This window comes from Empidonax traillii, unplaced genomic scaffold, assembly GCF_003031625.1.
Source record: "Empidonax traillii isolate 1590-97213 ecotype Southwest subspecies unplaced genomic scaffold, ASM303162v1 scaffold75:size1520028, whole genome shotgun sequence".
Classification (NCBI taxonomy): domain Eukaryota; kingdom Metazoa; phylum Chordata; class Aves; order Passeriformes; family Tyrannidae; genus Empidonax; species Empidonax traillii.
In genome coordinates, this window is record NW_020955268.1 from 1,418,186 (window position 1) to 1,469,268 (window position 51,083).

General features: G+C 39.1%; 1 protein-coding gene across 1 annotated transcript; it reads left to right on the top strand.

The window, feature by feature from the left end:
• The first annotated feature begins 13,739 nt into the window (after positions 1-13,739).
• Positions 13,740-41,840, top strand: WDR36 (WD repeat domain 36). Its single transcript, XM_027880851.1, has 23 exons — positions 13,740-13,931; positions 15,671-15,698; positions 18,412-18,512; positions 19,011-19,128; positions 19,994-20,126; positions 21,704-21,758; positions 22,372-22,504; positions 23,462-23,637; positions 24,203-24,323; positions 26,289-26,354; positions 27,284-27,367; positions 27,885-28,039; positions 28,834-28,948; positions 30,135-30,300; positions 30,563-30,671; positions 31,402-31,481; positions 34,624-34,731; positions 35,705-35,802; positions 37,214-37,356; positions 37,704-37,820; positions 38,045-38,126; positions 40,024-40,211; positions 41,625-41,840. Exons 1-23 carry the CDS (start codon positions 13,785-13,787, stop codon positions 41,772-41,774), a joined length of 2,673 nt encoding a protein of 890 aa, XP_027736652.1. The 5' UTR covers positions 13,740-13,784; the 3' UTR covers positions 41,775-41,840.
• The last annotated feature ends 9,243 nt before the right edge of the window (positions 41,841-51,083 follow it).

Here is a 51,083-nt window from a genome sequence, read left to right on the forward strand (position 1 = left end):
CTCTGCCACCAGGCACAGCAAATCATTCACTTGCTCGCATCGTACGCAGGCATCTCTCGTAGTGTCCTCTGATACTGATACCAGGCTCAGACAGTCTGTGCAGCCAGAGACCTAACAGCTGCATCCTTCCTGAGGAGTCCTGTCTGAGTTAGCACACTCCTGAGCGCAGCAGCAATGGCTTTTGTTTATTTAGAAACCATTGCTGCAATGTTGGGTTGACTTGCAGGGGGAAAAAAAACCCAAAACAAAACAAAACCAAAAACAACAAAAACAACAAAAAACCACAGCCACACACCTACCTCACAACCCACCAGAGAGAGCTGGAAGGGTGTCTTTGGCCTTCCTGCTCCCCTTGCCTGCGTGAACTGTTGTGCAATGCTCCAGGTCACTTGCGCTCCCTGGAGCAGTTTGAATCTCCCAGCAACAACCTCTGCTCCACCTCCTGGTCAGCTGAATGGGCCTCGCAGGGCTGCTGATCTAAGCTGGTCAATGCTCTTAAGGATCTTTTTCAACCTAAATGATTCTGTGTTTCTGTGATTCTATGATATTACAATTAATATAACATAATTTCTACCACAGAGCTTGTTCTTAGTGCCAAATCAGAAGAAGACCTGCTAGAACATCTTTCTCTGAGATTCAAGAGAAATAAAAGGAAGTTCTAAAGCAAATGGAAATCTAGGCTTATGCTCTGACCCCTATCATGAGATAAGAGCATTGGCACAAGCACTTCTTTCCTTCATTTCACACCAACTTTCACAGCCTCCAGGAAAATGAGATTGCGCATACATTCCTTGGAACTAAATAGAACTGAATGGAAGGCATAATTCATTCGTACCGCCTGTGTTTTGTCTCCTAAGAGAAACAAATCTTACCATTCAGGTAATTGTTAGTATATACATGAGCAGTATTGAATTACAATATGCAAAGTATCTGTTTTAAACATTTCTTTGCAATGAACATCTAAATGTTTTTATCTAAATAGTTGTCAGATGGATCTCTGAGCAACCTGGTCTAATAAAAGTTGTCCTTACCTACTTAAGGGGGGTTGAAACTAGATAGTCTCTAAGGCCTCATCTAATCCAGGCCATTCTATGATTCCATATAATATACTGTTCAGCTCCAGCACAAAGATAATAACTTTTAAACTGAGGAATTACAATATACTCATAGATAATAATGGTTTATACTTCAAGGAAAACTTAACTTTTTTAAAAATATATTTATCTGAAAAGATTGCCACATCTAAACTCCCAAATACCTCCTAGTTGTTGGGGTTTTTCCTTGTAATAATACACATAATTGTATTTTACTGGAAAAAATGTACTTACAGTTTTACTATGCAGTCTATTCTTCTCAGCAAAACGTGTTACTTACTAGACAACATTTGCTAACATTTCTAGTTTCTCTTGCCTTTAAGTAATTATATTAAATCTATATGTAATACTTCTATTTATTAATACTTCCTTTGAGTTATTTCACCCTTTACAACATGATGCTCAACTTTGCATTAATTTTCCCAAAGACCATGGTCACAAATATTTCTGCCAGTTTTTCAATAGCTCTGTATTTCAAGACCATGTGTGCATATAAAATATGAGAGAATTAGGGTGAATTTAAGTTTCTATGATCTTTTATCAGGTTGCTTTTTTTTTTCTTTGTACTAGCTACTTTTAAAAGAGGGGAAAGATTAGGAAAATAGTATTTAGAACTTAAAAAGCAAAAGTCCTGTTCTCAATCAATCTCATACCAAGCTATTTTAGTGTGAATGCTTGTGTGGCAAACACTGAAGACGTGCACATGGCATGTGAAGAACTTGCTTGATGTGGAGTCTCAGGCTGCAGGATCTTCTCTAGTTCCACAAACCATGGCTATGCTGCTTTTCTTTCTTTTTCCCACAGTTACAAAATCAGAGTGTGGCTCTCTTTAAGCAATGCTGAAATTGAAAGCAAAAGCTTTGATTTCTTTCACATTGCATAACACATGGTGAATCAAGATCCACAAAACTGGAAAATAAGTTAGCAATCCCTAAACTCATAAGCCACCAAAATGGCTTATGATTTTACACAAACATCAGTGCCAGAAGGCTTTAAATTCTTTATGGAACTGTCCTCAAATGTATGGTTAAGGTATTAGTTTCTGACATACAAACAATTATAACTTCAAAATTCCAGAGTGAATTAGCTCCAGCTGTTCATAATTTTCATCATGAGACATTAAACAGAGATAAACTTGCATGAGTAAGAAGACACTTCCCAGTCACAATGCTTTTGAACCTGGTCATCCAGGCTCTAAGACCAATGTCTCCCAGTTCAGTTTAACCTACCGGACCCCACTTCTATTTGCAACAGCTACTGGCTCCAAGTATCCTCTAAATCTGCACTGCCTATGAATGGACACAGAGCAGCTGCAGTTGAGCAAATATTTTAGTTTTAATTCCCTGCAGGTCATGACCCTACTGTCCAAGGGCAATTCCCAGTAAGGCATTCCACATCTCTTGTGCCACAGGGAAGGAGACAGAAAAAATCCCCATGACTTACATATCCTCTCCCTATAACCTTCCTCCTTCCTGCTTAACTTTGAGTGAAATAGGCCTCTCACTTTGACATCAGAGGATGTAGTTTTAATCACTGGTAAGCTTTTGTTACGTGGCCACCTGCCAGGCTGCATGCAGTCATGCTGCTACATGGCTCCTGTCAAGCTTCACACGGGTCCACAGTCATAAGCTTTCTATCTCTCTATAGGGGAGAACCTCCTTCCTAACACTGCTTAAGTACACATCTAAATTAAAAGTCTCATTTTCTTAGCCATTCACTTACTTCACATCCTGCTTTCAATGTCAGACACCTTTACCTTGCAGCTGTCAAGGCTATGCACAGACTCAATCTCTTCATTCCCTGAGCTCAGGGTATACCCCGTCTTGGAAATTAAATCTGTCATGGTTCAAACTCTGTACTGATACCTCTATCATATACTGTGTTTCCTATTTACACAGAACTTGTGGGAAACATTTTGCTCCAGTCAAGCCATGATTTCAACCAACCAACACCATCAGCAGGTCTGAACTTGTGCTTCCCACTTGGGAATGGGTGCAAGAGACAGCATTCTCTACTCTCTGCCCTTCACTCAGCCTGGCTGCTAACAGGAGACATGAGCATATAAGAGGGAAGTTAAAGACAGAGGCATGGGTGGCATTTGGGTTATCTGAAAGCAGACTTCTGGAGGGAGCAAGCAGGGGTGGCAGCAGGGCTGAGAGAGCATGTGGCTACCTGCAGGCTGGGGCACAGGATATAGCTCAGGGACTGCGGTCAGAGACTGTGCAGAGGTGTGATGTGTGTTCAGGAATCAAAAGGACATGAAACATGGAATGAAGCACAATATGTGAATAAGATGAAATGGATATGCACATTTTACCTAAACTTCAACTTTGTTAGTCTCACACAAGAGGCAGGGTACCTTATCCAATGGAATAGTCCAGTGGCTTTTGGGAATAGATGTATCTTGCAGCACAGCATCAGGCCAGCTGGTGAAGGAAGTACCAGCAGGAGGGAGCGTGATCCTGGCAGGAAGTAAAATCTCCATTTCCAGGCTCCAGTTCCCCCAGGAGTGATGCCAAAGAAGCTGGAGCCTCTGGAGGGGAGGCAGCAGCTCCTTGCATTGCTGATCTGGGCTCTACAGTGAGTGGGAAACACCATTGTCCTTCCCATGTGCAGGACAGGCAGCCTGCCTGTCTCTGCTGTTGGGCTGGCAAGGGTGGGAGCCGTGAATGCAGGAACAAAAAGCGAACTGCCGTGCTTTCAGTGCAGATTTTCCTCCAGCTCTCTCAGGTTGACAAATAGGACAGCCCAAAGCAGTGATCTTTAAGGTGCTGCCATGTGCTGTATCTTCCCTGGCCTGTCTTGAAACCCTGGGTCGCTTGCAGTGATGCAAATCTAAGACAATGAGATATGTCCTTCAGGGGCCCATACTGGAAGCAGTGCTATTCAGTATCTTTATTAATGACACAAATGAAGGGATTAAGTTAACCCTCAGCAACTTTGAGATGACTCCAAGCTGAGTGGTGCTATTGGCACACCTGAAGGACAGATGCCATCCAGAGGGACTTGGACAAGCTCAGGAAGTTCCATGAGGTTTTACAAGACCAAGTGTAAAGTGCTACACCTGGGTTTGGGCAACCCCCAGTACCAACACAAGCTGGGGGATGCACAGAACAAGAGCAGCCCCGCTGAAAAGGACTTGGGAGAGCTGGTGGGTGAGAGGCTGGACATGAGCCATTAATGTGCACTCACAGCCCAGAAAGCCAAGCGTGTCCAGGGCTGCATCCAAAGCAGTGTGGGCAGCAGGTGATGGAGGGGATTCTGCCCCTCTGCTCCTCTCTGGTGAGACTCCACCTGCAATGATGCATCCAGCTCTGGGGTCTCAGCACAGGAAGAGCATGGACCTGTTGGAGAGAGTCCAGAGAAGGCCACCAAGGTGATTAGAAGGGTGGAGCACCTCTCCTACAAGGAAAGGCTGAGAAAGTTGGGATTGCTCAGACTGGAAAAGAGAAGGCTCTTAGAGTGACCTCATTGCAACCTTCCAAGACCTGAAGGGAGCCCACAGAAGAGACGGAGAGGGAATTTTTACATAAGCATATAGTGACAGGACAAGGGGGAATGGCTTAAAATTGAAAGAAACTAGATTTAGATTAGATATTGGAAAAATTATTTACTGTGAGGGTGGTGATGCACTGGAACGAGTTGTGGATGCCCCACTGCTGGAAGTGTTCAAAGCTAAGTTGGATGGGGTTTGGAGGTACCTGGTCTAGTGAAAAGTTTCCTTGCACATGGTAGGGGGGTTGGAACCAAATGATCTTTAAGGTCCCATCCAACCAAAGCCATTCTATGACTCTATAACTATTTAGAATGCCAATAAGGAAGACTTATGAAGCCCAGGTAGAGGGTTTCCTATATGGATTGAGTATTGTTGGCATATTCAAGAGCTCAGCAGCGGCATTGAGAATCATAGTTCTGAGTGAAGATACTTTAAACCACGAGTACAACGTGAGTTGGATGTTCTCTTGGTTCCAGATACCAGGAATCTCCATTTGCTTTCCCTGGGGTTGCACTACATCTGTGTCTTATTCTACTTGGCAGTCTTTCCTGGCTTGATATAATTCCATAAATTATTTTTATACAGCAGATTTCTGTCATATTGCCCTTTTTGAGGGCAAGAAGGAGAGAAAATTCAGCTAAATGCCATGTTCCTTTAATAAAAAATAAAGCATGTTTTAGTTGGATCGTGTGAAATGGATTCAGTGATTATGAAGAAGCTTAATTCTGATTATTTTTGCAACCCTAGAAATACAACAGTGTAATACCTTTTTTGATCTGAACCTTCTAGTATTGGCTAGACTCACTTCAAATTTCTACTGCATTAGCACAAAGGCACAAGCTTGTCAATACTGAGCTTCAGTCAGGAATGGCAAGATAAGAAGCTGTTTTGTCACAAGTTGTTTGTAATATTAAGGTTGTGTTGCTCTCCATAATGAATGATATCAGTAGTATTAACACTCAATATAGAATTTTTTGTCTCATTCAGCCATGTGTCAATTAAATAATTTACGTACTTTACTAATACCTACAAAAAAACATTATTTCAAATCTTTCTTTTCTTTACAGTACTCTTCTGTTACACTGATAATGTCAAAGCCTTAGCAGTGTTGGTCTAATTGCATTTCTTTTGAACAGTGGGCAACTGAAATGGTCAGAAACATTTTAGAAAGTCATCGTTGTTCAAGGTTAAAGAAAGCAACAAATTGTATAGAAGAGCAAATACAGGAGAAGGAACAGGCTACTGTTGAGTTTTAGATATTTTGTATCAGAAAAATGACATGTTATTTAGTAATCAACATTTCCAGTCATATATAGGTCATTCTTCCACTTCTCTAGAAGTTGTAGATCTCGTGACTGATCAAGGTAATGATGTCCTTTCAGTTTCAGTGCTCTCAATAACACCAAGTCTGACTTTCTCAAGAATTCGGAGGCTTTAATTCACCTTGTTGAATAAGTGCCTCAGGGCTTCTCCCTTGTCAAAACATATCAATAGTTCAACTGTATTTCTACTGAAATAATTCTTGGATGAGACAAACCCTGCATACTTGGTGAAATATTTCAAATGTAGAAAACGGATTTTTCCTAATCTTTGCTAGCTGGAAAATCTCTGATTCACCTAGCTAAATGTGGTGGTTTCAAAGCTAGGAAAAATTGTGTTGAGCTCCCTAACCTTGTTTTGGTGGTTTAAAAAGTGTTTCTTATATGGCATATCCAGTTGTAATGACAGTCAGTGGATATCCAATTCTAATGCAATGTTCATTATACTTCAGCTGTATGCTGAGAGTTTTCATTTTGTGTTTGAAGTGATGGTTTCCATTTGTTCAGATTTTACAGCATACTGGATTTGATCAAAGATAAGCTTCAGTGTAAGTATATTAAACTTTAGAAAGAGGAATAGTGGAGTTGTACTACTGAAGAAAGGGGTTAAAAAGCAAAGGCAGTACTGCTGTAATATCATTGTAATTCATTACCTTGCGAAATCCAAGCTACACTTCAAGGAAAGTTAAATATATTAATAGGGCATGATCATAGAAGACTAAAGTATCTGAACAGCCTTAACTCAGATGATCCAAGAATCTCCAGAATGGTTACAATTCTGATATTTTAGCATTTGTGAAACAGAATAGATGCAACTGGTGTCTTGAGATTTTTTTTAATAACTTCTCATGGGATTTCAAAAAATGAGGAATGGGAGAAAGTAAGGGAGTTTGACAGCCTGCAGACTCTTCTCTACCCATGAAAGGTAAAAGCTTAAAAATAAACATTTAAGAGTGGACTTGGAAAATTATCAGGATTGGAAAAGAAAAGAAGGGTAAAAGACTCAGAGGTTGACATTGGAGTTGTGGTGGTAGAAGATTTCTGGACAGATAAAATGAAGATGTCAAGAGAGCAGAGAATGGCAAGGGGTGACACAAATATGTTTAACCCACAGACTTGCCCATAGGCAATCCCTTATGGGCCGTAAAATTAACCACAAGTGTGATGCATCTTTGAAGTCTTCTTCTGGCAATGAATCACTGTGACTTATCCTGGTAAAGTGTATTTTATGCCTTCTAGCAACTGATCTGCACAGAGAATAGCATATCTCCTCTCTCACGATTAGACAGCTTGATTTGAAAGGATCTCAGCTAAGAGTGTGGACCCTGCGAAAGCAATGTGGCCACCAGTCTGGCTCTCGATGCTGAAACTTCCCTTCCTGATGGGTGTTCACTTTCCTCAAGAAATGGGAAGTTAGCATTAGAAACAAATAGTACTGAGGAAAAACTTTAAGATTTTTATGAAGATTTTGAAAGAAAGTGTGTGCCAGCTGTTTATGTTGTGGGACTTAGACAACCGGGTGTTCAAACCTAGGGCTTTCTGTGTGCCACCACTGCTGGGAGGCTTCCAAGAAAGCTATTCTGTATTCATCTCAGGACTTACATGCCTAAATCCTTAAGATGTGCTAATGGTTTAGATGACAGCTACACAAATAAATATCATATATACCATGGCTATATCAGATAAAAATGGTTAGGGTTTTTTCCAATGATGTAGACATGCTTCTGTGTTTTTTTGACGTGTCTTTTGATCTCTGATGGAAGACGAGGTGTATCAAAGGCAACACCTGCTAGACCCTCTCAGAGCTATTTTGTGCATTGTCAGCCATCAGCCACCCTCAGATGCTCCTGACAGGGATATACACGCCTTTTCAAAGTGGTTAGTGGAAGTCATCACCAGCATTTAGCTGCTGCTCATGTTCAAGGAGGTAAGCTCTTAAATATATGCATAGGAACAACTAGCTAGTCTTGTGTGTCTGTGCCCAGGAAGAACAGGGTCCAAGCACCATATAGGAACATGGAAAAAAATTGTGGCCAGCACTTTGAATTTGCATCATGTTGGAAATTATGATACTTAAAAGAAAAAAAATTGCATCATTTTGTGAAATAGAATTCTTTTAACGAAAGACTTGGGAAAAAGTGTAAGACCACTGAACCTTTTACTCCCATGGTCTGGGTATGAAGATTATCTGTAGCATCATCATGGTAGTTTCTCTCCCCACCTCTCCTTTCCAAGTATATAATTTCATAATTTAAGTAATTCCCAAATTCTATATGTCCTAGGTATAAATATGTTAAGCATCCTGGATACATTGGCATTTCTGCAGTGGGGCGATATTTTAAGAAAGAATATATTGCTCATGTTTACAAAAAAGAAAAAAGTTATGTATATATATATATATATATATATATATATGGAAATATCTACCAAAGGCAAAAACTCTGTGTTGGCTTTGAGTGCTTCTTTTCCTGGTGAGGGCTGGCAGCAATCCCTTCCACATAGATACCATCTCAACGTGCAGCAAAATAGCAACAACTATTTCTCAATCCCATCTTCCAGCTGCTCAAGTACCATCACAAATATGAGATCTTCAGTGCAACCAGGAAACAGGAATTAAGGAACAAAGTAGGTGTACTCTAAGTATAAAGGTCCATCAAAAGAAATGCCTCTTGTTACAGCTTATATATCTTATTGGAAACCACTTACAAGTCCCTTGAATCTGGCCAACTGCTCAGGTCAAAAGCTGCTGCCACAGTTAGGCTACAGCATTCTTATGACTGGAGCAAGTAAAAGTTAGAAGTTTTGACTTGCTATAGTTATAAAAATGAACTGATTTTTTTAAATTTCTCTTTTACCCCCTGCCTCTCTGGCTTGTATATCAATAACTGAACTTTTATCTCTGAAGAAGTTAAAATAGAAAGCAAACTTGAACACATATTCATAATAATTTGCCATTTCTGAGGTCATTATTGGATGCAAATTAGAGAGTAACAAAGCTGTTAACAGATACTATTTTTTACAGAACTTCCCCATACAAAAAAGTGGTTAAATAAAAGGTAAGTAAGTTTTTTTTTTCTGAATAGACTTTGACTTGAACTTACCTATACGCATGTTTTGAATGCCAAATTGTCTTTTATAGCCACATACAAATTTGCATTCTTTTAAAAACATGGTTTTTTCATTTGCTAATTTGATTATATTGCCAGTGTCTTTTGTAACCTTTTTCTACTACTAACTTCAGAGATACAGCTTCAAACATAAAAGCATGTGATATTATTAGTAAAGGAAAAGAATTTCAATCCAGTGTTTTTTGCATTAAAACAAAGTTGAACCTTTTACCTATAAGGAATTACTATGTCATGTTTAGTAAGGACAAATAAACACTTCTATTTAACTATTCACAGGGGTTGGTATTCCATTCAGTAAAGAGAAATGAAAAATAAAAGGTAAAAAAACACATGCTGCTGGTCCTTAGATCAGTATTACACATACTCATGGCATGAATAGGCTTTTTATTGGTTATGATGCTGTTTTTCAGGTGTACAATAAAATTCATCTAATATGACCTTCTTTAGGTTGGGTGCCCCACTGATTATGAAGCTGTAAGAGGAGAAACACAAAGCTATTTAGAAGATTCGCCTTTTTTTAGCTTACTAACTTTTATGAATCCATTAGCAACTTCAGACAGAAAGCTCTGGAGAAAGATCAAGTCACATGACTTTGCAAGTTAAGAAACCCCCTACTGGAATATGAGAAAAATACATTCTTTTGGAAATGGGGATTTGTTTGGGAACAGCAATGTGACAGCAATGAAGGTAAGCAACCTGATACGATTCTTCAAGTGCTCTGAAGGCCCATCCGGGCTCCGCTGCAGCTCCATGCACCTGCTTTGCAGCCGCCTCGCTGTTAATGCAACAGCTTTTAAGGCACAGATTTTAAAGCATGGATTTTTACTAGATCACACACACACAAAACCAGACACACGCACCATTCAGAGAGTCACAGGGCTGCGGCCACGTTTGAAGCAGAGACCGAGATCTTTTGCGGCCCCCTCCCGCCGTCCCGCTCGGAGCCCGAGAGAAGAGGCAGGCAGCTCCCGGGCTGCGAGACGCAGGACGGGGAGAAACAAAGGCAGAGAGCAGGGAGAGATCCAGGAGGAGAGCGGAGCGGGAACTCGCTCAAGCGGACAGGTACGCACTGGTGACTAACCCGCCCTGGCTCGTCCCCAGCTCAGCGGGTCAGACAGTCGTGTTGCCCCGCGGCTGCCGAGGCAGCCTTCCAGGGTTTCCCTCATGATTCATGTCGGAGCAGCATTCCCCGAAAACAAGCGCGTCCCCGGACGGGGCTTCCGCAGAGGCTCCTCGGACACTTCTCGTTAAACACTTTAGCGGGACCAGGGAATAGCTGATGGAGACCGTGGCAGAGGTGTCGGTGCCGGCCGCTCTCGGAGAAGGGGCTCCGGGAAGCGAGGGAGACAGCGGGGCCATTCCTCCTTTCGGCCCTGCATCCCGGGCATCCTGGTCGGCAGTGCCCCTGGCAGACTCTACCCCGGTGTCCATGTCATGCCGATCCCCAGTGCCAGGACCAGCCTGTTCCCCGATGTCTCCCACATCCCTATCCGCAGTGCCTGGGGCACCCTGTCCTTCGTCGTCCTGAGCATCCCGGTCCCCAGTGCCCGGGGCAGCCTGTTCTTCAATGTGTCCCACATCCTGGTCCCCAATGCCCAGAGTAGCCTGTCCTCCGATGTCCCTTGCATCTCGATCCCCAGTGTCCGCGGCAGCCAGCTATCCCGTCGGCTAACGCTGTCCGCTACCCCGAGCAAGCGCTCCTCTCCTTCATTCCCCGCAGCCTGCACAAGCCAAGGTGCTCCCCGGGAGAGTGGTTTGCAAAGTAAAACGTTCACCTTCGAGAGAAAAAAAAACCCACAACGGTAAACGGTGGGGGGAAATAACCACTACCTTCCACCCGCTCCCACATTATCGTGTTAAAACGATCCACTAGAGATACTCCTGCAACCTCCGTGTGGGAAGTTGGAGCATCCATCCCCAGGCAGTCCCTCTGAAGGTGCCCTGCAGCATTTTTTTCTCGTCTTTGAGAGAAAATCATGTGTTATTGCAACAGTCCACGCTGAAGGTGCACTACACGCAATTATGAGTGCTATTCCCACTTGTTTGATGCAAGATTGTCTATTACAGAGCTTTTGTGTATGCTTTTGTTTTGGTTGGGGTTTGGATACTGCCTTTGATTATTATTCGTTATCCTAGTTTTCTTTTCAAATAAGTGACACAACCTCAAGACTGAGTAATTATTATTTACAGTTCTGGAAAGAGGTGCATGAGACATCCAAATGAGCCCCGGTTATGGAATTGGAAACCTTTATTTCCGTAGGCGTACAGGTACATATATGAAGCCAGCAACGATCTGAAGCCCGGGAGGAGAAAAACAACGTGTAAAGACACCATGGATAATCACAAGGGTAATCAACCAGTTTCTCTAGTGCTTCCGAAGCACGGGCATCCCTCTCTTCAAATCTGTCTTCCATGCCTTCTTGGGTCACGTAACGGTGCAGGAGAATTAACCTTTGGCTTTTTCTTACACAGTCCTTTGTGGCTTGATCATCTTTATTCAGATCGCCTTCTTACCTCCCGGATCCACCTACAATTTCAGCCTTTGTAACCACGAGGAGATACAAGAGGATCTGCTAAACGTTTTTGATCCAGACAAGACCTTTACACAAGAGGTTGGTGCTTTCTCTAGTGGCGTCGGAGGGAAACAGTCGGGACGGCACTGCCTTCGCTTTTTTATCCTTGACCACCGGCAGCTACTTTCTGAAAATCTCCTTAGCAAGCCGGGAGTTGGCTAGTTTAGTAAATCGGTACCTGTGAAACAGTACCTTGAAGTTATGTCCAACTGTCCTCCGGCGACCTTCCTAAAACGGGCTTCGCTGAAGCTGGGACTGTCAGGGACGGAGAGCAGGAGCCCGGGTGGCCGCTGCCAGAGCGGTACCCGACGCTTCCCAGCGCCTTGCAGACAGACCCGTAGGACTGAAAGTCGCTTGTATAATGCTCCACCGACGCTGAAGACGGTGCAAAGGTGATCAGTGGTTTTAGAAGCTACATGGATGGTTCACGCACGTCTTTCCTTAGCGGAAAGAGCGGGTGGTGTTTTTGGAGGCGAGTAAGCCTCGCTGCTGTTCCGGGCACCGCAGCCCGGAGCTGCCCAGCGCAGCGCAGCACCAGCTGCCCCGCACCGCCGCCGCCCGACTCCCGCAGCCGCCCAAACACCCGGAGGCCCCGACGGGATGGTGCGGGGGGCAGTAGGGATGTCTATAGCGGGGTGACCAAGAGGGCTGGCAGCTAGGGGCTGTGTCTTTAACGAGCATCCTCCTTGTTATTGTTTCCCTCCAGGAGCTACGACTCGATTTTCACACCTGTGAGGATGCGCCCTCCCAGCCGACGGGCACGCAGCAGTCCGAGGTTCGCCCAGGTGCAAGCACCCCCCGGCGGCTAGGTGGCTTTTCCTTTCCATAAAAAAACCAAACACAAACCCACCAACCAACCAACTAAAAACAACAAAAAACCCCAAATCACAAAGAAACAAAAAGACAAAAGTCAAATAAAAGGGTGGGAAGGAGAGAGTAAGAAAGGGGGAGAGGGTGGAAAGAGAGGAGGGAAAGGGAGAAAGAGGTAAAAGGGGGAAGAGGGGGGAAAAGGCCGGGAGAGGGGAGGGTAGTAAAACAAGGAAAAGCTGGGAGAAGGGGGGAAGGATGAGGAGCGAGGAGGGAGAAGGGGTGGATGCAGAGGCGCTGGAGAGAGAGGGGGCTGAGGGTCGGGGTCGTGACCAGACGTCTTCCCGCAGGATTCCCGACGGGCGGAGCGAGCGGGTCGGCTGCTGGAGTGCCTCCTGGAGCGGGCTCGAGGATGCGGGGAGCGGCCGGAGCTGTGGCGAGACACCCTGACTGTCCTGCGGCGCCGCTGCCCCGGCTACTGCCCGGCGGGAGAGGGTGCGGGGACAGCGCGGCGGGGCCGTTCCAGCGCGGGGAGGTCCGGGAGCAGTGCCAGGAACGCCGACGGGGCGGTGCGGTGGGGCGGTGCGGGAAGCCCAGCCCCGTGCGACAGGAGCAAGGCCCGGGAGCTGATGGCGGTATGGAGAAGCTACAACAACTTGGGATAGGTAGCCTTGGGAGAAACTTCACTTTTATTGTCCGCCGTATTGACACTTTTATTGTCGCCACGGAGTCATCCTGCGGGGTGGTTTGTTTTTTTTAAACATGCATAATTTATTAAAACACCCACACACACGCATACACACACACACACAAGTAAACAAAGAAAAAAAAACCACACACACACACACACAAATAAAAACACACACACACAAAACAGAACACCTCAGGAAGCTCAGAGGCTGCTGGAGCGGGCATCCCGCGGTCCCGCTGGGACGGACGCGCCGTCGGGAGCTCAGCTCACACCCGCGTTTCGCTGGCGCGGTGTCTCCTGCAGCCGGACTCGATGCTTTGTGAGGAGAAAGGGGATAACAAAGTGAAGAAAAAAAGGGGATTAAAAAAACTGAAAAAGGGGGTTAAAAGAAAACCCGAAAAATAAAACGGGATTTAAAAACCCGAAGAATAAAAGGAAAAGACGTGCAGTAGTGGCTGCGGGGAGTGTATGCGCGAGTGACGGTCTTCTGCGTGCCTCGGCGCGGGTGCGCGGAGCGGTGTTGCCGCTCGGGGGATGCGGGTGGGGTGAGCGGACCGCTTTCGGCAGCGCACGGTGGGGCGGGGCGGGCTGGCGGAAGGGGGGCGGGCGCTTCCTGCGGGAGGACGGGCGGGAGGCGGATGCGGACACGGGCAGGGACACGGACACGTGCGGTGCGATGTCGCGGGAGGGCGCGGGGCTGTTCGCCGGCTTCCGAGTGCTCGGCCGCTTCAGCGGACACGTCCCGCACGTCCTGCGCTACCACGGCCGGCACCGCGAGTTCTACGTGGCCACCGCCGTCGGGCGCAGCGTGCACACCTACAACGTGAGTACATCCCGGCCCCCGCGCCGCTTCCCCGGCATCCTGCCTCTTCCGGCCGTGCGGCGAGACTCGCTTCTTCACTCCACTTCCTCCCCTCCCCGACCTCCCTATTGTGATGCGGGAGGGTGTGCGGGGCCGCGGCGCCCCAGGTACCACGGCCCGGAGGGAGGAATGGATGGAGGCTGCTGGCTGAACAGGCCGGGAATGAGCCTGTTCAGCCGTGTGAGCAGCCCTGGCCGCTACAGCGTAGCGCATCCCGTTGCCTAAAAATGGGACTTAAAATTAAACTTTTAAGAACCAAATTTAAGAGTTTTAGAATTCAGGCATTGTTTATTACGACGCGCTGCATGGTCACAGCGCGCCGGCTGCCCTAGGAATCGTTTCGCCAAAGTGCACACCGAGGTATTTTTCACTACAGCTTGTATGTCTGCATTGCATGATTATTTATTTTTCATTCCCTGCATTCCTCTTATATATTCATGACATTTCCTAACATTTATTAGCATATATATATATGTCTTTGTAAGGTGTCTGGGGGTCTTTTCTGTGGCTGGAGCCCCCAAAACTCCAAGGGGCTACGTTGTGAAATACTTCAAGACAATGCACCTGCTTATGCGGTAACTGCTGCATCTGGCTGCCTCATTTTTTTCTCCTCATTGTTTCTTTAAATCATTTGGCCTGGCTTTCTGTAGTTTCTGTACTGTAAATACTGTCAATCCTTCCAGAGGAGCACACAGGTTCTGAGGCTTTTCCTCATTACAAAATGAATCAAAGCTCTCCTGCAGCAGGCATACCTGTGGGTTCGCATTTGAGGGCTGCACACATATTTTTTGAGGGGGTGGGAGGCAGGCAGTCAGATCCTATTAAAACTCCTGTGTGGAAGCAGATGAGCATAATTGAGTTCTGCCATATGAAAGTCTGTGATATAGGCTCTTTTCTTCTGTAAGTGCAGTCTTACAGAGTTAGTGCAGAGTTACGGTTGGAAGGGACCTCTGGATATCATCCAGTCCCACCACTCTGCCAGGGCAGGGTCACCTGGAGCAGGTGACACAGGAACGCATCCAGGTGGGTTTTGAATGTGTCCAGAGAAGGAAACTTCATGACCTCCCTGGGCACAGTCAAAGTATAATCAGTGTATAGAAACAGTAACTAAACAGAATGGAATTGAATCAAGTAATTACAGTGAACAGTAGAGTGCAGACAGCGTGGATCTTCCTCCACCTTTCTGCTGCTTTTTAGTGTTCACTTCTGTCATTCTCTTCACAGACTTTGAACTGAAGTAGTAATGATCATCAGTGGAAAAGATGCTTGCAACTAACGCAAATTCTACGTGAGCAGATATAAAATTAGAATACAGTGTGGTTGTGGTGAAAATAAAGTCAAAACAGAGGTGGTGTGGAAACTAAGATGCCCAAGCTCTGCAAGATGTTTCAACATGTCTTTAGTTTCCTGTGCATTAGGGTAAAATATATTAGGAATTTTTAATTAAGGAACTAAAATTAAGGAATACTTAATTTTACTGAGTGGCATTCTTTTTGCAAATGTTTGTCCCATTCCTTTTGACCTGCCGTCTGCATGCTTCTCAGTAGATGCTGTTGTAAACTAAGATGAATAGTTTTTCTGGTTTGTGAGGTATGCAAATAATTCTCATTCTGTATCATTCCTAGAATTTTTAATTTTTATTTATGGCAAATTCATTGCACCCAGTCACTAAAAACGCCTTTTGAACATTTTCGTTGCAGGTGAAGAAGCTTGGTATTGTTTCTGTGAGTAAGTATACGCAGATTGTTCATTCCTATCATTTGTGGGGTTTTTAACATGTTTGACATGTGCACTTGATTCTCAACTCAGAAGCAAAAAATAAATTGTATATTTTGTAATATTTACACTCAAATATGTTGAGAGGAGTCTCAGAAATATAGGATATCAACTGGGAAATAAGACTGCTGGTGAAACTGTAACTTAGTTTTCTTAGAGACATACCTTGTGAACCTTCTGTTCTTATCATCTTGGTTTTCCAAGAACACCATTAGGCCTTAAGGATTGAGCAGTGAATAAAAGTCAAGTATTAATTTATTGAATGATTTCAGATCCCTTTTTTTGATTGTTGTTTTTGTGCTTATTAGAAGACTGTTATAGGAGTTATATAAAATAATTACATGAAAAGAATACATATGGATGGGAATAGAAGTATTCAGGCAGTGTTAACAATTGGTTGTGCTGCTGGATACAAAGGATATGAGCTGATGGCCTGCCATTCCCTTGGCTGTTGGGAATAAAGAACTCTGGGTGTCGGTAGCAAGGGGGCCCATCTTCAGCACCATCACCAGCAGCCTGGGTGATGAGGCAGCATGCACTCTTAGGATAAGTTTGCAGATGATGCTGTCTTATAAGGAGTAGCTGACACCTAGAATGGTAGAGTTTCAGTCCAGGAAGCTGTTGGAAAACACTGAGTCCCTGGGACAACAGGGACCTCACCAAGTTCAGCAAGTGCAAGTGCAGAATCCTGCACATGGGACAGAACAAGCTGAGGAATGACTGGCTGCATGGCATCCTACTGAAAAGGAGCTGGGGCTGTGCTGGTACCGGGATGAGTGTGGACCAACAACACAGTAACTAGGAATAGGGCAAGCTGTGTATCAGGCTACATTAAGAATGCAGCCAGCAGATAAGGGGAGACTATTATTGTCCTGTACTTCATGCTGGTAAGGCCATTCCTGGACTGCAGTACCCGGTTAGTGTGGTTCTGCCTGTTCTGTCCCCCTTTCTCCTGCAGGAGGGATGCTGAGGAGCTGGAGAGTGTCAGGGCCTACAGCATGCAATATGAAAAGAGACACTGAAGTAACTGGGTCTGTTTAGTCTTAAGAAAGGAAAGATATAGGGTGACCTGAAGGCAGCCTGTTACCTTAAGGGTAATTAGATGGCAGGGCTGAAATTGTGGTAATGGCACTAGGAAAAGTAAAAAGCAGCAGCAACCACAGATTGCAGCTTGAGAGGGTCACGGTGGTGGGTAGGAAAAATGGCCTAGAGGTAACTGTAGTATGGTGTAGAGCTTAAGCAGAACTTCCCCAGAAGTGTTCAAGACTCAGCTGGGCATAGCTGCAGTTAACCGAACCTAGTACTGGTGATAGTCCAACTTTGGGGGGACCTGGTGGGATGTTGAACTGATTGATTTCCAAAGGTCCCTTTCAACTGCTGATTAGATGATTCAAAGGGATGCACACTGTCTTGAAAAGTAGGGGCTTCTGTCTACCATCAAGTTTTTACAGAGACCTCATAAATAAAATATTTTTCATTAAAAGAGCACCTGTAAACTTGAGAATAAGTTGTGTGCGGTTGCCACACAGCCGGGACTAGATTTAGAAGACCAGCTGTGCACAGTTAACAGCTGTAGACACATTAATGTAACTTCTGTTTTCAGCTTTCAAAATCATAAAAGCATTGCATATTCTGTTCAGTGAGCTACATCTTCTTACAGAAATAGTCTAAGCTTTTTGAGAAATTGAGATGTTTATGTATAGTATTGTGATTGAAAAAAATAATGGTGTGCCTCTCTATGTGCTGATGTTCGTTGGTTGGTGCTCTGAACTTTTTAATTGGAGTCTGCCTAAAACTGTCTTAGCCTAAAAGCAGACTTCATACAGCTCATGTGGAGTACCTCTAACTTGGCTGTAAGTCTAAGTCACTTCAGACGTGCTGTGGGAAGATGTTTGTTATGTTCAAACAAATTAAACCTGGAGTGCAACCTTTTTTATTTTCTTAGTTAGTCCTCAGTTTTATCCTTTTGAAGCTGTGCTGAAGTACAGCAAAGGTACTGGTTTCTTTGTGTCTGATAATAATTCATAGTACAAAGCAACATTGTGAGGAAGGCTGATGTGTGATCTTGCAAGTTTTTGTCGTAGATATACTCAGTTATTTTTGATCTTTTGTTTCTCTGTACAGTTGTTAAGTGCTGCAGTTTGCATTTTTATATTTCCCTTGTTGAGAGTATTTTTTTCTACAGTATATTTTTCGGTTTTCTACCATTTGAGACCACACCAGCAGTTTCTCAGTGGGATCTGGAACTTAGACTCATTTCCCTTTTGAGCTACTAAAGTAGCAGATCCCAACAGTAGATACTCCTTGTGAACCAGTCACGAGGTGGTGAGTGAGATGTATTCTTAGGGCAGTAAATTCCCAGTTTCTTTACCTGTGATCAGGAAACAGTGATAGATACCTTCACTTTAAGTGAAAGTTCGGTAGTTTTATTTTTAAGTGTTTTTCAAAAAAACCACCTTGTGATCTACCAATCTGATGTTACTTATGATGTTGTCACCTCTGTAACGTTTTACAGTAATATTTGCATTCATCTGAAATGTGTGCATTTCTCTAAAATTCAACAAGAGAGCTTTCTTGGTGAGTCACTATGCTAGAGAAGTACACTGTGAGGCTTTCTCTTTTATTTTGAACCTGAGATTTGTTTATCTTTTCTTTTGTTTAACAGGTAATGCTTTACCACAAGACATTACATGTTTGGCAGCAGATCGCATGCTGATATTTGCTTCATACGACAATATTCTCCATGCTTTTGCCAGGAACAAAGAGGTTTTTATTAGTTTACTTATTGCTTTGTACAAGGCAGCTGTGTAGTGTTTGTGGTTTCAAGACAGTTGATTTTCTACAGATGTCTATTTCTGTAGATACTTAGTGCCTTCAATTTTAGGAAACAAACTGTAGAATAAAGAATAAAAAACTTAAAACAGGAGGGTATAAATGCAAATTCTGTGATGGCTGATCTGTGTTTTATGTATTAATTATAATAATTAAGTAGTTAAAGATAAAAAATAAAGTTGATAATTCACATAAGTAAATTAAAATTAAATAATGAAAAATATTTTGGTAGAATATTTTTGCCAGCAGTTTTAAATGTCAGATATAGTTATGTATCTTCCACTTCAAGTTGTGTGGCCTTTCCATGTTTTTTATTTAAACTTTTATTTAAACAGCTAACTGTTAGTCTGTTAGCTGTCCTCAGGTATTACATTAACATGATATGCTACCCTAACAACTTATATTGAAAGCATTTCTATTTTGAATTTATAGGTGGTTCATACCTATGAAGGTCACAAGGCAAGGATACACCTTCTACAGCCTTTTGGTGATCATGTCATCTCTGTGGATGTTGATAATGTTCTTATTGTTTGGAATATACAGTCAGAAGGTGAGAATCTCTTTTTTTACTACTTTGTAGGATAAGATTGTTAAACATTCATTAATTTGAAAAGCAGTTTTGTTACATGCATGTATTCCGAAGTAGTTAATTCTTAAAAAAGAAAATTCCTAAATGATAGTGCTACTCAGTTATTAATCTGAAGTCCTAATCCTGCAATAATATGTCATGAATAGATTCTGGACCACATTCAGAGACCCAGTAAGGTTCCATATAGGTGTAAGGAGAGAAAAGTTGTATGGAAATTATGTTTTAGTTTTCCATTTTCTGGTAAAGACTGTGGTACAGCAACTTTATCTCTGAAATTGTGTAATTCCTTTATATTTACCAGACTGGGTAAAACTAAATTCTAATGAATTATCTTCTGATTGTGTCAGCATCTTCTCATGCCATTGTCAAGTGGTTTATGAAATTGTGCTTCAGTGCCCCAAACTTTTTCCTTTAGAAAGCATTGTCATTGGCGTGACCAGGGTTATTCCATGGATCTTGGGCCTCAAAGGTGTCCGTAAACAGACTTTAACAATTTGAAGTTGCTATGACAAATAAAAGGCATGCTGATCAGATGAGGTGTTTTGCTCAGGCAGGAGCAGGAATCCCTGGGAAAGATACAAATCTCTACACTTCTGCCAGTACTGTACTAGGTAGGCTTATGGGGAAAACATGTACCTTGGAGCCAACAGGTGTTAAAATGGAAAGCTGAGCCTGTCCTGCTACACATTAGCTAATCCTTTAATGTAAGAAACACCAGTTACAGGATTTGTAAGTATCAGCTCTGCTTTTACATTTACAAAGCCTGCAGGTTTGTAGGTGTGGCTACACTAATACTGTTTCTTACTTTTTTTTTTTTTTTTTGCAGAAGAGTATCTTCAAGTGGATTTTGATAAAGCCACTTTTGTTGTTTCTGCACTTCTGCATCCCAGCACCTATTTGAATAAAATTCTCCTTGGTAGTCAACAAGGAAGCTTGCAGCTGTGGAATATTAGATCCAAGTAAGATGCTTAATAACTTGGCTACCCTTCATGCTCCAAATAGCTTTATATGCAACAAATAATACTGTTAAGTATTACATGTTTTGAACATGGAATCTTTTACCAAGTATTGGCAAAAGTTTTCAGTTGGTCTTTCTCCAGGAACAGAGAATGCTGCTGCCTTTCAGGTTGCGTGTTGTTTACTCTCCTTGCAAAATGTCAGGGGTTGTTCAGGATGTTGGTTTTTTTTTGTTCACATTTCTTGGAATCATATAGCTTTTCCATGAAAGCAATTAAAATAATAGTAAAAGCATGTTCAGGCCTTCTGCCTCCTTTCTTCCAAGCTTAATTTTTTAGTTGTTGTGGGTACAAGGAAGTGCTGACAGGTAGTGCGGAGGTATTTACTACCATTTGAGCATTACACTCAATTCAGAGTTGTGTAGACATGCTGTTGTCTCTGAGCATGTCCGAGTAGATCATCATTCATAATGTCAATATTTCCTGTCTAACAAGATCAGCTGCTTTTCTAACTAATGAAGGCTCTAAGGACACTGAGTTTCCCTGCATGTTAATGTACATACTGCAAATAGGTGTTAAGTCAGCTTGCTATTTTCATAACCGCTGCATACTGTTATTTCTTTTTGTTTCATATTCTAATGTTTTAAAGATGCCTTATAGGCTATATAAATCAGGAAATATGAATAACCTAACAATACAGAAAAGTAAATGTCTCTAGTAAATGTATTTTTACATCTCTTCAGTGCTTGTCACAGCATCTTGAGATGCAGTACATCCTAGATAGCAAAAAGTTTACCTTAGATGGCTTAATTTCTCTGTGAATCATATAAAAACTTATGGCACTGTTACTGCTCTTTTAGCAATATTGCTAGGTAAAGCACTGTATGTTTTTGGCTATTTGTTCCTTTCATAGATTATTTTGTAGATAGGAATGGAAAAGCTAGCCAAAAAAAAAAAATATTGAGGGGAAAGTTTTATTTTATCTGGCAAGAAAGGGAAGTGAGAGGTGGTAACATGACTGGTAGCAGTCTTTTAAGAATGTCGACCTGTACCTGTGCTGATAGAATAGATTTTAATTGTGTCCTTAAATAACATCTTCACAATTTCAGCCTTATTAAGTCCTGCATGACTACTTTGTCTGTGAGCAGTCCTGCTTCATATTTTGGCTGTTACCATGGCTGAAAGGAACAAGATGGGGTGTGCTTGTAATACATATTAGTGCCTTAATTTAGGGAAGTTGCTCTGCACATGAAGGATTTGATTCTATTAGAACTTGAATCAAGACTGGCTTTTTATGTTAATTTTGAGAATTCTGCAGAGGTGTGATCATGGCAGAAATCATGGGGAGCAACTGGCATAGAAGGGTCATCCTCCCTGTTCATGTCATGTAATTATGTCACTGTTGTGGAATTAATGCATGACATTAAATTTTTCAATGAAAATGAAGCATACATTTTCTTCTTAACCCTGCTTATTAGCGTCACAGGTTTTTTTTCTTTTATCTGATTTATAAGGACATTTTGTCATGGAAGATCTGCAAGAGTTAATTGATTTATGAGTTTTATGTGTTTGTTTTCCAGCAAACTCTTATACTCATTTCCAGGATGGGGCTTCGCAGTCACAACTCTTGCACAAGTTAGTACTTTTGTTGCCTTTATTTTCGTGCATAACTGGTCAGGAAGAACTGGCAGAAACAGTTTGTAAGATGCAAACTTGTATCATGCATGTAACTTCATTACACCAGTAGTTTTTTGCTAGATTTATTTTGCTTTGGAGGTTGATAACATGTAGATTTTTCTGATTCAAGAAAAGATTTTTTAAATTGTGTTCGCTGTATTTTTTTTAGATATAAAAATTAATTTAAACTTACTGGTAGCATTGATGACAGCTTTGAAAATGGTCAGCAGTTGTCCAGGATAAAACCTGTAAATGTGGAGGTGTGTGGCAGGGTATATAATGAATAATAACCAGACCTACTGGGCACTAAAGTGATCTGTTTCTCAAAGGATTCAGAGCTTCTGGAAACCAGTAGAGACTAAGCACAGAATTTTGCCTCTCTTTTGGTTTTTTTGTCATATCTTCAGTTTTGCATTACAGTGATATACATAGAATATCTCATGTGAGATTCCTTATTTTTGTTCTTTACTGTTTGTCCCAAACTTAGATACATTTTCTTGAATGTAGTGGTATTACCAGTGTAGGTGCAAGCTATTCCTTTTTCGTTTTAGTTGTTCAATTTTTCTTGCAGGCTCCAGCAGTGGATGTTGTTGCAGTCGGTCTTGTATCTGGTCATATCATTGTACATAATATTAAGTTTGATGAAACTCTGATGAAATTTCAACAAGACTGGGGCCCCATCACAGCAATATCTTTTCGTACAGGTAAGTCTTAGCATTTTTTAAGTGAAAATTTGTATAAAATCACTAAAACTAAGTGGGACACAGGAAATTTCGTTTTTGATAAAACATTTTAAAATCAAAATTTGTGCTGAGAGTTCTAGTTTTCAGAGGCTGAAAGTAATATAGAGAAGTTAGCAATAAGTAAGGGAGATCATGCATTTTCATCATGATTATAGTGGTGTTTTGTAGCATTTTTTTGTGCTCTGACTCAGTGCACAGCATTTTTGGAAAGAAAAGTTTGTTTACAATGTGCCAAGAGCTACAACAGTACAGTTATCAGAGTTAGTGCAGAGTAACCAGTACACCTTAGTTTGCTGTCCTAACCTACTTCTCAGCAATGTCTTGCCTCCCAAATAAAGTTAGAAGGTGTGTTAGTTAGAATGAAAGTTAATTGTGTGACTACTGAATGGATGTTACTGGGGAACACTCTTTATTTTCACAGCTTTTTCTTGGCTAACTAATTACTAAAGCTAGTTATTTTAATGTTGATCCTACCTATAGAGCTGTTGATACTGAATCTAGTCTCTCATTTGAAAAGAGAAACTTGCAAATCTTATCAGGATATAGATTGATGTAGACCCTGCTGAGGATGAGTGCTACTGGAGAAAATTGTGAAAAGACTTTTGAGAATAGAATGTGTCAATATGTCTTGTGCTTTCAAGCAAAACTTCTACCACTTACTGCTGGATTTAGATATTTTGTTATCTGATATGAAAAAAATCCTGGTTTTGTTGTAAGTGAGCTTTGCCTCTTTTCTGATTGAAATACTAGAGTGTGACAATAAAAACATATTTATAGCATCTATTAGAGGGAGTTTTTGTGTGTGTGTGTGTGTTATTTTAGCTTTTTCTTCATCAGTTCTGCATCAGTTTGAGGATGTGAGAAGTCAATAAGGACGTACTGAATGTCAGTAAACAAACTTTTTTTTTTTTTGAGCAGATGGACACCCAGTAATGGCAGCTGGCAGCCCAGTTGGACACATTGCTTTGTGGGATCTAGAAGACAAGAAACTGATGTGTCAGATGCAAGATGCCCATTCCACAGCAATAGCTGGCATGTCATTCGTCCCTGGAGAGCCACTTCTTATTACTAATGGTGCTGATAATGCTCTACAGGTGAGTTACAAGAGCTGCTGCTGTCTGCTGTTACCTTTTTCTTCTCTGGATGACCTGCAAAGTGTAAATGTTTAGTTTGGATCTGAAGTAACAGTTCTCAAATGAAACAAATACAGAAAAACTCAAGTTGCTGGTTCCTCAGCTAGACTGTAGTTTAAAGATTTGCTGTCATGGTGCCATTACTTCATTTACTGGTTCATAGTAGCCTTGAAGAACAAAGCTTAGGATCCACTTTTCCAGATCCATACTATGTATCATGGTACACTATCCTAAATGTTCATCCATTTTTATAACGTTTTGGATCACAAGCAGTTGCTGTTGATAAAAATCCCTTGTGCTGGGTGTCTTCTGGTGCCATCAGCCTCTGATGGAGGGGTGGAATGAACAGCAGGAAACAGTTAGTTGCTGTGACAGAAACTTCCAGAGTTTTAGAAGGAAGGGTGAAAGCCAGCATTTGAAGTTCGCTGCACTAGCTCCTAGCTGAACCTGTTCCAATGAACTGAGATGCAATTACTGGCAGGGCAATGTTTATCAGCCTTGTTTCTCTGCTTATTTTGGGATGCAGGTGTGGATTTTTGATGGACCTGGTGGTACAGGTCGTGTATTGAGAAGCCGAAAGGGACACAGTGCACCACCAACAAAAATCAGATACCATGGACAAAATGGAGAGCAAATTCTTAGTGCAGGTATGAGTCCTTATACCTTATTCTTGTTTATCAGCCTGATTTCTTGCTGTGATAAAGAAAATGCACAGAGCTGTCTTTATTTTATTAATAAACTAGATTATATTTCATATGTTGTATATATGTATTTATAAAACATAGTAAGTAGTTAATGTAGACAGTGTCATTTATTACTGTAGCAAACTATTTCACTTAAGCTGAAACGTTTGAAGTGGAATAGCATAGGAGCCGCTTTTATCATCTGTATTTATGTATTTGATAAATAAAAATTGTTTTGTTATCTCCTGAGAAACTATGAGCTGGTCAAAATGAAAACCGGTAACACCTAGGGAAATCTGTTTGTGACAGGAAAAAAATAAATGCATGATGCATTTAGTAACTGAGAGGAGCCACACTGCTTTTCCCTCTATTTTGAGCAAGCTGTACTGTCTCTGTAATTTATTACAGCTCAGTTGTGTCTGTATTATATATTTTCCAGGTTGCTTCTTAACTCTTTCTAGAAAGGTAAAAATGCATGACTGCCCTTCCTTAGAAACTAGTATACTTAAAAACCTCTAAAAGGACCCCTCAGGAAATGATGTGCTAGATCAGACTGTTTTGTACTCCAGAGCACTTAAGTAATGGAGTGGTGGAGACTCTTCACCTAGTCTTTACTTACTGCTAAGCAGTGAATTGTTTACATGGGCAACATTTGATAACATTACACTACATTTTGATGAAATGTTACACCTAGTATGGCACAGCAGTACATGATGCTAAAACTACCTACTAACATCTCTTACTGGCCATCCAACTAGTAACTTGGATTCAAGGGGCAGGTTTCTTGACAGTAATTCAGCTCACTCCAGGTAAATCAGAGTATTCATTAAATGTTTCTTAACCAATCTTCACATTTGCTTTTGGAGTTTACTGCAAAACATATGGAGAGGATCCAGAGGCAACCACTAAAATGAAAAGGATCTCAAGCTCTGAGATCTGATGCATCTGCAGTGTGAAACTTCACTGTTGTCACAGACTTTCCTTCTGCTTAACCCTTCTCCCAGTTCCCCGTACACAGATCCTAACTTACTTCTCCATCACAGCAGCAAGGAAAGGTTGCTAGAATAGTATAATTGTTCAATTGTTTTTCAGATTCTTTAAGTTCACTTTGACTAATTTTCTGTTTCTTTACTTATTTGGAGTAGTAAAAGTGTGTTGTAATTCTTGTGATTTTTAAGAATCATCTCAATGCCTTTAATTTTGTGTGTGTTGTGCAGTTTTATTTCCTGTTGGGTTTTAGCTCTGCCTTGTCCATGTTTCCCCCACCAAGTGGATCTGTTTGCTAGTTTCAAGTTTGAGCTTTCTGTCCCTATAATAAATTCCTATGAGTTCTGTGAACATTGGTCATTGGGTAGAGTAGGAATGTCCCATTAGTGTCCTGGTTACAGGAAAGATGAACAACCTAGCTTTTACCATTTTTGTTTGGGTTAGCTTGCTGAGTAACCTGGGTGTAGTTCTTAATCAGTCACAGCATGTATTGGTTAGAAAAACAAAGGAACGAATGTTGTAGTTGGTAAAGGAAGTATATAGGATCATGAGAAAGATTTGGAAGTATTATGGAGGTATTTGAAGGATTCAACACTTTATTTATTGCTCTCATCATTGAAAGCTGGGTACAGCTAGATATTGTGGTGGAGAAAGGAGAGGGGACAGAGGAACTAACATGGAAAAGGTGTCCATAAAGAGGTATCATTCTGATTATGTATGGGGCAAAACTGTAGGAATGGGATGTAGACCATAGAAAACTAGGCTTCTTTAGTTATGCTGCTTATAGTATATCTGTATTTTTTTCTTGGACCAGAATTTTTCGTAAATGTTTTATTATGGTGTTTGAGGTTGCTTATTGCTTATCCTTTCATTTTCATTTCTCGAGCAGATTATGTATAAGTTGATTTTTGCCCTTTTCTACTCTCTGCTAATTTTTATCAGGTCAAGATGGAACACTGCAGTCCTTTTCAACAGTGCATGACAGGTTCAATAAAAGTTTAGGACGTGGTGAGTATTTCAGTCAAAGTACAAGTATTGGTGAAAAAAAGCTCTGAGAAGTGTTTATGTAAATGTTAAACAGACCTTATTTTCCCTTTAACTGTTGTATAAAAATTAGTCATCTCGGTTGTTCTGTAAACTCAGTCCTTCCTGCAAAGTTTACTCTCAGATTTGTTTGTACTTAAAAAAAGTAATTTCCGTAGCCTGGCACTGTATGCTTCTTCACTGTGGGAAATGTTGGGCATGACTTTTGTATTTAAAATGTATAAGGCATTAACTGACATTTCAGTGTGTAATTACAACTTTTTACTGTATTCTCCTTCTATTCAGTTGACTAAATTGATATTTCATGACTTGAGTTCCTTTGATCTAATGTAGACTTTAACTTAAGCACATCTTGCACACAATGCCATGATATAGTTTGGAGAGCAAGGATCAGAAAGACTAAAATAATTCTTAGTTTTAAATGTTTATCTATATGGTTATATATGTATTTAAATCTATTTGAAAAGACGTATGCAGATTAATTGGTTTTGTATATATATCCTTTGGGTATAAATTTGAAATTCCCAACTCTTTGGTGATTGAAGGGGCTGGGTGTTATATATTGCTTTGTATAGTCATGTCTGTATGACCATAGTTTTAGCTGTAATAGGGAAACTTCTGCGTCAAGATTTCAGCACAAGATCCTGGAACAAATAGGTTGTGTAGTACATCTGGGTAAAAGGCTGGTGGTGATTTGCTCAGCATCACATGAATGTTGACAGGAGCTCTAATACTATTCTTAGCTTTTCAAACCCTAGGGAATAGCACTGCTGTGTTTATGTAAGCCAGATTTTTCTGTTTAATAGGAACGTTATATTTTGTTAACATTCCTTTTTAAACCATTATTCTCATTTCTCCTCATGAAACTGTGTCATTTAACTTCTATTTTAAAGGTTCAATTAACAAAAAGAAATCAAAAAAGAAAGGTCTTAGGCTTGACACGATGGCACTTCCACCAATTACAGCCTTTGCTTCTGGTAAGTGGTTTTTGAAGTACATTACAGAGTAAATGTAAGTACAGTATCATCATGTAGTTGTTTTGTCTTTTAACCGTCAAGACACTACTGTTTTGAAAGCTCGTGCTATAATAAGATCAGATTAGAGAGTGTTTGTGGCCTTTCGTAAGCTGTTGACAGGTTAAAATTATGTTTTATTTGGTAAAGTTTTCCAGTATTTCAAAAAGAGCATTTTCTTTCAAATGTCTGTCTTACTCTTTGGCAATTTCAAACTGCATAGGCTAAAACATACAAAGACATAAATCATAATATCTAAAAAAATGCTTGTGGTTCTTTAAGCAATTTAGTTGCACTACCACATGCACAACAGTTTGCCAGTTGTTTTTTCTGTATGGCAGCCTTTCAACTGTGCAACAAGAACACTAAGTATGAACTTTTCTTTCTAAAGTTATTTCAAAATACTCTTTTCTAAGATATCAGAAAAGCTTGTTTGACATTTGAATTACTCTTTGTAAAAGGACTATATGTTACATTTCAGAAGTGGCACATCAGAGTGACTGGGATGGTATTATTGCCTGCCATCAAGGGTATATAACCTGTACAACCTGGAACTATCAGAAAACTTCCATGGGAGCTCATAAACTGAGGCCAGAGGAGTTTAGCAAATACAAGCCTATTGATATATATGCAACAGTAAGTTTATTTCGTATAATGTTTCTTCAGCTTTACAGTCTATGTAAAATGCTTTACAACTTGAGTTGGACACAATGACATTGTGTTGAACCCACAGTGAAGGCAATACAAATGTTTACTGAGCTTTACCTGCGTCTTAGACAAATAGTTACTGTGGCACACTTCATGTGCTAGGCGTTCAGCAACTCCTATATCTTGTGATAACTACTAAACATAAGGTCAGAAAAACAATTTAAGTGGTAGATTATTAAATAAAGTCAGTCGTAAATACCTGCTTTTCTTTTGGCTACTGGATTGCTTTGGACTGTATCTTTCCAAAGACAGCTAGACCATTGTTTCTTTATTTCTTGCTGTTTAAACTTTGGGTGAACTCACCTTATTTTGTGTGCCATGGGCCGTATGGACATTCAAAGAGGCATGCAGTCGCCAGGCTTACACTTTATCTTAGGAACTGAATTTGTGAATGTCTTGATTTTTTGGGTTACAGTGTTGATATTATTACATATGGCTTCTGATGGATGTCACTAAACTTTCATAACAAAGCAGTGCCCTTTTTATTACATACATGTTGCTATTTGCTTATCTTAAGAGCTCTCCCTGTACTTTTTTGAGATGTAAGTTGTTGTTTCTGTGCAGGTTTCCTTGAAGAAGTCTAATAAAAATGTGTTAGTATTTTGTGTTCCTGATATGCTACATATCATCTAATAACCTTGCTATGATATACACTCAAAGAATCCTTTTTCATAGGTTCTTTGTTTTGTTTTGCCTTTTTTTTTTTTTAATTCCCTTGAAAGGCAGTTGATATTACCTCATGTGGTAACTTTGCTGTGATTGGCATGTCAACTGGACAGGTGGATGTGTATAACATGCAGTCTGGCATTCACAGAGGGCGTTATGGCAAAGAAAAAGGTAAGGATTGTTAGACTTTTAAAATACTGGCTCTGGAAAGAACAGCAATAACCTGTTGTTCTGTCATCTAAGATACTTAACATAGATTCTGAGTTGAATTTGGAATCTTTTCAGTGTCTCTAATTACTCTACACTGTCCTATGTTGCACTGTAGTCAGAAACCTGATTTGAAGGACAGGATCCTTGCTAGTTTTAACAGCTCTGATGTTAGCATATCCTTGGTTTTAATTAACACAAAATTATCAGTTCCAAAATGGTTAGCACCAAAAGAGCCTCTGCTCTTTTTGAGATAATCACCTTTCTTGGCTTCTAGTTACAAGGTTTTATCTCTGAGGTAAATTTTCCCATCTGTTTTGTGTTCCCTGCTTAAAAATTAAAGAATATTTTACATGAGTGGGAAATTAATGTCCTAAACAAGTCTATTTCTTTGCATATGGTATTATTTTTAATTATCCAGCTGCAATGTGACAGTGTTCTGACATTTCCTTTTAATGGTTGCACACATATATATTTCATGTCATGTATCTTCATGCATGGTTTTTGGTGCTCAAGATTTGAATGTTTTGTTGTGGAAACAAGGAAAGAATCCTTAACATTACTGGATTTCTGTAAGTCATCTAGCATAGGAAACGTGAAGTGGTCTCCTAATAAAATAGTCGGTTGGTAACAGGATGAGTTTTCTAATTTTATTTACTGGCCAGTAGCTCTAGGTATAAATTAAGAAATAAAATTAATTCAAACCCAGAGGAGCTATGTCTTGTCTTTATACTGCAGCGTAAAGTAGCCTTTACTTCCAGACTTTGTGCCAGATCTAAAATTGTAAATTTTTTTTTTAGTGGTCTGGCCTCCTGGAGGCATTCCAAAAGTGATTCAAAAAGTCTCTCAAATATCAAACTCACAAAATCTCCCCCAACTGAAAACAGAAATATGAGCTAATAGCTTCAGCTGCTCACAAATTTTTTCTTGTATTCTGGGTGTTTACTTGAAAGCAGTTTGGTTTCTGTACAGGTTAAAAAAAAATAATATTGGAGCAGTCTTCTCAAGTGGCTTTAGAATTGTTTGTCATTTCCTTACTACTCATTCAGTGTAGTTAGGCAAAGACATACAGAATAGTGTTTGGCATTCAGCTGATTTCTACGCTAAGTTTAGATTCTGAAATAATACTCTCTTTTCTCTTGATTTGCAGCACATGAAGGGGCTATTAGAGGGGTAGCAGTGGATGGATTAAACCAGCTGGTAATCACAGCTGGTAATGAAGGATTAATTAAATTTTGGAAATTCAAAACTAAAGAGCTAGTTTACTCCACTGAACTTTCTTCTTCTCCAAGTGCAATTCTGCTTCACAGAGATAGGTAAGAAACTGAAGCTGTTCCATGTGCATGTTTGTCTGAAATGGCAACCAGTGTTCTAATTTAGCTAACGTATTTGATGCTTTGAAATATAACTGACTACTAGACACAAAACAAAATTATTATAAGACATTTTATTAGACTGAAGGAATGCAATACTGATATTATCCGAAACTATTTTAGGATAAAAGGTACCTGAAGCAACGTTAGGATATTTTTTGTCTCTGGAGTATTCATTAACATATGTGTTAATATTTCTTGGCAGTGGTATTCTGGGAATTGCTTTTGATGACTTCAGTATTAGTGTTTTGGATATAGAAACCAGGAAGATTGTCAGGACATTCTCAGGGCACCATGGACGGATTAATGACATGGTAATTGTTAACTCATTTTCTGTAAACGTGACATAGATACCTAATTAATTTTAAAGATAATTAATTTCTCTGCAGGCATTAAGTCACTGAGTATTATATTCAGCTGTAAATTGTAGAGTTGTAGTTCAGCTCTATAACAGTTTTGGCCATGTTAGTTTTCAAGTTAAAATGTAAAGTGTTGGAATGGCCATCTTATTTTTAATGTACTGTGGGATTTTACAGTGACTTTGCCAGAAGCTGATTTTGGGTCAAACAAAACAAAGCATTAGGAATAATAAAAACTACGTTGAGAAGCAGAGTTGTACAGGAGTCTCAGCTGGGTACATAGAAGACATGAGTCAGGTGTAAACAGATCTGAGATTATGCAACACACTGACAATTCATTATTTACGTCTTATGTAGTAGTGTTTTATAGAGTTCATTGCAGTAGTTTTTAATTCTAAATGATACTAAATGAGTATTTATTTAATTTTTTCAATTTTATGCTTAGTGGTTTTCATCATTAACAGTCAAAACACTTTGGTCCTTACTTTTATTAGTCAGATCTATCCTGTGTCATATATTTAAACATGTTCGGAAATAGCTTTTCTCACTTTAAACAGTGTGTTGTTAGTTTTGGTTTATGGTCAGACCATTTCATCCCAGTTTTAGGCAGCAGTCTAATCTTGACAGTGCCTCCTGTAGGGACTGGCTTGTCCATTGTGCCATTAAATTGTCTGGGTTTTTTTAGACTTTCAGTCCTGATGGTCGTTGGCTAATAACTTCATCAATGGACTGCACCATTAAGACTTGGGACCTTCCCTCTGGATGGTGAGTCACTTTAAAAGCATATAGCAGAAATAATAATCTCATGTCTGATAAATGGCAAAAAGCCTTCTGGCTTGGTTATTTGTCACCAGCTTGTGCTATGTGATATTCAAAGTTGCATGTGGTATAACAATATATATAAAATACCCAGTATTTTAGTTGTGTCCAATGCCAGACCCTTTTTTTGGATCTGCAGAATAACAGCATCTGGAAGATGGGTTGAGGACGTCTGGATCTTTTCTGTAGTGTTAGTGAGTTTTAATTTGTTCTTTGTCTAGAACCAGCACTATAATCTAAAGGTCAAGAGGTTGCTTAAACTGAATTGCATTGTGATATGCTGAAGTATTCATGGAATCGTAGAGTGGTTTGAGTTGGAAGTGAGCTTCAAAGATCTAGTCCAACTACCCTGATGTGGAACAGGGACTTCTTTCACTAGACCAGGTTACTTAAAGCCCCATCCAACCTGGCCTTGAGCACTTCCAGGGATTGGCCATCCACAGCTTGTTTGTGCAGCCTGTTCCAGTGCTTCACCACCATCATCATAAAAAATTTCTACCTTATATCCAACATAAACCTACACCCTTGTAGTTCAACACTGTTGGCCCTTGTCCTCTCAATCTTTCTTACAAGCCCCCTGTAAATACTGAAAGGCCACAAGGTTGTCTCCCCAGAGCCTTCTGTTCCCCAGGTTGGACCATACCAGCTCTTTCCGCTTCATAGGAAATGTGTTCCAGTCATTTTCCTGGACCTGCTCTAACTTCATATCTATCTTGTGCTGGGAGCCCCAGAGTTGGATGCAGTACTCCAGCTGGTTTTGTAAATAGAAGCCTGTTTTCACTTACATTCATTTTAGCACACAATAAGGCCTTACATCAGTTATATTTTAAATTGCAACTGCCAAAATTCTCTTGCATGATCCACTGTGAGTAGGCTTCTCCCAGAATAAAATTTGGCTGAGAAATATGTGAGTGCACACAGGAAGTTCAGGAGCCCAGAAAAAAACAAGCTGAAAAGTAACTTAGAGTTATATCAGTGCATTCTTTTAGCAGCACATCAGATAGATTTCTTTTTTTGAAGTAATTTAAGGTAGTGCTATGCAGTGTACAGTTCTGGTGGTCACTAAATGGTTTCACTGGAATTGACTACTTGATATAGTGTGGTGAGTAATTTTGTATACTGTTAAAAATTTTACTTCAACACACAAAAGTGTGTTGAGTATCAACAAACAAATCACCTGTTCTTACATGATGAATGACACTAGTCTAAAATAGGAAAGGATGGACATTAAGTGTTGGCTTTCCAGTATAAATGGGAAGAAAATTAACACTCTGTTTGGACTTCATCTTTCTAACGCTCTTTCCCTTCCAAAATAATATACCTCCAAAAAAATTGCAGTATTAATTAATATCAGTTACTTGTATCTTTCATTTCTTTGATAACATAACACTTTGCAGTAATAATCTTTTCATAACGTTTTTAAAAGTACCCTAACAATAGTTCTCTTTTGCACGTAACAAAATTACATATTTTGTCTCTTCTCTCTGATGGCAAAAAAATCAGATCAAGCTGAAATCTAGGCAGATACCTGACAAACCCTGGTTTTGAAAGTATTTAGGTTAAACTATTCTTCCAGAATGTAAAGGCAAGGTTTTCCTGTCACTGTAGGAAGAGGTGTGTATTGATGAGAAGAAACAGCTTTTCATAAAAAGCCTGATGCTTCCTTTACTCCTGTGGAAGAGTAGAAGAACTGACTTATAAACTCCGTGTTCTAAAGCCTCAGCTTTGATGCTGTTCTTATGAAAGGATGGAAAACAAGTTTCTAGAATCCTAGAAACAAATCTAGAAAACAAAAATTATAACTGACTTAGATAAATGGTATGGCATCTCTTAGTTGAACATCTGTTTTTACTTGGGAATACCGCTTCACTGTCCTTATGTATTGTAAGTATTCCTAGTGGATGATTTTAATGTAGAACTTTTTGAAAATTGGGAAAGAATTGCCAGTTTATGTGAAGGGAGGCACAGGCAGGAACTTGGTGTATTTTTTGTTGAAAGTGATGAGTGATGTTTCTCTTGCCTGAGATTTAAAACTGGTGTCCAGCAACATGCAGAAGGAATAAAACTTTTGGGGGGAAAAAATGCAGGGAAAAAAGTACTTTTATATTTAACATGGTCTGTCAAATCATCACAGGAGTGCTTAGTATTCAAGAAAATACATGCTCACAGGATTTTACATTTTAAACTGCTTTGTTACATCAGTATTTTTTCTATGATTAGTGAACAGAACAAGGTTGTAGAACTAGCTGCTCTCATCGATTCTCACTTTGCTTTTGATTTTGGTTTGTAAACAAGAGCAAAGTATCTAAGCTCTCCATTTGTTCTTTTTGTTTCTCTTGGTAAAGTAGTTGTCAAAATCAGCTTTTACTTACAATTCGAAGTAAATGGAATTCATACCTCAGCAAGTGACAAGCATGCTATGAACCTGGGCTGGAGTTCAAGTCTGGCAGGGCTTGTGGCATCATCCAGAACTCAAGTGTTGCTCTGTTAAAATAGTCACGTATTACTGAATATTTTAACCTTGTATTTGCATGGTATTTTTTCTATTTTCTGCATTAGTGAAAGGAGTGGTCAAGGAATATCAGGCTGAAGATATGGTAATATCAAAACTGTTGCAGATAGTAAAATTCTGCATTGTACAGCCCTCTCTTTACCTCAGAAGCATTAGGTGCAAGTATTACCCAGGTGTATGTGAAGTATATTGAGAAAGGGAATTGTCAGTTAATGGCAGAGCATTGAAAGATGAGGTCAGAGCAACATGTGGCTGTTTGGGAGCTCAAAATTTATGACCTCTAAGAAGGTTAGCATGAGGCATAAGGAGTTGAATGTGGGTGGATGGTTCACTACTTTTTCCATGGAATGTGGATATCTGAGGAGCTGCCAATTTTAGAGAATTTTGTAGAACTAAGTGGTTTGTTGCACAGTGCTGCTCACTTGCTAAGTTTATATAATATACTTGAATATGTCTCATACCCTGGTTTGTGTGCATACTTCCAGTGTCCTGTTTGCATTCAGCTGTAATTCAAATGTGCATAGATAAACAAGTTCATCTTACTGAGAATTTCTCCTTTGTGTTTTTTCTCCTTAGCCTTATAGATTGTTTTTTGGTGGACTCTGCAGCTGTCAGCCTTACTATGTCACCTACAGGAGATTTTCTAGCTTCGGCACATGTGGATGACCTTGGAATTTATTTGTGGTGAGTGTGCAATACTTCTGTTTCTACACAGAATTTCAGAGGGGAAAGAATTCTTTTAATTACGTTCACTGCAAATAGAGAATTGCTCTGTGAAGTATCATCTCCAATGTTTTGTCTTATTCTAATTAAGAGAGATATTCTGTATGGCTGTGATTCATAAAGCTTGAAATTTCTACAGTTAAGGTATTTTTTCTGATAATTAAATTATCTCTTTTTCCAAGTGTTTCTTTCTTACTTTTGAAGATTCCTGTTGCACCATTCCTAAAGTTTTTCTTTGTCTCTGTCTTTTTTTACCCTTTTGAAATGTCTTTGTTCAAATAGTTTTTCTTTTTGAAGTGCTTTTCTTGTCCTTCTATACAGTGTTGTCTGAGACTTGTGAGTAGTATTTGATAGTTGTGATTATTTGTCCTTATTAGTGATAAATGAGCACAGAAGTAACGTGTTTTAGTTCAATTTCCTCCTGATAGGGTTTTAAAGCAAATGACTGCTTAGGGCACCATTTAAGTGTTTTGAGGCTTTTCCCCTTTCATTTGATAGATCTTTCAGGTTACGTATGTTGACAGTGATTTTGCCTGAGGAGCGTTCAACTGTTAGACCTTCCTGTGGTTAAATAAAAGTGCTTCCTTGTGAATAATGACAAATATTTTTTACCTAGCCCTGGTTTATTTTGTCAGAAAAAATAATTTGCCAGAAAAGTCATTTCGTAGAATGACTTGTGTACATGTTACTTAATCATTATTAAATATTCTTGGCAATAATACTGCAGCACAACCTTTATGTTTCAGATTTTCAGGTGATGCCTATTGCTGTGCTTCATTTCTTGCTTATCTAGTAGATGAGAAAAACTGATCTTGACTAGAACCTGGTGAATTGCCATAATGCAATAGTGTTAGACTGCAGTAAAAATCATATCTAAAGTACTTGTTACCGTTCACCTAAAGATTGTTTTTAAAATGCCTGTCTTATTTTTCAGGTCAAATCGTTCTCTGTATTCACTTGTGTCATTACGGCCCCTTCCTGCAGATTATGAGCCTTCTTTGGTGACACTCCCTAGCACCTGCCCTGTGCAAGGTAATCTTCAGATAAAAGCCTATTTTATTTGGAATTTGTTATTATATTGCAAATAGAAGATGGTTTGCCTCCTCAGTGGCAAACTCACTGTGTCTTACCGTGCTTTCTCTGAGCTGTTCCTAATGCTTCCACCATTTTTGGCATGCTTACTCATATGCTAATATTAGCATATTTTAGGTGGCAAAAACATTGTGCTATTTGCTGGCTTTCTTTAATACTAGATTTGTGTAAATACCTTATGGTTTGACGTTTGTAGGGCCAGTTAGAAATTAACACTAACGTCTGGCAGTGGGAGGGAGATGGTTCTTTATTCTGCTTCCCTCGCAACTTGTTTCTGTCCTTGTGTGCCGTGGTAGATTCACTGCTATGTGTTGTCTTGTTGGCAAGAGAATTGGGTTCAGCTGACCCTTCCTGTCTAGATTCCCAGTGAAAGAAAGGCCTAAATGGCTTTTTATTGGAAGTGATTGTGTTTCTGTGCTCCTCTAGGTGGCGATCTTGTCTGCCCAAGTTTTATAGTGCTTGCTTTTCCATCTCCATGTGGAGGAGAAACACCTAGCAATGGACCGCTGAAAGAGCAAGGAACATGTTTGATGATGACTGCTTTATTAAGCACATACTTATTTCAGATACTTAAATTAGGGAGACAGGATTTCTTCCCAAAACTCTGAATGTTTTTATCCTGATTCTGGCTGGAAACTTTAATTTACTTTCTGTCTTCAGCAAATGCAAAGTTCCTGTTTAGATGCTCAGAGCTCTTAATGGTTTACATGGTTTTGTTGTTGTTGGCTTTTCCATTAGATTCATTGTTTTAGCCATGTAGTATTTTGCAAAAAAAAAAAAAAAAAGAGGTAGAGGTGTTTGGTCAAGACCGCAAAGGAAGCCCAGAAAAAATCTTATGACAGACATTTTGTTGTGCGATGTTGGGCTTTAATGTTGAGATTTTTATGTTCCATTTCAGCCTTACATGTTAAGATATTGTGATGAGGTTATGAATATGGTACATATTTAAATGCAAAGATTTTATGGCTTTGTAAACTTTGTAGAACTAAAATTTCTGTGTCTATATTTAAAAAGGTTAACAAAATTTTAACAGTAATTGTTCTTTCTTTTAGAATTCTATTAATTACTTTTATATAATTTGAGCCAAAGTGGACAAATCTTATCAGTCTTTAAAATTTTGTTTATCCAATTCTGCATTTTAGCTATAAGTTTTTTAAATCTAAACATAGTATTTCATAAGGTTAACAAGATTGTTTCTGCAGCTTTTCTCTCTAAGTTATGCTAACACTTATATCCATAGCTGTTACACATTTTTTATTTAAAAATTGCAAGATACATAGTAATGCTGGGTTTTATTTAAAAAAATAAATGTGGAATATGTATGTTCATAAACGATATCTGTTCCTGAAAGATGAGGATATGTCAGGTGAAGAAGAACCATATGATGAAATGATAGAATATGTCTCACCTGAGCAATTGGAAGAGCAGCTGGTGACCCTTTCCTCGTTACCGGAATCAAGATGGAAAAACCTCCTCAGCCTTGATGTTATCAAGGTACTGAAACTGTGCAAAAAATAGCAAACAGCCAGGTATATTTCCCCTTGGTCTATGAGATGCATTACCTGTTCATAAAATTTGATCCCTCTTTTCAGGTATTTTTCAAGATTTTGCTGTAGAAAGCCATAAGATGCTTTTCAGAATTCCTGGGGTTTGGGAGAGGAGTTGTTTGTCTTCTAAATAGTATCTTGATATTTACTAACAAAACTTTTACCTATGTATTACTTTTCAGTTAGTCTTTAGAGTTTTCATAGCATTTCATAAGTAAAACTCTTGACAAAAAAAAATTCCCATGTATTCTTACTATGATGATTATTATTTTAATTCAAATATCTAATTAACAGAAAAAAAATAAACCAAGAGAGCCACCAAAAGTTCCGAAGGCAGCACCTTTCTTCATCCCAACAGTTCCTGGTCTTATACCCCGATATATTCCACCAGAAGAAGAAAAAGATACACAGGTAAAACCAAGAAAAATTATAACTATGTTTATCTAGTGTATTTTCAAATAAATCTTAAATGCTTTTTAGTGCTGAGTGAAATTCCTAATGACTTTAAAGTACCAGTTTTAACTTGTTCCATTAATGCATATTTGCCAAAGTCTTTTATTCTGTCAGTAGGAAAGTAAGTTGTAAAAATACGTTTTCATATTCATGTACACTCTTTTAATACTTTTGTGGTCTAGTCAAAGGTAGTAAACCTTGGAGTACTGGCACAGAAATCTGATTTCTACATTCATCTTGAAGAAGCCCTGAGCACTAATGAATGTAAGTTAACAAGATACTTCACTAAAAATGTTGATGCTGCTTATGTTTTGATATACGTATGCTTTCTAATGTCAGAATTGTAGCACATGGGAGGAAAAAAATCTGCACAATATAGTAGCAAAGAGAATGACCTGATTAATGCATAGATAGCCAATCTAGATCAAGATCCATTGGTACTTGCCTGCAACATGGAATCCTTACAGGGAAATGCTGGCTAAAACCATTCTAGAGAGAGGAGGTTGTGCTCCGAAGATCATTAACCTTCTTGCAGACTGCAGTGGTCTTGCCTAGAAAAGTGCTGTGTATTATCTGTAGGGGAAGGAAGGGATTGATTTGGTAATCTGGTGATTTACTGAAACATGACAAACATAATGTCCCTAGCAAGTTCTCCTCTTAAGGACTACTTCACTAGGCATTCAGCAAACTTACACCTTTAAATAATTGCTGTATAACTTAAAGCTTAAGAAGAAACAAATTATGTAAAAATAAGGTGTTGGATTTCTTTGAAATCCATTTTGAAATTTTGTCACTTAAATTGCCTGTGGCATGTACCGGCTGCTTTGCCTGTTTAACTTGTGCTCTTACAGAATTATTGAATCTTAATTGTTTTTGAAAATGATTGCTAATATAGCTAGCTTGGAAATGTAAATGGAGATTCACTGGCAGCTTGTCTACAAAACAATTCTGTTGGGAACTCTTTTACCCTTTCTTGAACTCTTTTGAGATGACTAGCTTACTCTACTGCACTTGAAACATTTTGTGTGCAGAACTTTGTCAGTCACAAATGAGATGTGTTTTTATGTTTTTAGTATTTTTAATTTATAGTATCTATTAAACTGCTTCAGGTGAATATTTAAAAACCCTACCAAGCATATAGACGCTGGCTGTACCAGGGAGCAAGTGCACTCTTTCCCATATTGTCTGTGTACCAACTTCATAACACGCTCCATGCTTGGTTTTTTTAGTGTCGTAGCACAGAAGTTATTTAATGTATCTGTCTAGTGCTGTTAATATCACAATTATGTTTAAAACTAGCTAATGATTTTCATAGGAATCAAATACAGATGGACACAAATTTATACCACCTAAGGAATCTTAGCCAGTGTCTAATACTGTAGGTTACCATGATAAGAGAGTATAAGAATTTGGTCGTCTTAGTAATTTCTTAAATTACATTTTTGTAAGTGTTTTAACCATCAGTTGCATTTGCAACCCAACATGGTTTTGCTTCTTAATTTTAATGCAAGTGGGTGGGATTTTTGTAGGTAATCGGGTAGGATTGTAGGAATCCTGAGGAGGAACACTTTTGAAGAGAAGGAAAGAGTTTTTAAATTGCATGTATTTTACCATGGGAAAGATCTTCCACCAGGTCCCAGGTCCCAGGAAAAGCAGGAGAAATTCACTTAACAAAAGCTCTAATTACATGAAATGTACCAGATGATCCCCAGTTTTGCCTAATGTCAGTAACAGTAAAGATGCCTAGTAAAAGTAGCACCTTTTCTCTTTCAGTAGCTTGAAATCCCAAGTGTATACATTCCTTTTGCCAAGAGATGTAAAATGACATTGCTATGATTAATAAATTTTGTTCAGCTTAAAAGACAGAAAACAGGGGGAAAAAAATGAAACAGATATAAAGATATTACTTGTATTTTTCAAGATGAATTTACAAATAAAATGCATCTGTCTTATTAGAGATGTACTTCTCTAGTAAGTGATGGGACAGTAAATTAAAGGCAGGAAGGCATTTTGTTGTAAACACAATAGTAAGGAAACAGTAGAAACTTGAAATTCATAGTCACTGCTTAAGAATTTTGGAATAAACCTGTCTTATGAAGGGTTTGCAAGATACTTTTCTACAAATGTTCCTAATAACATCTCACTCAATGTTTTAACACAGATAAAGTTCCACTTGACCTACTGAAAAGGTTGGGACCATCTAATATTGAGATAGAACTACGGGGTTTGGCCCCTGAAGGTGGTGGCTCAATGAAGGTGATGCTGAGCTTTTTGAGAATGATTGGGATGATGCTGAACAAGAAGTACAACTTTGAACTTGCTCAGGCATACCTTGCATTATTTTTAAAGGTAATAATTGTCTTATAAAATTTGATGTTAGTCCTGTTTAAAATGATGGTTGTGCAGTAAAAGGATATAACTTGTCTGATTGAAAGAATATCCTAAATGACTGTGTTTGGGAATGGTTTTAAAATGTCTAACAGAATGCATGGATTATTTGGCAACTTGTCTGATCACAGTCAATAATAATTTGCAAAAAAAACCAAGTGTTCTGAATATGATCCTGGCAGGCAGGTTTTATTCAAGTATTCGTTATTTAGAATTGGTTGGGATTTTTTTTGTAACATACGTAATTCATTAATGGTTGGTAATTGTTAAGCTGAGATGTGCTATGTCTTAAGTAACCAAAGAATTTAATGCACAATGGTTGGGAAAGTAAATTAGAGATTTTTTTGGACTTAGCACTAGGCATTGCAAGCCTTACTTACTTTCCGTGTCAGTGGGCTGCCTTTTGTCTGTTACCTGTTGAGCATCACAGAGCTAATGAAATAACTCCCAGGTCTTGTTTAAGTCAGAAGGTTATTTGGATGAAGCACAGTAACACTTAATCTTAGAGAGAAAGTCATTCTGCAGAAGATTGAATCTCTTCTGATATACAAGTGCTTAAGATACTCTGACTTATGGAACCATGTGAGAGCAATTAATTACGGTTTACTGGTGAAACATTGTTATAAATGTTCAGACGCCTTGTAATACTGGGGCATCCGTGGCTGCTCTGGGCGACCTGTTCCTGTGCCTCTCCACTCTCACAGTAAAGAATTTTTTCCTAATATCCAAACTGAACTTACTCTCTCTCAGGATAAAGCTGAATAGCAATACTCCTAGATTTAAACTGTAGCCTGGAAAATAACTATTCCATCCATTAAGTGGTAATAATTGCTACAAGATCAAAAGGTTTCTTTTCCTTTTACTTTAACAAGGTTACTGTTTATTACATGAAGATATATCATCCATCTGTATTGGTACAGAGTGTGCTGGCATCATTCTTCCTGCTGTATGCAACATGGATAGTTAAAATAATAATAATCCTGATTGATCTCAGGGTATCTGTCTAGCTTTTCTAGCCTGAAGAGGAATCTGTGATATAAGTCAGAAAGAGGAGAAAGTTATGCTCGAAAAGAGTGTGTGATTAGGATAGATTCAGCAGCTTAGGCAGAAGAAGATCTAGTAAAGCAGTAGAATGTTGAAGACATTTTGCTGCCTTATCCCATTTGGTACATATGTGGAAGTAAAATGGTTTGGGTAAGACTAGCAAAAGGGAGGCAGCAGTAAATAGAAGGAATTCATTCAAAGAAAAAGAATTCCTTACTTGAAAGGCAAAGTGTTTCCTGAAGGCAGAGTATTGGAACTGAATGAAGGAAACATCTTTTAATTTTTTTATTATCTGTATTTGTTTCACTAACTGCTTGTTTTCATTTTCAGTTGCATCTGAAGATTCTCTCATTGGAGCCAAACCTGTTGGAGGAATTATCCAAATTGTCAGTACAACTCGAGGAAACCTGGATTCATTTGCAGACTCTCTTCAATCAGAGTCTGTGTATTTTAACATATATGAAAAGTGCTCTACTGTAAAATCCTTACAGGGTTTTGTCTGCATAAAATTTCCCTCAGAATAATAATACAATTTGTTACCAAAAATACCAGATTCCATAAGTCCGACTAGGTCTTAGAATCATAGAATCATTAAGGTTAGAAAAGAGCTCCAAGACCATCGAGTCCAACCTTTGACTGAATACCTCCATGTCCACCAAGCGATATCACTAAGTGCCACACCTACCACATCTACATGATTTTTTGAATACTTTCAGGGATGGTGACTTTATCTCTTCCCTGAGGAGGCTGTTCCAGTGCTTCTTCTGATGCTGTATTTTATACATCTGCATATGGCAGAGTATTTTAGAACATGCATAACTGCATATTTTTGTTCACTTGAGTTGGTACAGCTATTCATGTTGTATTGGTTTTTGCTGTCAGTGCACACACAGTCAGATTCAAGGCCAGGTTGGACAGAGCCCTGAGCAGCCTGCTCTAGTGGACGGTGTCTCTGCCCATGGGAGCGGGTTTGGAACTAGATGATATTTAAAGTTCCTTCCAATTCAAGCCATTCAATGATTCTATGATTCTGTGGCTATAGATAATGTAGCTAGTTACCTTAGGCTTTCATGGCAAAAACTGTAGTCATGAAAAAATGACTTGTTAAAAAAAAGAGGTGGGAATTTAATTTCTGTGCAGGAGCCCAAAACCTATACTGTGTTTAATAAAGTTATTGGTTTTGCAAAAATAAAACAAAATATCTGAATTATTAACATTTTGTTAACATTAGTTTAAAGCAATTAAATCTAAAAATTGTTCTCCTCTGCAATTAAAACAGTTTTCCTATGAAGTTTGTAAAAATCAGTCTTTTTCTGACTTTGGCAAGCTGTATTCAGTAGCTGCAGACATTTGTTTCTGAACACAGAGATTTCCAGCTGTACTACGAATACTTGAAGTTTAAAAAACCAAACACCAAACTAAACAAACAAACAACTTCACCCATTTTTTATAATCAGGTTTTTTGGACAATTAGTTTCATCTGAAAATTGTGTTTCCTTTCATAAGAAGAAGAGATCACCAGAATAAAAGCTTAGAGTTTTGGGGAATTTTTAATTGAAGGAGATGTGGTTTTTTACAAATTATATTTAGGTTTCAAACAATAAGATTTGGGCGTTGTTTGGGAACTCATGAGTGAAATTATCTTTAACTTTGCATTTTGAGAGTAGTTCCTCACAGCAGAAGAATCTCCTGAATGAGGCCTTTGGTGTATTTCACATGCTTCAGCTACATACACAGACTAACAGAATAACTAATACAAGTGTATGCAGTTTCAGTGGGTAAACTTCAAAGATGCGTTCATTGCATTTGGCACAAGACTGAAACAAAAGTGTGGTTTTGTCGTGCTGTGTGTCTGTTTTTGTTTTTTTTCAATGCCATCACATATAGAATTTGTTTTAGTGATGTATACTGGAACAAATTATCTGCAAACACCGAATAATCAGAGAATCATAGAATGGTGTGAGTTGGAAGGGACCTTAAAGATCATCTGCTGTGGGCAGAGACACTTTCCTCTAGACCAGGTTGCTCAGGGCCACATCCAGACTGGCCTTGGACACTTCCAGGGGTATGTTGTCCACAAGTTCGATGGGTTATCTGTTCCAGTGTCTCACCACCCTCACAGGAAAGAATTTCTTGCTAATACCCAATCTGACCCTACTCTTCTTGAGTCTAAAGCCACTCCCCTAGTCTGATCACTACAAATCCCTCTGCTGCTGTGTTGTAGCCCCCTTTAGCTACTGGAAGCCTGCTATTAAGGTCACCCTGGAGCTTCCTCTTCAGGCTGAACAATCTCAATTCTTTCAGCCTTTCCTCATAAAAGAGGTGTTCCATCCCTTTAATCATCTTCATGATCCTCCACTGGACTCACTTTAACATATTTCCCTCTCTGCAGTCAGTGGAAGCTTCAGCAGACTGCCACGACTTAATCAAATGTGGTGAGTAGTGGCTTAGCCATTTCACTCACCAGCTTCTCTGTGGTGCCCTGGTTGTTCTTTATCCAGAATTTTGCCTCACATAAAAACTTGAAGGGAATGGCGAAATATTATAGAAGTTTCCAGACTGGCATTCTGACCAGTTAGGACTTAGAATGTGGAGTCAGTGGGAATAATAAACACCTGAGGTTTTTTTATGAAGTTTACTCTGGAGATTTAAGAAAATTATTTATACCATACAAATTATTAGCTGCTGGTGATATGATCCTCAAGAAGCCATTGCTTCCAGTTTCATTAATGCATCTGAAGCAGTCCAAAATCCCTCAAATTTCACTGTAATAGATAATAAACCTCTGAACTTATAGGCATTACTATAACTAATTTAGATCTTAAAGAATCATTTTCTGAACAAAGAATATTAAAAGTAATTGTTTGCTGACCTGCCCCAGTGGAAGAAGGAACAGTAGATAAAGAACTTTCCACTTGGATCAGAGTAAGGGTCTTTCAAGCCTTCTACCCTGTCTCCAGTTGCAGCAAGGAATAGATGCAGCAGGTTTAGCAAGCTGGTCATATATAAAGAGGCCTTTCTCAAGCACATCACACCACCTTCAGCAAACAGCTATTTAGATACTTTGTGACCCAGCTGTAGCCCAACAGTTGTGTTTAATGTTCTGTGACAGACCTGTTTGTTCTCTCTGGGTTCATCTAATCTCTTTTAGAACCCATTTATCCTTCACTACATCCTGTAGTAATGGGACCTCCAATTTAATTAACATAAGTAATGTGTTTCTGTTTATAATTCCAGACCTGCTGTCTTCTAATGTTACATATCCTTCCTACTTCTTGAATGTGAGAAATATCAGTTGTGCTCTAGTCTTCCTGATTTACAGCCTCTCCACTACAGAGCAGTGGTGAAAGAGTTTCTATTTGTGAAGGAAGGACCATGTTACTCAGTGCACACATATTTTTTCACTGGCATACAAAAACCCGTTTTGGGCACAGTTGTTTAAATCTGTATGTACAAGAAAGATTTGTCTACAAAACTTGTATAAATTGTAGAGGAGGGAGGTTTTTAGTTTCTTTTTTCTTGGTGTACTTGATATAATCATAAGAAAAAAGGCATACTCTGCCAGACAGGCCATTCTTCTGAAAGCAGAAAAATTAAGGTAATTTTTGTGAACAATGTATGCATAACACAGTTTACATAGTATTTGCAGTCTGGATGATCTCATTAAATGTGTTTAATTCAGTTTCTTATATCATACCTAGATGTGTTTTAAGTCTACCTAGAACACTTCAATTGTTTCCTTCAGAAAACAGTGCTTAGATGTCAGTGTTGTCCCACCTCCTTTATTCTTTTGTCTTTTTCTCAGCATTCCTAGTCATCACTGCTATTTCAGGGATGCTTGGTTATTCTTAGAACTGTAGAGTCTTACATTAATAGCTCTGATTGCTTCTTTTTCTTGGCCTTTTATTTTACCCCACATCAAAACAATGAACAACTTTTTGCCATTGGTAAATAACTTTTTCAGAAATAAAAAATAAATTCCACCTGCTAGTGGATAAAAGTGGGTATTTTACCTGCTACTTTCTGTATTATTCCTTCACCTGAGACATCAAGGACAATATCTTGTGACATTAGTCAAAAGTTGTTGATTACAAGTGGTAAGACACATGACAATTCAATTTGATAGTTTGGGCTTTGCATTATGCATAAGAACTCATTTAGTCTGGTGGTCTTGTAGTAGCATATGCAATAGGATGTGGGAAAATCACTAGCTGAATTAAGGAATACAGTCATTAACTCTAGGTTTTCTTCTGAACAGGGTAACTACTGAAGATTTTAGCATTCTTACATAATGCCAAGCCCATCTTTAGCCAGCTCTGACTAGCAGCTTGCTGTTAGGATTCTGCAGTATGTCTGTATGTCACAGCACACCTTCCAGCGTTGTCTCAAGTCTGTTACTCGCCTGTGCCTGCCTGTGTCCCTGTGCTTCGTTTTCACCATGGTCTTGGCTCTTGTGGCTTCTGAATGTAGCTGCTTGGCAACTCCTGTATGCAGCAGTTCTGTCAAGTTAGGCCTCAGAATAATACATGAGTTTAGCAATTCATCCCTCCTACTAGCACCCCAAACTCTCCTTAAGGGTTAGTGTGATTCACATGTCTCAGAAGGATTTTTGTAAACATAGCTCACTGAAAAAAATGGTTATGAAACTCTTCTTGCAGCCAGTAATGTTCCTGCTGCTTTGGAAATGTTCCACCTCTTTGGCATGGCTGGAACTGAAAAGTCACCAGCGTGTTGTAATGCAACGTCCTGTGCAGCAAAAGTTAAAGCCCAGGTAAATGTGTTTTCAGAATGTGTTTGGTTACATTTTTTGTTGAATATTGGGTTTAATCACACGGGGTTGTGTAGACAGTTGTTCTTCACCTTCTTGATTAACCTTTGTATTTGCCCATTGCTTTGGGTTGATGAAAGGATGAAGCATGACTGCCCAGTTCTCTTTAAAGAATTCAATTTCAACAAAATCAAGATAAATGTAAGCTATTTCAACAGTGCTTACATCAGTGCTTAATTGAGATGGTTTATTCATGGTGCTAGAGAAAACAGCACCATCTGTGCAGAAATCCCTGCAGCTCCCTTCATGTGGGTGGGGGAGGATGACAACCCACTGGTGCATGTGGAAAGGGCAGAAATACTTCATACCTTTTTTTTTTTTGCTTCAGTCCTCACAAGCAAAGACTGCTTCCGTTTTCTGTGAACACCACAGAAGGGAAGGAGTTGCCAGTAACAGGGAAGAAATAAGAAAGATTTAAGAGCACAGTCACCTTATAACCATGGAACTCCACACATGAACTTTTACACAAATGCTGTCCCATTTTATAGCATTGTCCATCAGCTGTAACACAGCTGTAACACAGGAGGTCCCTGACAACTGGATTGAGGCTGTAGTGTCCACCTTTATAAAAGGTGAACTGGAACATCTGGGAAACTGTTACTTGATAAAACTTATCTCAGTGTCCAAAACAATCACACAGCATATACTGCATGTGCTTTTGGAATCCATCTCTAGTACATAAATGGCAAGATGATGAAGAATAACCTGCAGAGAGTCATGAGGGCAAATCATGCTTGACCAAGTTGCCTTCTGGGATGAAATGGCTGGTTAGATGGACAGAGGAAGAGCCATGAAGCTCTTCAAGTACAGCAGTCTGTAATTACTTTATCAGTCAATGACGTGTGAATTGCAACTCTTAAAGTCAACAGGCGTGCTTTCAGTCAAGATTTTGAAAATTACCGTGCTTGTTCATTGCAGTCTATGTGCCATGAACCTTTTATATTGTGAGCTGACTTAAGTGTCATATTGGGTCTACAGCACAGAGGTGTGAATTACTTTTGCAGTTCCCCAGTATAGTTGGCCTTACAGATATTAATTTAGTCACGTTCTAATTATGCCTAATGCATGATTATTTTGTTTAATATCCCATAGCAAAGAGGCTCAATAAATTGTACGCAGAATGTAGCATAATGCTAACGACATCGCAGAGATTTGCAATGACGTGTAGAAGAATTAGACTGCCAAGCGAGTTGAAAGTATTTTGAGTGAATGTCTGATAAGAAAAAATTATTCTAAAATTGGTTTGAGCCACATTTGACCATTTTGTAAGTTCTTGCCATTTGCCCACAGAGGTTTCATTCTTGTGTATCACCACTGTTTTATGTCCTCTGCTGCAGCTATAGATCTTTCTTCTTCTTGCAGTAGCTTCTTCTACCTGATTGGTTTTTAACCATTTGGTAATACAATTTGTGCCTGAGCAAATACTCTTCCTAGGGTACAAGGCACTTAGTCCTGGAATGGTGAGGCGTCCAAGAAATACTGTTAAGAGAGACTGTAACACCACATAGCCAGCTGAGAAAGAGACACAAAGTGCAGTTGTCTTACAGTGAAGGTGGTGCCTAGAAATGTATTTCTGGAGCAAGACTCTGCTACTTAGGCTTTGAGACAGCAGGAATCTCAAAACTGTACAAGAAACAAACTGGGATATATCTTCTCAGGAGCTGGGGACTTACTGTGATTAAGTCTCATTTCTTAGCAAGGAAAATGTATGAGGTGATTTAAAGAACTTGTGCAATCAGAAGAAAGAAAATTGTCAGTCCTCTGGAAAAGAATGGGGAAAAAATCAATTAAACATTGTAAAATAATGGAGTAAACTTTAATCCTAAGGGATAATGATACTGAAAGCAATGTGTGCTAATGAAGGCTTACCATGTTAGATCCTCTGCTGCATGTATATAAGAATGATTTTAACTGAGTCCAGTACCTGGCATTTAAAGACTAAAACTCGATTATAGCATACATGCGTAAACAGACTAATTTGGCATAACTGAGAAGGTGCTGTTCTTCTGTTACATGCCATTTTCCTTCATGCTGAAAAGAGAGGCTTTGAAAATCTAGTAAATTTTCTTCAAGCGGAACCATAGCACATCTTAGATACTCATTCCTTTATTCCTCATTATTTATCATTTTGGTATGTTGAGGGAGGAAATCCTGAAGCCACAGATCATCGCAGATGTTATCACTAGTCTTAAGGTAACTCATCTTCATTACTCCAAATCCACTTAAGACTCTGGACTAAGAAAGGCAGATGGAGCTCTGGGATTATCAGAAGCTGGCCCTGTGGGTTGATACTCAACTTAAACATAGACCGTGAGTACTTGGTATGCCTGGTCAGCCTAAACAGGGACATAATGTGGTGAATGAGGCATGAAATGAAAATGGTTCTGATAATAAGATGAATCTAACCCCATTTGAATTAATCTGTAAAGAGTTGTGGGCTCATGCCTAGGAGTGGAGTGTCAATGTTCAGCTCAACGCTGATGCTGGAGAAGGAGCTAAGCCCAAAACGTGGTAGTAGAAAATTCTTACCATCTCAGAGTGTTCCATCAGTAAGAGAATGGTCACAGCAGCTTCTCTGAAGTTCATCTTTGACACACTAGTCTAGATTTGTTTGCTATTCTGGTTTAAATACTTTTAAAGTACTGGTTACAGTCCTAACAGAGATGCTATGGTCTAGGTAACTATTAGGCTTTTAATAACTGTCAGCCCTATGTGAACTGTCAATTAAAATGACAGATTCCCATTGATCTGCAGTGAATCCCTAGTCACTGACAAGAAACAGGCTTCTACACTACAAGATGATCTGCTGAATAACAGGAAAAGTATTTTTTGTAATAAGCCATAAATTAATTTTCTACTGTCTTTCCATAAAAACATATTATGTTATTTTGAAAAGTGATTGGGGTAAAAGCTTTAAATGAGACTTTTGGAAAACTTATGTGAGATTGCTTGAATTGTAGTTAATCAGGATTGAGAACTACATTCAGAAAAGTTGTGTAACTGTTTTCTGTGCATTGGAGAACATTAAACAAAATAATTCACTGCCTTTAAATAGAAAAGGGCAACTGACAGTTTCAAATGATGCTCCAACCTCCTGTTCTTTAGAAAATTAGTCTACATGGCCAAGACTTTACCTCCCACAAATATTAACCTAACTAAGTATTGGAAACACATATAGATAGCAACAGACAAACGAAAACAGATTTAAAATCTAATAAAATATAAATTTTTGTGCTTAAGAGTATTGTGTAATTTTTCTCTTTTTCCAGTCAGCTTTTACTTTTTTTCCCAAAAGACATTTAGCTATAACTATTATCCTCCGCAAAACAGAAAAGCAAAGGTTTATTAGCATTAATTGATGATCTTTCCAATTCTTTCTGTCAATTTTCTCTCAGTTTCCATGAAATGGTTCATGCAGTATTAACTCCACTGTTTCCATATATCATCTACAGAAATATTAAGAGTGGAATAAAGTGTTGGGGACACATCTGGTCGATTCAACATTTTCTTTTCTATGTTCCACATTTCTAAACAAGATTATCTCTTTACATTGCTTAGTTATGCTTTTCTCCTTTAACCAAAAGGGCTTGTGTCTTACTAAAATGATAAGATTATTCCTCAATTGCACCAAGATAAAGGAAAAATCTTATTTGTTCCATTATTCTTTTAAATTTCCAGTCTAGGATTCAAACTGTAACAATTATCCTTTGTTACAGACTGCTTCTCTTCCTATTAGAGACTGACTTGAAAGGTAGGTGCTTCTTTTTCCATTGTCATTTCATTAGCAACCGTGTTCTGAAGAGCTGATTCTCTGTCTAAGCAGCACCCACTCACTTTATGATGTTGGTAATAATTTCCAATTCCGCAGTGGGACATCCTTTCATCTAAAAACTTCAAGTGCTTGACTGGGATAAATTTAACTTGACAGCAAATTATGAATAGGTAAGTGCTATCAGAACCACGTGAGTTGTAGGAAAATGGACCATGTTGTATAGTAACATGAAGAATACCTGTATGTTGTCATTTAGAATGTTAGCTAGAGGTTCAGTTACCAGTTGTGGCCTCCAGGCCTTAATTCTTTAGTGCTAGATTGTCACCTGCTGCTTTTTTCATTGTGTAGTTTTGATATGTCTATTGTTGCTGAATGTCCTCTAGAAAGTCATCAGAAGGATCAGAATAAGTACAGAGCAATTCCATCTTTTGGTTCCTTGTTCTACCACTCAGTATTAGTCCTGTCTGGAGAAAACTGGGAGTGGAAGAAAAGTGATGAAAATCACAATTTTATGCACTCATGGTATACTGCACAAGGGCAAACCCCATCTTCTAGTTTCCATGCTGTGACCTATGGTTTTGATATCTAACCAGCTGTACTTTTGTGAAGATTGCTGCTCATTTTACTCAGGAGTTCCTAATGACTCAAACTCTCTTCTCCATCTCCAGCAAAAGCCTCCAGTGCTCACTTGTATCAACTCCAAACAGCACTTGTAAAATTATAGGGAAAATAGATTGTTATAACACCATTATGCAGAATAAGTTACCCACCCAGTCAAATGCTTACAGCGTTACTCTACTTCAACTCAAACTAATTTTTTTTCCTAGCAAGAATAAAAGAATACTAAATGGTCAAGTGTGGCTCTGTCTCAGTTTAATTGAGACAAGGGTCTTTTGCTGAGGATGGATTAGGAGAAAAAGACCCAAACCTTCTTTTCTAGCAATTATAGATTTGAAATTAAGAGGCTCCGATTGAAGGAAAGCAAATTATGGAAAAGGGAAAAAAGGAAAAATAACAGCCCTTTATTAAGTATGTGTGTATTAACGTAACACGAGGGAAAAAAGGAAGGGAAAAAAAAACCAAGTAAAACAACCAAACAATACCCCTATACCCACCAATAATCCCCTTCAAGAACAAAACCGATAAAACCGGCAAAAAAAGAAAATCAAATAGTTCAATTTTTAGCACT

What these genes read in the sequence shown, in the direction of transcription:
- WDR36 (XM_027880851.1), top strand. Translation starts at nt 13,785, where the DNA reads ATGTCGCGGGAGGGCGCGGGGCTGTTCGCCGGCTTCCGAGTGCTCGGC. An exon ending in GCGTTATGGCAAAGAAAAAG is followed by an intron (nt 28,949 to 30,134) that starts GTAAGGATTGTT and finishes CTTGATTTGCAG; the next exon opens with CACATGAAGGGGCTATTAGA. An exon ending in ATTCTGCTTCACAGAGATAG is followed by an intron (nt 30,301 to 30,562) that starts GTAAGAAACTGA and finishes ATTTCTTGGCAG; the next exon opens with TGGTATTCTGGGAATTGCTT.